General features: G+C 38.5%; 3 protein-coding genes and 2 pseudogenes across 3 annotated transcripts in view; 3 read left to right on the top strand and 2 right to left on the bottom strand.

Annotated features, from left to right (window-relative positions):
- The window catches only part of LOC116892637 (zinc finger and SCAN domain containing protein 4C-like), a 14,321-nt gene extending 8,756 nt beyond the window's left edge, over positions 1 to 5,565 (bottom strand). The window contains exons 1-2 of the mRNA XM_032894457.1: positions 5,524 to 5,565; positions 2,069 to 2,559 (exon numbers count right to left, since the gene is read on the bottom strand). Of these exons, the coding sequence (XP_032750348.1) occupies positions 2,069 to 2,464 (396 nt within the window). The 5' untranslated portion in view covers positions 2,465 to 2,559; positions 5,524 to 5,565. The remainder of the gene's footprint in view (positions 1 to 2,068; positions 2,560 to 5,523) is intronic.
- Positions 5,566 to 16,404: 10,839 nt separating this feature from the next.
- On the bottom strand, positions 16,405 to 17,299 carry LOC116894525 (annotated as a pseudogene).
- Positions 17,300 to 21,235: 3,936 nt separating this feature from the next.
- On the top strand, positions 21,236 to 22,095 carry LOC116893425 (annotated as a pseudogene).
- Positions 22,096 to 34,411: 12,316 nt separating this feature from the next.
- On the top strand, positions 34,412 to 35,332 carry LOC116894524 (vomeronasal type-1 receptor 4-like). The gene has a single exon (XM_032896224.1). It carries the CDS (start codon positions 34,412 to 34,414, stop codon positions 35,330 to 35,332), a length of 921 nt encoding a protein of 306 aa, XP_032752115.1.
- A 17,160-nt stretch (positions 35,333 to 52,492) lies between these two features.
- LOC116893424 (zinc finger and SCAN domain containing protein 4C-like) lies at positions 52,493 to 62,373 on the top strand. The gene is made up of 3 exons (XM_032895202.1): positions 52,493 to 52,888; positions 61,161 to 61,320; positions 61,406 to 62,373. The coding sequence occupies exons 1-3, from the start codon at positions 52,493 to 52,495 to the stop codon at positions 62,371 to 62,373; spliced, it is 1,524 nt and encodes a 507-aa protein (XP_032751093.1).
- Positions 62,374 to 72,089: the final 9,716 nt, after the last annotated feature.

Raw genomic sequence — 72,089 nt, 5'->3', positions numbered from 1 at the left:
TGAAGCAAAGAAGTGCAGGCCGACAGGAGCCGGATGTAGATCTCTCCTGAGAGACACAGCCAGAATACAGGAAATACATAGGCAAATGCCAGCAGCAATCCACTGAACTGAGAATGGGACCCCCCTTGAAGGAATCAGAGAAAGGACTGGAAGAGCTTGAATGGGCTCGAGACCCCATATGAACAACAATGCCAACCAACCAGAGCTTCCAGGGACTAAGCCACTACCCAAAAACTATACATGGAATGACCCTTGGCTCCAACCTCATAGGTAGCAATGAATAGCCTAGTAAGAGTGGAAGGGGAAGCCCTTGGTCCTGCCAAGACTGAACCCCCAGTGAACGTGATTGTTGGGGGGAGGGTAGTAATGGGGGGAGGATGGGGAGGGGAAGTCCATATAGAAGCTCAGGGGGAGGGGTTAGGGGGATGTTGGCCGGAAAACCGGGAAGATGAATAACAATCAAAATGTAAATAAGAAATACTCAAGTTAATAAAGATAAAAAAATAAATAAAACTAAAAATAAACTATTTTTACTCTGAAAAAAAAGAATAAAACAAAATGAAATGAGAACTCATTTATAGAGTAAAAGAACTCCAACCAACAGTGTATGTGTTGGTGGGAGGGGGAGTGTTCCACACCTATCACTTCGCTAGAGAAAAAGAAATGAAATCAAAACTGAAATACATATGCATAGCCTCTTACAATGTGAGTATGGGACTTTATTTAAATGTGTATATTTTTTTAATCCCTTCCATTGAGTATTAGCCCTAGACAAGTATTCTTGACCACAGATGTTCTTAAGAAGAAAGCACTAATTTGGAACTCCCTGCCTCCCCAAATTAAAATTGAAAAATGTTCCATCATATGCAAATCTAGACCCTAGAAGAAGATCCAATGTATTTACATTTACCTTTTTTTAAGGCTTAAAAATTTGCACTGAAGCACCAGTATTCATCAAGGCATTGCTTATAAGTGTGTCCCTCTTGTGTGTGAATGTGAAAGCCGCATTTCAACATCAGAATCCTATTTGAAGCCTCAGTTTTCTGGACAGGGTATCTTACATTTATTAGCCAATATGGAAAGCAAGGTAGTCACTTCAATCCCCAAATTCTGCCCTTTATATACAGGGATTGAGAGAGCAAATCTTTTGGGTTCAGACTTCATTTTAGAGAACCTGACCTAAGATTGTACTCAAGTTAACTAACAGGCATGTACCTAGTACCAGTTTACAGGCTACCCCACAACAGGACCTGTTTCTACCAGGTTCCAGGTTACTCCCCAACAAAACCTGTATCTAGCACTAGTTTCCAGGTTATTCTCCTACTAATCTGCACCTCCAGGTTACAAGCGGCCCCTGATACTTCACTTTCTAATAACCACCAATCAGGCGGAAAACAGAAGTTACGTTTACGGGTTTAGTTCCCAGCATCAGTCAATTACGTTAAAGACCACAGTGACCCTTCAATCATATGTGTACCAGGATAAATAGCTCTTTCTTGCCTCTGTAAATGCTTGCCTAAAACTAGGCTCAGTGCTCTATTTTCCTGCTGGGTTAGGGTTGGTAGGTTGTCCAAGCTTGAGCTTGAATAAAGAGACCCTAATATAATTGCACTGGATTAGGCTCCTTCATGTTCTTTTGGGGTTCACGAATGTTTCATGGCACAACAGCATCAGAGACTAGTGCTAAAATCCAGATGTTTAGAGGTGAGCTGAGGTCCCAGCACAGTTCTCATGATTACAAAATGAGTATCTCCTTGACTGAGCCATCCTCCAGAAAGAAGGCATTTCCTTTAAAACCCTTAGATTCTTGCCCAAATGTCAACCTCCCAGTCTCTCTGACACTAGGTAAATATATCATATTTAATTAGAATCTTCAAACATTTGATTGAATCCTTTCTTATTTATTGGTGCTTATTTATAGTATTGTAAATTCAAGCATGCAATGGTTTTGGAGGGGGAAAAACAATCTCCCTAATAACAAAACTACAGCAATTTCTCAGTACTTTTTCCCCATTTCAAATGATTGTCTTTCCTTCCCACATAGCAATTTCTTACCCCAGGTACTTACCATAGCAGGAGGCTTCAAGCACTCATCAGTCAGACCCTGCATGAATCTCCCCATGTTTCTGCCACAGGATTTCCACTTCTCTGTCAAGGCAAACTTGTCCTTGCAATGTCCAGTGATGAGAAACTGCTCCAACACCAGTTGAGAAATCATCTGCTCCTTGCTCTGCTTTTCTGGCTGTAGCCAGGAGGTAAACATCTCCCAGAGTGTTTGCAGCTCCTGCTTTGCCAAGGAGCCATTGTTATTTGGGGAAATGTTGAACTGAACACTTGATGAATGAGAGATGTTTTCTCCCCACTGCACAGCAGAAGCATGAGTTGGAATAAACTCTGCATTGTCTAATTCAAGGTCATTTGACAATGACTTGGGCATAAAGGTTTCTCTGAACTGTGAAGCCATTGTGATGAGAATCCTCAGGAAATTTCAACTATGGCAATTTGGTATTTGTCTTCTGAGTTGAGGCCCTATTTCAGCAATTGGTGAATGTGTAAAAGCTATAAAGTAAAAAGGAAAGAGACACATAAGTAAAGACTCAACGGAAATTTGTCACAGTTAATTTACTAGTTACCTGCTAATTGCGTCACTACATCAGAGAAAATATCAAAAGACAGCTTTTCTGCTGAATGAATCACAGATGGAATCCTAACAGTCTCAGCTCAGTATCTCTAATACAATGCTTGAAGCTTCTCTTGAGGTGAACACATCCTAAGCAAGCAGAGTATGTCACTGTGGTCAAAAAGGAGAGTACCACACTGGAAGGGAATATCAAGATTGGCATTTATCTACCGTGACTTCTGATCCTGTGCTCTTATATATGGTTCATTCCAAAATTGTTAAATTTTTATCGTTTCTAGAGTTTTGGATCCCAGATGCTTCAATGAGGAAGGTCAAACCCTTGGAAGTGACAAAGGCAAGAGGCTCTCCTGAATGTGTCTGAATCATAACAAAGAAAGACAGGGGCTGAACAGGGCTCATCTTTGTAAGCAGAGCTAGACTTGTATTTTATTTGTCAGAAATATATGATGGTTGGCAGACATGATGTGACTACTGTAGTCTGGGTGGAATTAAAATGTTTTGGTCCAAAACTGATTATTTGTTCTTTCCTTTTCTGATTGTTTGTCTGTTCCTGTGTGTGTGTGTGTGTGTGTGTGTGTGTGTGTGTGTTTCCTTGTTTTTGCAAAAGGGTGTCTTGTAGCCTAATCTGATCATAAACTCACTAAGCAGTTGAAAATGCCTTTAAACTCCAATCTTAGTGCTCCACCTCCCCAGTGCTGGGGTTCTTTCACAAGAATCATTTTCTTTTAGGTTTTGGCTTTGGTTTTTGTGAGAAAGTGTCCCTCTAATGCTGGCTGTCCTAGAATTCCCCATGTAGACCAGGGTGGTCTGGAACTCACGGAGATCTGCCTGTTTCTATCTCCTGTATGCTGGGATTAAAGGGCTATGCCATCGATACTGGCTTTTTCCAAACATTCTAATATTTAGGTTGAATTATGGACCATTAAATTCAAGAGCTGAGAGATTAACCCGCAATACTTCAGACTGTAGCCTTATTTCAAAGAGTGCTGAACCTCTGTACAAAGTCAGAATTCTAAATACCATCAGCCCAAAGAGGAATAGCACCTCTGGGATGAAAAATTCTGAGGTCTAAAGTTCCTTAGACTACAATCTGAACAATCTGAATGTTGAAACCAGAAGTTGCATCTTTCATGAGAAGAAAACAATGTCACGTGTTTAGGTTAGAAAGGCAAATTCTGGGAATCAATTAGCTACAAGGTATACCAATATTTGAATTCAATGCAAAAATTCATCATTGGCTGAACTGCTATTTCCTGTTGGTGAATTTCTGAATTTTAATAAGTTAAGTTAACCTTGATCAGAAGAAGCATCCATATGAAAATAGTTGTTTTCATGAGCATAAAAAAAAACACATGCCTAGGGGGAAAAACCCATCCTCTCAGAGAAGAGGTGCAGGTAGGAGGTCCTGTGTGTGTTGTGCGGAGTGGGGAGCATCAATCAGGATGTAACATGAGTAAATAAATTAATGAGGGGAAAATACCATATGCCACTGAGTGTAACTATTTTCTTCCTGCTAACTAACTTTTTGTTTATTTAGTGCTTAGAATTAATTTTTACCTACCTGAAACAATACAAAACATGACACTGGAAAGATGGGAATTGAAAAAAAAATCAACATTTGTTTATATAGATTTCTAATCCTTGAGGAAAAAGGAATCTTTCAGTCACATCTCTTATATCTCAGGCTTTCCTTGAACTTGATACGCAGTCAATGATGACCTCAAACTTCTGATACTTGGGTATATACCTCCCAAATGCTGAGACTGCAGGTGAGAGGGGCACCAGGGATGATTTGGTATGAATTGAAACCCAGGGATTATGGAAGGCAAGCTGACCTACGGCCTCTGCTCTGTCAGACTTTTTTAAAAGAGCAGAACGATGTAAAAAAACAAAAAACAAAAAACAAAACAAACAAAAAAAAAACAATGTGAATCAATCAGCTCAGGAAGGGCCATGCTCTAAGGTAAAATTGCTTATCCATCCATCAGGGAGGTGTGCACAAGCTGTTAATCCCAGCACAAATTGTCCAGGATTATGAAACTATGTCTGTATTACCGGTTTGCATGGTAAACTTCTATTATTTTTTGTTGCATTTTTCTCAAATTCTTATGCTCATATTTTTGTTTGATCAATTTACCACAAAGGATATCTCACTTTTAAAGTTCTAAAGTGGAAAAAAAACAAAAACATGACCCACAGATTAACGCACCGTTTTTCCAAGCTCCAAGTACTCACTTGGGAATCAAACTTTTTCTGTCTGACTAATGTTTACTGGTAAAACATTTACGGATAAGAACACAACACACTGAGCACGAGAGATCGGCATAGGGGTGGAGGATAGGAGTACTACATTTGAGCCTTTAGAATCAGTTGCTGAAACCAACACAACACTCAGTGCAGGCCCAAAGGGATTCCGATAATTCCTACTTCTCTTACACAATTAGCAATGAACATTAAGCCAGAGAAAAGATTCAGCAAAGGATTATAAACCACCACGTTCATACCCAGCATTGACAATAGGCTGAGTGCAGCCTGCATCTGGCACTTACCACACAATGCCTCATTTCTATGAACTTTAACCAAACACTGTGGTGAAAACTGAAGAAAGCTGTTAGCACATGCCTTGGTATACACAAGCAAAATCCTAGAACCCCAAGACCGAGGAAGTTCATGTAAAAAACCCCACAGGGATGGTGGATGTTCAGCCCAGAGCAACATGATAAATTCATTTTTACTTAACTCTGTACGTCTATTTCTCTTGTTCATTCCTGAACTTAGGATAGGTACAGGGGAAATTCATGGAGTGACATCAAGACTAAGTACCTCACTGGAAGTGCTTTGGACCACCCTCAGCCCTTTGTCCCTTCCGGACTGTTACACACCTGGGCCGAAGCTGAAGAAGCCGCGTAGGCTGTTTTCCATAAACTTCGGGATCTTAGCGAGGGGCGCTGCTGCCGATGCATATGAGGCGTCTTTCAGAAATGTCGGAGTCTTACTGAGGAGAGTTGCTGGTGCGTGTGCAAAAGCCTTCTTAGGCGTTTTCCAGAAACTTCGGGGTCTTGGTGAGCGGGGGCTACAGTGACGTATAAGATTGTAGCTGCCTGCTGCTTTTCCTGATTGATCTGGGTATGGCATTCGTCCTGGCCTCCTTTTGCTCCATACAAGGGGTCCTGATGGACTGCTTTCTAGACAGGCAGGTGAAATGGTCACTCTTGGGCAGCTGGCTAATTGTAGGCCCACTATACCCAGGTTTCTGAGCCTTACAGACCGCTAGCCATCTTTAATCTTTTAATATTTAATTCATTTTAGTGTACGAGTGGGAAACACACATAACTGACCATCTCACAAAACACACACACACACACACACACACACACACAGACACGCGCGCGTGCGCACGCGCGCCCCCGTGCATGCCCCCATGCATCCCCCCCACGTAACAGGTAGCACACGCATAAACGCACATTTACATGTGCTTGCTCACGCATGTGTGGTGTGCGCATGCACTTTCACACTCACACGCACACACAAACCACAAAAACGCATCCACTCAGAGGCACACTGGAGAAACTACTGACTAAAGTCAACACTCCCTGGTTCTCAGATTTAAGTGTTTTTTAATCTCAGGAAAACTATTTTCATATGGATGCTTCTTATGATCAATGTTTCTACGACATTAAAATCCTGAATTTCATCAATGAAAAAGAATATTAATGCAGCCAAATAATGGGAATTTCTTCCACTGAACTCAAGCATTGATATACCTTGTGGCTTATTCCCAGAAATTGGATTTCTTAATCCTATCAGGTGACATTTTTTTTCTGTGAAATCACAGCTTGTGATTTCAACATTCAGATTTTTCAGTATTGTAATCTCAAGGACTTTGGTTGAAAGTTTTGCTTCATTTTGTTTGTTTGTTTGTTTCAGCTCTGATCTTCCAGCCTTCTCATTTGGGCTGATGACACTTAGGGTTCAGACTTTTGTGAAGAGGTTCAGAACTCTTTTGAAATAAGGCCACAGTCTAAGGTCTTTGAGGTTAATTCCTCAACTTCTGAATTTCAGGGCACATAATTTTACCCAACAATTAGAATTCTTGGAGAAACTGGCCCAGGCCTTTAATCCCAGCATAGAGGAGACAGAAGCAGGCAGATGTCTGCGAGTCCCACCATGCTCATCCAGGAGAGCCAGCTCTAGTGAGATACTTGCTCAGAAAAAAAAAAACTAAAAAAAAAAAAAAAAAAAGATTCTTGTGAGAGAATCCCAGCACTAGGGAAGTAAAAGACATAAGATTGGAGTACAAGGTCATTTTCGGTGAATTTTTGAGCAGAAAGACTAAATGATACCCTTTTGAGAAAAGAAGCGCGCGCGCGCGCGCGCGCGCACACACACACACACACACACGAGGAAAAGGAAAGAAAATAAAAAGAACTATTAAATAGTTGGGTTTTGGCCATAGCACTTGAAGTCTATCAGATTACTAATACAAACCCTTCTCTGCTTACAGAGATGAGCCCTGTCAGCTTCTGTGTTTGTTTGTTTGTTTGTTTGTTTGTTTGTTTGTTTGTTTCTGTTGTGATTCAGACACATTCAGGAGGGTCTCTGGCTCTTCCTCTCATTCCACCTCCAAGGGTCTGACCTTGTTTACTGAAGCATCTGGAACCTAAAACTCTCTAAAAACAATGAAAATTTAACAATTTTGGAATGAGTCATATGTGACAGCACAGGATTAGAAGTCACAGGAGATAAATGCTGTTAATTATGTGTCTCCTTTCTTTTTAACAAATAGCTGTCATACACTCACCAATTGTTAAAACAGGCCTCACCTCAGAAGACAAATACCAAATTGCCATAGTTGAATTTTTCTGAGGATTCTTAACACAATGGCTCCACGGTGCACAGAAACCTTTATGCCCAAGGCATCATCAAATCACTTTGATTTAGACAATACAGAGTTAATTCCAACCCAGGCCTCTGCTATGCAGTGGGGAGAAAACATCTCTCACTCACCAAGTGTTCAGTTTAATGTTTCCACAAATAACAATTGCTCCCTGGCAAAGCAGGAGCTGCAAACACTCTGGGAGATGTTTACCTCCTGGCAGCAGTCAGAAAAGCAGAGCAAAGCAGATGATTTCTCAACTGGTCTTGGAGCCGTTTCTCCTCACTGGGCATTACAAGGACAAGTTTGCCTTGACAGAGAAGTGGAAATCCTGTGGCAGAAACATGGGGAGATTCATGCAGGGTCTGACTCATGAGTGTTTGAAGCCTCCTGTCATGTTACCTGGGGTAAGAGATTATTATGAAAAGCAGTCATGTGTAATTGGGAAAAAATTCTAAGAAGTTATTATAGTTTTTGTTGCTAAGGAGAGTTTTCCCTTCCTCCAAAATGGTTATATGGAAAATTTTCACTACTCTAAATTAGCATGAATAAATCAGAAAGGATCCCATCAAATGTTTGATGGTTCTAACTAAATATAGTATATTTATATGGTTTCAGAGAGACTGAGGAGTTGACATATTGGTAAGAACTTAATGTTTTAGAGGAAATGCCTTCTGTCTGGAGGATGGCTCAGTCAGGGATATACTCATATTGCAATCATGAAAAATTTGTTGAGCCCTCAGCTCACATCTAAAGGTCTGGCTTCCAACACTAGTCTCTGATCCCTGTAGCTGAAAGGCAGAATCTGGGGATTGAAGTAACGACCTGGCTTTTCAAATTGGCTAATACATGTCAGTAAGACACCCTGTCCACAAAACCTTAGGTTACACAATGGTAGATAATGTTTCTGATGTTGAAACACATCTGTCACATGCATAAGCACCAGTGACACACTCATAAGAAATGCCTTGTTGAATATTGGTGCTTCAGTGGAAATTTTCAAATTTTGAAAGACTTGATGTAAGTGTAAGTACATTGGATCTTCTTTCAGGATCTTGATCTGCATATTTCTTAGTCAGTGACAGAAATTTCCTAAGTGGAGACATTGTTCAAACACCCCACATTCACATTGTAAGAGGTCATTGTTAGGTAAATAATTTCTTCTTGTCTTATATATTTTAATTTTGATTTCAGTTTGTTTGTGGCTTCTTGATTTTTGTTTTTGTTTTTGTTTTCCTATTTGAGGTATGGTTTCATAGTGTAGCCCTGACTGACTGAGAATTTAGGTGTATATTAATAATCCCTCTTCCTACAACAATGCCAACCAACCAGAGCTTCCAGGGACTAAACCACTACAGAAAGACTATACATGGACTGACCCAGGGCTGCAACTGCATATGTAGCAGAGAGTAGCCTTGTTGGTGGTGCACCAATGGAAGGGGAAGCCCTTGGTCCTACCAAGGTTGGACCCCAGTACAGGGGGAATATGGGGGGACAGTAAGGGGATGGATGGGGAATACCCATATGGGGGACAGGGGAGAAGATGGAGGGCTTAAGGACAAGAAACAGGGAAATGAAATAACATTTGAAATGTAAGAAAAGAAATAGATCTAATAAAAAAATAATCCCTCTTCCTCTCAAGTGAAGGATTGTAGTTGTAGATACACAATGCACTGCCCCCACCACCACCCCATGCTGTTTGTTGGAGTTCTTTTACTCTGTAAGCAAAGTACTCTGTACTTCTTTCAGTTTGTCTTATTCCAGGTTCACACCTGGGCTTTATCTTAAATTCAGAACTTCATGATTGAAATTGAATTCCAAGAAAACTGCTGCCACAGTATCCAGGCATGTTTCTAAACTCAGAGGCAGTGTGCATCTTGTGCCAACAATGGTTAAGTGTTGGGCATGTTTCACACAGGCATGAGTGTTATTGAGGACTCAATAATAAATAAGCTATGGCCCCCTCAAATTAAAACTTTCTTGTCAAAACATCTTTGAACAAAGGTAGTTGTCTAGGGCTAGTATTTAATGGAAAGGACACAAAAAATATAGGTATCAGAAATACAGCTCACTCAGACAGAAAAGTGAAGTGACAGATAGGGAGGGGCCACTGACAGACTAATGGTTAGAGATGGGAGATGGGAAAGCCTCAGATACTTTAGAACAAACATGGAACATCATGAGGTATCTAGACAGAAAGTAATAGTTGCCTGTCTGAGGCCAAGACACCAAGACAGCATCTCTTGCATAATTAATGTAGAGATCATGAGGAGTCCAGACAAAATGTAACAATTACCCATAATTAATCCCACTTAATAAATGAGTGTAAAGATCATTGCACAAAATTTTTTCCGGAAATACCAGTCATAGAGCTAAGTTAAAAAAAAGAAAAAGACAAGCTATTTTGAACAAACAGATCCAGTTTAGGGTATCATCTATTGTAGGGTGTAAAAGGGAGTCCAGAGATGGGAGACCTTAGGGGATTCTGTGTCAAGCATTTTATGGGCTCCTTTGGGTTCTCCCCATCTCCAGTCTTCTTGCTCGGTTCTACTCAGCCTTGTTCTCTTTTTCCCTAGCCACACATTTGGTAATAGTTACAATATCTTACTTATGAGGTTTTGGGGAGGAGGGACAATTCCTGGAATAATGTGTAGCCTTTCTTTTCTTTTCTTTATTTATTTTATTCATTCTGGCACATATTTCATTTTGACCTCAGTTTTCCCTCCCATCTCCCCTGTTAGTCCTTCTCCTACCAGCTCATGTATTTCTCAGATCCAGCCCTCCATTTCCCTGCATAAGAAGTGGCCACCCATGAATATCAACCGAACATGGCATAATAATTTATAGTAAGTCCAATCACATTCCTCCATATTGAGGTTGAACGGATGAGGCAACTGAGTGTAAATGCATCTCAGTATGAGTAAAAGGGTTCAAAGGCAGGCAAAAGGTCAAGAGGCACTACTGTTCTCACTGTTAGGAATCTGATAAGAACACCAAACTACACAACTGTTAAATGGAGAGGACCTAGTACCAACCCATACAGGCTCTGTAATTGCTGCTACAGCCTATGAGCCCAGTTTGTTAATTCTGTGGACCAAGTTGTGTGGCATCCTTGACACTTCTGAAATGAGTAACCTTTCTTAAAGGGCCAGTCCCCATTTGACAGATTGGCCTCCTTTCATCTTATCTTCATTCAATGTTAACAAGTTGACAAAAAACATGTTGGCTAGACATTACAAAAGCATAACCTTGTGTTTTTCTTGGGACGGTGACTCAACACTTGCAAAACAGTGTGAATAGTGACTTTTAGAGAACAGAACTTAGGAGTGTCAGGATAAGTTCACTAGAAATGAGGGATTGGCCCAGGAGCTAACCCAGAATCTAGGGATCCTTTGTAAGTAATCTGAGGGTAGGTTTTCTGTCATTCAGTGATTAATTGACAGTGGTCACCTGGCTTTGTTTACAAGTCCACATTTCCATGAACAGCAGGAAACCCTCTTTTCAGAGAACATGCCCTTAAAAGAAATAAGCATGCATATGAAGCAACAGAAAGTACCAACAACTTCAACACAAGATAATGCAAGGGTACTTTTGGAGATCCCCAAAGATATGTTCAGGTGAGTCAGGAAGCTAAACAGAAGATGATCCTTGTATGGATCCCTTCTTGGAAACAGTTTCACTGACTGTCTTATTTTCACAGGACATGAAAATACAGAAAATGCCTGCCAAACTCTCTGGAATGTTAGTGTTGGAAATGGTAGTGTTAATAGTATTGGAACTCTGAGGGATCCCCCTCCTCAATTTCCAGAGAGTACAGTATCCAGAGCTTGAAGAGGGGAATGTTTTTATGGAATCCCATAGGTTGTCAAAAGAAGAAAACAAGGTACTTCCAGGTCCCAGGAAATGTTCCTGAGGGCATCTTCTTCTGAGGATAGCCCTATGAAGGCACAACCATTGTTTCCCTCCAGGACAGAGCAGTCTGAAGACACCGGGGATGGCCACAAGACTACTGATGTAAATGGTGGTATTATTTGTCTCAGAAATAAAGGAGTTTCCCTTTTCATTATCCAGAAAGATGAATATTCTGAGCCTGATATGGAAGATGTTTCTTATGGAATGCCTCAGAACTTAGGAAGAACATTGTGTGGTACCTCCCGTCCCTGGAAGAGTCCATGTGGGCAGCTTGTTTTGAAAATATAGCTATAGAGGCACCTGGGTTCCTCTGTAGGCCAAAGCAGCCTACCATAGCCTGTCCCTGCTTTCCAGCATCATGAGGCAAATTCCACCTGTGAGGGTTGCCAGGAAAGAGGCTAGAAAGACCCCAAACTACACAAATGTGAGGAAAGTTCCAGAACCTTAAAATATCCCTGCACTTCTTCATCCACCAGAAAACATATAGGAAAGAGAGGCCATTTTTCTATAAGAAGTGCCAGAAAGAATTTTACTAATTCTCAGAACACTAAGTTTATAAAGTCATAATGTTTGGGTCTAATAATCTTTAAGGAAGACCCTAGAATCAAGTAGTATGCAGTTACAAAGAGCATTTATCCTGCAGAAATTACTAGCATGCAGTAGGTCGATCATTCATCAAAATGAGGGGCTCATTTGCCCCCTTTTATGCAGTGCTACAGAAAATTTCCAGAAGAATTTGGTAACATCTTATATGATTGGTAGGGACAAATCAGTGACATGAGTACAATTTTGATTGGCTACTATGTTCGTTTCACTATATTTGGTGAGACCTTGAAGGGTTTCAGTGACCAGCTCTGTTCTGGCTTTGTTATCTCCTCCAGCTCCATGTTCTAGGAGCTGACTCAAGTTCAGACTTATCCTCCCCAAGTCAGTCTTCATTGACCAAAGGCCCACGGTCAGTGGCTCATTACGATTCCCAGGGAATTGATAATTTATATTCTCATGGTTTTTGGTACACAAGACAGAAAAGTTATTTATATGAAGTACATGTGGAATGCCCTTCAGATACAAGACCAACCTTCAGGGTTATGAGAGGATTTCACACAGGAGAGAAACCCACACCTGCTCCCTGTGTAAGAGTAGCTTTCGCCAGTCATCCACATACCACTGTCATCTGAGGAAGTTCCACAAATCAGAATGAACTGTGGACCTTCCTCACCAGAGACAAGCAGGGCTTCATTCAGTCTCAGTGTCTCATCTTCACATAAAGAAGCATGTGGTTTCTCAATATGAGTTAGCCAGTGAGGATGTTTCATTTAACATTCAGATTATTCCTTCCATGTATTGTCCCATGCCTTTGGCATGTGAAGGCAAAAATGAGGTTTTTGTCAGTTTGTCTACTAAAGTTTTCTTCCAGCTTTGGCATCTATGTGGTGGTTAAACTGAGGCAGGCAGCCATTAGGGGTTAGTGCTTAGTGCCACTGACAGGTATGGATCCAGATACTTACAGGAGCTGTTGCCAATGGCAGGCAGTAATTAGAGAAGTTACTCAGCAGACTTTTCTCTGTGGAAACAAAGCTTAATTTGCTGGGGCTGCAGAAAAACTCTGAACTCTTTAAACAACTTGGGGCCAGAGAAGGAGAGAGAGAAAATAACACACACACACACACACACACACACACACACACACACACAGAGAGAGAGACACTGAGTAGATGAAACAAAAGCAGAGTCCAAGGGTCTCATACACACAACCACATATATGCATACATGCATATATAAATAAATACATATACATACATACATACATACATACATACAGATAGATATATACACATTCATACATTGAATGGTTAGAATAAAGCTCCAGAAAGCAGGCTTCAAGCATTTCACAATACACATGCAATCATACACACACACTATTGGTCGATAGAGCAAGCTCCAACACACACCCAGACAAGCTTTACATGAATATATGCACACACATTGTTGACAGATGGAAGGAACAATATTCCAAACCTCTACACTTTGTTTTTCCTTCCATAGCTTACATATCCCAGCAAAACATTTCAGGTGGTATAAAATTACAATGTGAGTACACTTGACTTTTCTTCTAGTAAATAATTGTGAAAAAATATGTTCCCCAATACATTTACAAGAAATAACATCACATGGCCCAGGTAAAGAAAACAAACTACTCCCCCAAATCCACATACATTTGTAGCTAAGCAGCTTGCTATAGATTCACAAAGTATAAGAAAGCAAGGTAGTTTTCTCAGCCATTTTCTCTTACTGGCAGGAAGCAATTTGTGGTTATAAAGAAAGTAGATATTTTATTATTTACATTTAAAAGTAATCTTGTAAGAATATTAAAAGCTTTTATATAGAAATCAGTCATATCTACCTTAGATCCTCAGAATATATATCTACTTATAAGAAATTTTTAATAGGGTTGGGGATTTGGCTCAGTGGAAGAGCGCTTGCCTAGTAAGCGCAAGGCCCTGGGTTCGGTCCCCAGCTCTGAAAAAAAAAAAAAAAATTTTTAATAAATCATATGAGAAACCTGAAAGCAGAAATGGGTATAGGAAATCTGCCTCAGTGAGAATCATGCCAGCCAGTGCCATTGTTCTTGTTCCCTGATTATAAAAGGACTCCAGATTAACTAATAAGATTATGCCTTTCTGAATAAACTTCAGATTGTTCCTTAACATTTTTTTTTACATCAGACCCAGTAGTAAAAACATCTCAACCTAGCTTCACTAGACAACTTTATTTTTCCAAATGTTTTCTAAGGGTCATTGCTGACAATCCATATTTCTAAGTTCTTCCCTAGGTTGGTGAGGGAATCGTTAACCTGCTCCAGCAGCCATGCCTGAAAGAAACCAAGCATTATTATTGTGAGCGCCAGAGATACTGTCCAGTGAGGGACTGGAAGCCTCCTTAAAGTATTCATATAACTCCTAGATAAAAAAGGGTTGTGACGGTAGCAAGCAGAGCAAAATCCTATAACAGCAAGAAATCTCTGGGGTCATGCCATGTTGGGGATCACCCATGTGGCAATGGTACCCAGTAGGCAGCTTGCCATGAGTTCTAAAGCCATTCGTCGTTCCTCCTACATGGCCCTAGGCAGTTTTCCAAGATAAATACTGGCTGTTATCTGATTTCCTAGTAATAAATAAGTGGTGATGGCTCTGCGTTTCTCCTGTGAGTTAGGTTTCTTGCGGGTTTGTGTATCCTGTGTGTGAGTGGGTACCAGTGTGTTGGGCTCTTGCACCTTACCTTTCACTTTATTTGAGACAGAGCCTTTCTTGTTTCGCATTTTGTTCTCCAGGCAAAGTGACTCTGAAGCACATACAAATCCTCTTGTCTTCATCCTCTACACCTCCTAGGAAGCTGATATGACAAATGTCTCTGACAATGGATCTGCCCTTCCAAAATTTTATCTTATGTGTGTGTGCTTAAGTGTATTATGCTTGTGTGCTTAAGTTTATATATTTGCACATTACGTTTCAAAGAGCTCTTGTATATCATTGGCAATTTTCATGACCCTACTCTAAATATCTAATAGTGTAAGAAGTAAATGTATATACATTTCTAGAAACATGCTTTCCCATAGTTTGCCCTTTTGTTCTCATCATGAATCTGAAGTCTAGTTGCAGCCTCTTTTTACCCTGCTCTGATAAAAGATAGCTACCTCTAAGTGTGGTATGATCCCTTGCTGTCTCTTCAAATATGCACAATCTGTTGTAAAGTGCTGAGACAAAAGTTTGAAAAAGTCAAGCTCCCTCTAACTGACATTAAGGATACTGACTGCTCTCGCAGAGGTTCTGAGTTCATGTCCCAGCAACCACATGGTAGCTCGCACCCATCCGTAATGAAGTCAGTGTGGAATGATCACAAGTTATTTTATTATAGCATTTCTAAAACAGACTTTATTATCTAATAATAAACCATTTTTCATTCATCATATTTTACATTTTTTTACCTTGAAGCGGATGTGAAGTGGATGTCATACTTTAATTAAAGAGCCACAAACACGCAGAAATATTTGTCAGCAAATACACTGAACAATTTATATATGTGTGTATATATGTTGCCTCAAGACCCTAATATTTACAAACAGAAATATTACATTCAAAGTCACCCACAGACACTTCACCCCCCCCCACCTCTGAAAAAAATTTAAACCCTGGACTTATTGTTGAAAAAAGTCTGTGATATAATCAGTACCAGAGTACTTGTGTGTGTGTGTGTGTGTGTGTGTGTGTGTGTGTGTGTGTGTGTGTGTGTTGGAGGGGAGGCTATTGTTTATTGTTGTTTTTATTTATTTTATGTATATGAGTACACTGTTGTTCTTTTCAGGCACACCAGAAAAGGGCATCCGATTTCATTACGGGTGGGTGTGAGCTACCATGTGGTTGCTGGGAAATGAACTCAGAACCTCTGCGAGAGCAGTCAGTGCTCTTAACTACTAACCCATCTCTCCAGCCCTTGTGGGGTCTTTTTCTTTTGTTCTTTGATAGTTCTGGATACTGAACTCAGGACCTTGTATATGCTGGCAAACTGTTATACTACCAAGCCCAGGACTTCATTTGGCCTTAAGTACAGAATCTCCCTTCATTCCAGGTGCTCTCCTCAAACCCCCAACTCTGACCTTGGCTTCCTGAGTGCTAGAAATGAAGGTGTGCATATCCAATTCTGGCCACATTTGTCTATCTGCTGGGACAAGCTCTCACTAAGTAGTTTTGAGGTCCCAACCACCTTTATAAACAACTAGGCTAGTCTCAAACTCACACACATCTGCCTATCTCTGCATCTGACAGGGTGTGCCACTTCACCTCGCCTAATTATTCTTGAAAAGTTCTTAGGTTAATTCTGATGTCCTGTAGGCTAAGGTAGTAATTAGAGTTTGAGTGGGCTGCTGGTAGTTTTTTGTTTGTTTGTTTGTTTTGTTTTGTTTTTGTTTGTCTGTTTGTTTTTTGTTTTTGAGTGTGTTGGAAGCTTTCTTTACTGATTTGTTGGGAGTAGGGAAGGACTTGGCCTCTGGTTTTCTGAGTTCTTGTACATATTTTTTTTTTCTCCCCTGACACCCTAGGATCTGGGGGTCTCTATAGTGGTAGGGCTTTCCTTTTCTTTCCCTGAAGTGTATGTGGATCGGATCTCCTTTTTTTTTTGAGATTTTGTTTTCCTCTTGTGATATTTTCTTGCATGCATTTTTACATTTTATCTGGAGTTTCTCCTATCACTACCAGATGTGGAATTATTTCTTCACACTTGTCTGTTACTTTTGGTAGCATGATTTCATTGCTGGCCTTTTTCGTCTGTGGTCCATGCCCTTCCTTCGCTGGGTCACTACTGGTTTTACACATTAAACCACCTTGAGGTAAAAGCATTCTTGAACTTTTTCCTTAACATGTTTTCTTCCTCAACTTTTCCTTTTCATTCTTTCTTTTTTCCTTTAGTTCTTTTTTTCTTCACGATATAGAAGAGTATGACGTTTTCATTCCAATATGCAACATACTAGGAAAAGATGGAAACAAGAGTTTCACACTCTGCCATTTCTCTGGCAAATTTTTTTAAAGCATTTCTGAGACAGCCAGAATATTTTCACTGATGCGCTGAGTCTCCATTCCAGTGTGACCGATAGGTACAGTATTGCAAGAACCGTGTTTAGAGATGTTTAAGAAATCTTTGCATATTGTAAGCACCATAGTTTAAGGAAGTAACAAAATGTATTCCTGATAACTAGAAGTCTTAAGACAATGTCAATTAAAGCTTTCTAAGTACGTTTCCACTCTCTCTCATATGTTGAAAAGCTATGAATTACTTCATCCTTAAGGTAAAAAAAAATGTACTTGCAACTAAGAGTAGACATCGGGAAATTGGTAGGGAAAAATTAAGTTGTATTTTGCCTGAAAAGTCTTCAAATTATAAACAAAAGCATTATTTGTTTGTATCTGGTTTATAGGTATCAAATATATAATATAGTTTATCTTTCTGGGTTTGGTGTCTGGGATATGGGTGTGGGGTGGATTGGGGGAGCGTGTGGGGGCAGTCACTGGTTGCCGTTCCTTCACTCTCTGCTCCACTCTTTGTCCCTATATTTCCTTTAGACAGGAGCAATTCTGGGCTAAAATTTTGGAGATAGGTGGGTGACCCTATCCCTCAACCATGGAAGGCCATGCCTAACCTCTCGGTATGCTCTTGAGAGGAGAAGGTTTTTTATTGTAGGTATCAGGGAGATAAGACACATGGACATCTTGAAGTGTACAGGGCAGGGAAAGAGAGTAAATAGTACACTAGACATGGTTAGCAGACTGAACCTGGCCATGAGAAGAGAGAGGGAGTGTAAGCAAGAGAAGAGAGAAGGCCAAGGGAACCAAGAGAACAAAGTGCCAAAAGGAGAAACAAAAGAAGCACCAAGAGCCCAAGAATACATGATCAAAATGTCTGAGCTTATAGGAAAGAGAAAAGGGAAGGAAAGAGAAGCTCAGGGATAGAAGGGTTTAGGAGACAAGGAAGTACTGAGAGGTGCCAGGATTTTGTAAGAGGTCCTTGCAATGCTGTGACAGTCTGGAAGCCAGCATCCCCTTTAATACATTAATAAGCATCTAAATTAGTCTCTTGTCCTTAGTGTCTTCAGAAACAAAACAAAATTAAGATTTTTTTAAAGATTTATTTATTTATTATATATAAGTACACTGTAGCTGTCTTCAGATACACAAGAAGAGGGCATCAGATCTCTTTACAGATGATTGTGAGCAACCATGTGGTTGCTGGGAATTGAACTCATGACCTCTTGAAGAGCAGTCGGGTGCTCTTAACCGCTGAGCCATCTCTCCAGCCCAAAATTAAGATTTTTAAACTGTGCAAGATGCTGGGTGTTAGGAAACATCTCTCCAGGGGCAAGGCCATACAACTTACAGCAATGAAGCCCTCTTCCTCCTGCACATCTCTGCCATAAACTTTGTGCTCCAAGGACTGACAGAAAAGGTTACCACCCTGCTTTCTAATTGCTCCTTGGAGCTGCTCATATAATTTGCACTCCATTTCTTTGTTTCTTTGTTTCTTTGTTTGTTTCTTTCTTCCTTTCTTTCTTTCTCTCTTTCTTTCTTTTCTTTTCTTTCCTTTTAACTAGGACCTCTGGATAAAGGTGTTTAAAAAGTTACCTAACACCTTTGTGGAGAAGCTGTCGTGAACTGAGAGTTGAGTTGATAATTCCCAATCTGCTGGGAAGGAACACCAGGATATCATGAACCTTTAAGTCAGGACTAGTGTCTCAGTACACTTTTAGCAGAGACCCTGTTTCATGGTGACACACACCATGGTGGTGTCATTGAGCACTAAGGTTAGTGACCATAGCATAGAAATAGTAAGAACTAAAGACTTTAAGAAGCAACACTCTGCTTCTTCAACAAGATATGTTTGTTGTTAATAAGTGAAGCCAAACCAATTCAAAACAACAAACCTTACCATATATTCTATGCCTAACTAATATACTTTTATATATTTCTTACAGACAAAATATAAACTCATCATTTTGACCCTGAATTCAATATCAATAACTTTATTTTGCTTTTAGGTGACTGCCAGCTTTATAGTTCTATACTCGCCAACATAACCAGAACTTCTCATATATTAACTACAATCCCCTTACATTTAAGAGTAGAGAGCTATGTCAAACAACAAACATTTATCACATTAATCATTGCGATTGTATAGTCCAGTCATGTGACTAGTGAATGATCCTCTTGTTCTGTAGCTGATCTTCAGAATGTTCCATCACAATCATAAAACTCTGTCCTTGAAACTAACATCTATCACTTCCACAGTGCATTCCTGCCAATCATTCTAACATTTTTTTAAAATTTTCATTACATAATTCATTTATTGTTGGGGAGGTGCATGTGTACATAAGACAGCATACATGTGAGGATGTTAGAAAATATGTCTTGGGACTGTGCCTCTCCTTCCACTATTGGGACCCTGAATTGAACTTTGGTCACTGGGCTTCTTGGAAACCACCTATACCTGCTGAGCAGTCTACCTGCTACCTGCTAGTTTCTTTATTTTAGCTTCTGTGTGTTTGTAGTTGCTCACTGTAATGACAACAGCTAGTTGGATTCATACAGCTATATAAGTGGTCATAGCATTTAACACAGAGTCTCTTACTGTCGTCTATGTTTTAGAATGTGTCACCTTTCATCTTTGAGTATAAATGTTACACCATTGTTTGTACATACAATTTTGTCCTCATGCATGTTTTTGTTGATGAACATATGGAACGATTGCATGTTTCAGGTGTTGGAATGATTCTGCTATGGAAGTGACTTTGAAAGTTCATCTTCTAGACCCTGATTTTATTCTTTTTTATTCATAATTTATTGACACATTATCCTATTCCTCTCCCCTTGATTTCTTAATATCTCTTTTACGCCTTACCTTTGATCTCTTTTCTGATTTTGTAGCCCATATCTACCTTCTCTTAACACTTAACATATGGACATTGTGATACATGTTCTTGTTTCAGAAAGAATATGTGTTTTTCCCCTGTGTCTGTGTTAACTTGCTCAGTTCTTTGTAAGTTCATCAAATTCTTGAAAATTTTGTGATTTTAATTTCCTTTTCAGATGAAGGAAATCCCACTGTGTCTACATAGCACACTTTCATTATCTACTGATGAACCTCTAGAATGAACATAGATTCTTTGTAAATTCGTCCTGAGAACTGCTGAGACTCTGCAGGACAATGGCAGGGAAAAGAAGATTCCTCATTTATCCTTATTCCACCCTGGTCACTTCCTGGTTGGGTTTGTATCCTTTTATATCCCCAGATGCTAGTCCTAATTTTGCCATTATTAATAACAAGAATTGCTGCCTCAATTTGTTAGAGATGCAATTACACTGCATTGGAACTTGGTGATTATTTTCAATTTTGTTTAAAAAATAATAGTAATTTATATAGTTTCTTTGACATCTTACTTTCCATAAACTCTGAATTAGGATTCTCAGATCTCCAAATGCCCAGTCCGTAAATTCCTGCTTTTATTTTTGTAAGTTTTGACTGTTTGTAAGGTACATAATGATCTTTCTTTGCTACTCTGATTGGCATACCATCACTATATTCCCATAATTATTGGTAAAATTGAGCTTCATTTCATATGCATTTTGATCATTCTGAATAATTTATTAAAAATATGACAATCATGAACCTATTTTTCATTTGATTTATATTTTAGGTTTTTTTCAAATTAATTAGCTTCAGATATCTTCTGTTGTTTCTCATGATGAATTTTTATTCTCTCTCATTTGAACTTCAGAAATAATAATGGCATGTTTTTAACATACTTTTGTTGAAAACTGATCCCAATCATTAAATTCAAAAGAAATGAGTACATTAATTCTTTGTTTCCCTTTTATGCTTTTTTGAGAACATTGTTCTCTGCATGTAACAATAACTGTCCTGCAGTTGTATTATAGTCCAGATTAGTTTCAACTTCATAGAGTTGTCTTCCTGTCTCTGAAGTACTAAGATGAAAGGGATACACTGCCACATCCAGGAAAAAACATTAAATTTCAGTAAACATATGTAATATTTTTCATTGACATAACAGAGAATATGTAGTTATATAAAGAAAAACTTAAATATTTTTCTGTGAAAGAGATATATAAATTCAAGAAAGTGATGACTATCTTTTTAAACTAACTATATGAATTAATGGGCACTCAATTTATTTCCAGGGTACTAAACACAATAAATTTATTTACCTTTTTAACAGGAATGAAATGACTCCTATAAACTTGACAATGGTAATATTCCTCCTCTCTCAGATTACAGTTGGAGTTCTTGGCATTTGCTCAATAATATTTTATTATGTCTTTCTGACAGTCACTGGAAAGCATTTATTTAATCCCTAAAAACCTGATTATAGAACACTTGACTTTTGCCAACTGCTTGTCTATTATCTCAAAATGCATTCCAGAGACACCGTTAGAGTTCAGATTTAAATATTTCCTGAATGATATTGGATGTAAATTAATAATTTTTATTTACCAAATTATAAGGGGATGTCCCTGTATGTCATGCCTACTCTGTTGCTTCCAAGCAATCACAGTCAGTCCCAGCAACTCCAGGAGGAGGATGCTTAAGCACAGAGCTACCACGTGTATCAGTCCCTCCTGCTTAGTCAGATGGCTTATCTACCGTCTAAACATCTTGACTCCAGCAAAAGTGTTAGGATCCAGTTACAACAAAAATATTACTACCATGATGAGTTTTGAGTACTGTTCCTTGTTTACTTCCAGATGTGTGGCAACTGCATTGTTTATGTTTTTACTTTGCTTCTCTGGTGGCTTGTGTAGATCTCATGGCCTGCTCAAGTTTCTCCATGGTTTGTATCCTCTCTAAACACATGAGACAAGTCAAGCATATCCATGCTGCTCAGCACTTTCTAAAGTACACCCCTGAAGACAGAGCCACCCAAACTATCCTCATCCTGGTGTGCACATTTGTCCTCTCTTACTCAATCTCTTCTATATGTGTAATCTTTACGAGCTACTCCAAAAGCTCAGTATTATGGGATGTAAGTGTATTTATATTTTTAGAAATATGCTATGCAATTGTTATGCTATGGAGTCTTTGCCCTGATTTCCGTCTTTTGAACTGATTTTGTCTGGGACATGGATATCTGTGGGCCGAATTCATAAAAAGGACCTTGGACTCAAAATTGGACCAGCAAATTCCTGCAGTACAGCTCATTCCGCTTGCCAGTAGTCTGGAAGTAACAGAAGTAGACAAGTCGTGTTCATCTGTACAGTGAGCACAGTGGGGTCACCTGTCGGCTACTCTCTGTGTGTGCTTAGAGAGCTAAGAAGTGCGATTTCTTTCCTGACCCTACAGCCTTTAACAAACAATTCTTCTTCCTTACAAATTATGATAGGATGTTTTTGATAGATTTTTACCAAGTGGAAAGCCAACCACAAAGCTGATAATCTTTCTTAGAAACAGCCCAGTTAGAGTTAAAGAAGAAACCAATTTTACCGCGGTAATATTTTTCAAAGGAAATAGGAAAGAAAATACTTGCTGCACCCTCAAGATCAATGTACTGAGTTAAAGCTGACCAAAACAGGATCCCAGTGTAGAGCTTCTGAGTTTGCACCTCAAATATTCCACATTCCTATAAGTTGTCTCATGAAAACTGTGTTGAGATTCAGATACAAGCAGTTCATGGTTTACCTTACTGTAGAGATGAAATGTGAACAGCTCTTTAGACGTGAGTGTCAGCTAAATCTGCACTGGCCACGTGAGTGCTTAGTTCTGTCTCCACATGTCCCAGGAAAAAGAAATCACCAAGTTCTGAGAAAACAATATTTAAAATTTCACAATTTCAGTATTGCATTATCGATGTATAATGGATTTGATGCTTGTTAAATTTTTCCCAATTTTAAAAAAAAAAATCAGTCATCTTTCAACAAACTCCCTTGTCATGTGTTTTGATCACTAGGTATTTTATTATAGTTTTTAAAATATAAAGTAATTAAAACTGTCATCATCCCCTGTGACATATTCAGTTCATGTTACTCCTATATCGTTCCGTGTGCTGTGACATCCACTTTCTACAAAATTTGTGCATTAAAATATTTTGAGTATAAATTGTGTTCTTTGCATATCTTTACACTTTCAGTGAAATATACCTCTAGGAGTCTCCCTTTCTCATGAGGAATTACATTAATAAGGTACTTAATTTATAATAAGTTTTTCTACAAGAAAAGCACTCTTTTCATGTAAAGAAAAATATGCCTGCTGTGGACTCCTTCAATCCCCTAGAATATGCACATGCCACTAAACCATGTGCATACCACTGACCTTCTAAATGGTCCAACACCTCCATGGGGATACATAACATATATAACATGGAATCTGAAGGGGGCTTCAAAATCTGACTTTTGATGACATTTTTATGAGGCATTGACTTATTATTTTCTAAATAATTTTGATACCACCAAACCATATGTGCAACCCTCCAGTCTGTTTAAAGGGTCTGTATCTATCTATTTTTTTACATTTGTTTCATTCAGTTATCACATCTTTAGTTTTATTTCCATTTACCTTTTCACAAGACAGAAAATAATTTCCTTATCTTTGGTTGAATGAAACTGAGCATGTTTTTAGTCTCCACTCATTCGATTATTTTGTCTAATGCATTATCTGTAAACTTTATTTGCATATTATACAAATTATAACATGATATCCAGCTTCAAATCATATGAGGATTTTACTCTCATATTTTATTTTCTTTAAGACAATAGTTTGTCTTCTTCTTCCTCTTTTCAACAATTTAAATGTAAACATATTCTAAAGAAGGAAGGTTGCTAACATTAGATATTCCTGACTAAGATTTTACATAAGTTTATTGTATTTTCTTCTTTCAGAAACTGCACCACTATGATGAAAATATTAACGGTGATAAAAGATGATGTAATGTTGTTAAATAGAAATAAATGATCTAATTTTAATAATTAAATTGGGGTTATGTGATATAATGTGTATTTTATGTGGTATGTATGCAGTAAGCTCTCTATGACATATGCTGCAACAGTATGGATCATAGAGCAACTCATTTTTTAGGCAAGCATTCAGCATCTATAATGTCCACAAAGGGGCAAAATTACTGATTCGAGGTAGCAATGAAGATAAATTTATGGCCCAGGATTGTTAAGATCATCAGAAAGATGTGTTTCCTGATAGTTGTAACACACGGATGAGAAACACTGCTCTACAGGAATCTAATGCTGCAAATTAGGTCAGGAAACCATGATAGGGAAATTCACAGGCCCCTTGGGTACAAGAAATACCATTATTTTGCTAAATGGACACATTATTAAATTACTCTCTAAATTCATATATCTACAGCCATATATTAGTGCAACACTCAGAACTCATCCAAGAAGTTTCTCTGCTGTGCAAGTGGTTATCACATTGACCAAATTGCAGATAATGAGTGACTCTGTAATGCCAAGTCACAAATGGGATAACTAAACTGTAGTGCGCCCAACGTCTCGCCAGCAAGAACGACGCGCAGCAACAGGATTCTTCTGCGAACAAGCCTTTACTGTACAGCTCTCTTGAACAGGGACAGGGGGACCTCAAGCAGCAAGAGCGCTCGCCTTATATAGATAGCAGGCTGAGGCTATGCTAATTGTCCTTCAGGGATTGGCGGAGCATGAATTACCTCATTAGCATGGTGCTACTCCCTCATTAGCATATTACGGCCAACTGATGCCAGGTGCATGCAAAGAAAGTACCGTTGTTTACCACAGGATGGCGCCCTCAAAAACCATTCCTTCACCAGAGTTTCAACTAAAATGAAAAAGAATGGAAACAGTGTAAGAGCCAATTGTCATGTAGAGTAACAGGAAAACAGTGTCTATTGACTACTACTGGCAATGCCACTACACTCAAGAATTCTCAACAGCTATGGTTGCTTACATAAGACAGGCACAATACCTGGCCAGGCAACTTTCTAGCATGTGAGAGGGGTTCATGAGGCACTTGCACTAACTGAAGAGATACGGACAGTTCCTGTCTTTGTGGCAAGGAAAACGAGATTTCCATAAAGATGTGGCCACTAGTAAGCCAACAGAGTTCCCATAGGTGGTCTCACAAATCTATGAGTGTGTGGTCAAAAGAAATTGATTTGGGGGGTTATAAATAATAGGTGATATGAAGGTGGTAGACTTAGGAATGTGGGAGTGAATTTACAGGACTTAGCAGGTCACTACGATCCTAAGTACATTTAAACACACCTGCCATTTTCAAAGCATAATCAATATAATATAGTTTAAATATATTACTCCAATATTCATGATCTGCTCTTAACTGTATGAAGGTAAACATATATAGTCCCTGTTACCTATTTACAATGAAGTTGTGAGCAAAATAACACCAAACTAGAGGCTACACATTAAGTATTCATGTAAGTTCCTTTTTTTCATGGTGTGGAGAGCAGTAGAGTTTATAAAGAATGAATGACAACTTCAGAGTAAAAATTAATCCATTTTTTTTCTATAAACAGACTAGAAGAAAGGGGAAAAGGTAATTTATTGCATTTGCTTTCTTCACAACTCTCAATTTTGCTATTCTTCAAAGCTTAAAGAAATCTTTAAAAATGTCTGAGCACTGGAAAAGTCTCTCAGATGTCCTCCATTCTTTAAGGGCATGAGGCAACTTCCTGTTCTTAGTTAGCCTTGGCTCTTTGTGCCTTCTGCGTGCCTCCTTGTAACACTGAGGACTCACAGTGATGATTTCTTACTAAGCACTCCCATTGCATTTGCTCCTGTGATTTGCAGGAGTTTGCACTGATATGTAATTGGTGGAAAGTCAATTAAAAGTTCTCAGTCCCTGTGTACACAGTGTTGCAGATCTTGAGTTGAAAAGCATTCCTGTGAGCAAATAACACGGGACAGGAGCAGGCAGGCTCAGAGCCAAACAGGCCCTGGGAGTCAGTGTGCAGCCCAGCAGATGGATGTTACAGGAGAGTGGTCTTGGAATTGACATTTATTTCACAGGAATTGTGATCCTGTTCTCACATATGGCTCCTTCCATGGTTGTAAATTTTTCCTGATTTCTCCAGAGTATTGGATCCCAAATGCTTCAATGAACAACTTCTAACGATTGGTAGTGGAATTTGATAGAGGACAGGAAGCACCAAGGAGGAGTCTGAGGCAGGGTATACAAAAGACAGAGGGTGGACCAGGGTCATCTCTGAGAGGGGAGGGAGAGATATACTTCCTTTGTGGGAGACATGATGATTTGTAGACACGATGTCAGGTCTGAAGTCTGGAGAGAAATTAAAATGGAGTGACCGAAAGAAGTTTTTGTTCCCTATTCTACTTTTCTTATCTATTTGTGTTTTGTTTTGGTGTTTGCTTATTTTTGCAAACTCACCAAGAAGTTGCAATTGACTTTGCAATCCAATCCTATGCTTTGTTATTCCACAGTGAGTAAATCCAGGGCTGTTTCAGTTCTTCATGCATCCCTTTTGATTGTCTATTTGATTTGCTTTTGGTTTTTTAAGAAAGTTTCCCCTTATGTAGCCCAGGCTGCCTGGAAATACTGTAGTCCATACTGGCCTCAAACTCACAGAAATGCACCAAATTCCTTCACCTGCATGGTGGGATTAAATGCCAGTGGGTTTTCTCCAATAATTCTAATTGTGACAATCAATTGTTGAGATTTCCATGCATGAAATTTACATGCAGAAAAAAACAGTGACACACCATGAAATAGGTATTATGTATTTTCATGAAAACAAATGTTTTCATAAGAATGTTTCTTCTGACCAATGTTGCTTTAGTTTTTAAGATACAGAATATCATCAATAGGAATGAATATCAATACAGAAAAACTATACTTTTTTACCCCCTTTTTTAATCCTTGGCATACTTTGTGGATAATCCATTCTAAGAACATAGCATTTTTTATTCTCCCAGAAGTGGAATTTGAAGCTTCAACACTCCAAATTTTCAGTGTTATAATCTTAGAGAAATTTACACTTCAGACTTCTAATCTCTGAGCTTCCAACCTTCTTTTAGGGTTGTGTCCTTTATGCTGAGATCTCTCAGCTTTCTGAAATCGTACTATTTCCATTGGGATATAGACGTCAGCATGTGAACTTCTGAAGACAAAATTCAACCTAACAATTAGAATGTTTGTAAAAAAAAAAAATAGTCATAATGACAAACACCTATAATCCCAGCACTCAGGTGAGGATAGTATACATCTGTGAGTTCAAGTATAGCCTGGACTATATAGAAAGTTCCAGGGGTTGGGGATTTAGCTCAGTGGTAGAGCGCTTGCCTAGCAAGCACAAGGCCCTGGGTTTCGTCTAAGATAATATTAAAGCAAAGTGATTTGAAACTAATTTTGAAACCTTCAGTTAGACGGTGATGTGTATATACAGTTGTTAAGAAAATGACAGTTTGTCTGTTGGAAAGAGGCTAAAGAATAGTAAATACATACATTGTATACTCAGAGACTGTTTACAATCTGAGCCATTCCCTATGGGACAAAATTGTGTTCCCAAAGTGTATACCAGTAGAGTATCTTTCCTGTCATATCAAGATATTGGAAACAACAGACTGAAGAAATAGATGGAGTAGGGCACATTGATTATTTTTTTGTATTTTTAAATATGACAGTAAAACATGGTCATGTGTAATAGGACCACCTCCTAAAATGTGCAGGCTACTTCCTACTAGGTTAGACTGCTTTCCTGATAGATGCAAATATGATTTATCATGTATCTACAGCTTCCACTTGATAGTGCCCATTTTTAAAACTATAATACCTTTTTTCTGATGTTTTTCTTTTACCACATACATGTTGTGGTTTGCCTTGGAGTTCTCTCTGTTAATTTGTAAAATAAAGGCAAGAGCTCGAGATTTGGAGAGGGGGAGGAGTCGGGAGCGAGAGGGGAGGAGTCAGGAGGAGGAGGAGAGAGGAAAAAATCGAGGAGAGAGGAGTCGGGGAGAAGCAGAAGCTGGAGACCTGGCAAACAAAAGGTGCAAGTGATGAGGGATTTGGGAGCGAGGAATAGGACAGTGTAGGGTGGATCTGCCCAATCTAGACGCTAGATTGTTTTCATATTAATCGAGTTGCGTTTTCTTTGTTCAGGCCGATTCGGGTTGGAGAGGTTACTGCAACACGTATATACATTAAAAGACCCTAGTATTCAAATCCTAGTATAAAACTAGATATTTACATAGGTCTTCAGATAGTTTATCTAATTAAATTATCATAAATTTATGTAACGGAAAAAACATACCTTATATAAAATGATTTATGTCAATAAGAGAGAAATAGATATATAGCCTTATTTATTAATTCTTTAGAATTAAAATGTTCTTAAAGGAATATTTCTCTGGGGGGAGCGAAAGAGAATTTTAAACACACTTACCTTTCATTTTCGTGAATAGATAGCACAGGAAGTCTAAATTTCTGTGATTTAAGCACCTCAAACTTGTCAGGACCCTGAGTGAGCTTGCTGATGGAACTCCAAAAGAGAAAGCTGTCCAGTACATAGTTATCATTTTTTCTAATTTTATACTGATATGAATGAATGTTTTACCCATATGTACATATGTATACCAACTATATGTCTAATATTCATGAAGCTAAGAAGAGGGTAAGGAAACTCTGGGATAGCTGCTAACCAACAAGTGATTTCTGTGATCTCAACTGCTTCCTCTCCAAAATCAGAAATCATTCTTGTTTTTGATTCAATTTTTCAACTACAAGTTAAACATTTCTAGGAAAGTATATTTTATTCACAGTCAAAAATCATTCATGAGAGCTAGCACTAACAGTATCTAGCCATTGACTGTTGATATAAATTTTTTAATGCAATCAATGGATCCCTCTACTGCATGAAGCCAACAAAGAGTGACACACACAACATGGATTAATTATTTCAAAACCTTGACCTGGAGGATGCAAAACATATAGATCCATGGTATCTCTATTCTCCCACATCAGTACCTGGAATTTTCTAAATAAAATGTGGACATGCTGTACCAACTTATGTTTGAAGAGGAGGGTTTTTGTTGTAGATATGACATACAGAACAGCCAGAGGTATCCAGAAGAGTCCAGAGCACAGACAGAAAGTAGGACAATAGATATGGCCAGTACATTTAACTAAGTCAGGAGAGGACAATAAGGAAAAGCTAGAGAAGAACTGAGGACAGAGGAGTGTCTTTTCAAGGGAATCAAGAGGAAAAATGTGCCCTGAGAAGAGCCAAGGGAAGCAGGACCATGAGAAGAAACAAGAGTCTAAAGCCTCATGGACAAAATGTCTGGGTTTATAGAAAAGAGAAGCTGGGAGAAGGGAAAGGAAGATCAGGTCTAGAAAGATTTAACTTAGATGTCAAGGGTATTACTTAGAGGAGCCAGTACTTTGTAAGCAGAACTTGCAATGTTGTGGGAGTCTTGCAGCTTGGATCTGATATGACAAGTTAATAGGCACCTCAGTTATCCCTTTTCCCTGCTTGTCTTTGGAAGCAAACAATTTTGAGATGCTGAAACTCTCTAGGATGTTGGGTGATAGGAAAAGGCTCTCTAGAGGCAATGCCATGTAACTTGCCTATAATTTAATAGCAGTGAATCCCTATTCCTTCTGAATGCCTCTCTGCCATACACTTTGTGCTTCAAAGATCGGCAGAAAAGTTCTCTTCTGATCCCTAATTGATTCCTTGGAGTTATTTGTGTAACCTGTACTAACTGTTTTGTTGTGTTTTCTTCTCGGACATGAACTCAGGACGAAGGTATTTGAAAGTTACTTCAAATTCTTGTGGAGATGAAGTTATCATGTTTCTAGGACTAAGATTAAAGTGGCTAATCTTGTGGGAAAGAATACCATGAGATCATGAACCTCCAAGTGTAGGAGAATGTCTCACCAGTTTCAACAGAAACTCACTTCTCAGGGTAACAGCTACCAAAATGGTGTCATCGAACACTGAGGTAAGTGACCACAACATAGGAGTAGTAAGAACTAAAGACATTAGAAAGCAGGTTTTAGAGAAGCCACACTTGTATCATAGAAGCATCTTATTTTCTTCCTATTTGCCTCTCTTACTTGTGGTTGTACTTAAAATTTATATTAAGAATTTCGTTCCAAAGCTCTATTGAAAGGAAGTATAGAAGAAATGAAGGTAGGAAGGAGGAAGAAAGGAAGGAAGGAAGGAAGGATACTCAGAGCAAAGTAGACTGTCTGCAAGCCTCCCTAAACTGTATGAATCCTGTTTCTCCCATTAGCTGCTGCCTAGCTCTTTTATCATTGATACCACCTCATTCTCTTCCCCCTTCTCTTAGCCTCCATTTTTTCATCTCTCTCTCTCTCTCTCTCTCTCTCTCTCTCTCTCTCTCTCTCTCTCTCTCTCTCTGTCTCCATCTTTCTCACACTATCTCTATCTCATTTTGTATGTCTCTCCCTAGTTTTTAGAGTTTCAAGGGAAGATTTATTTGGATTCTTCATTTTTTTTTTACGTATGAAATTGAGAATCACACTCTGGGCCCTGCAATTGCTGGACATACCATGATCTACATCTCAATCCTACCATAAATAACTTGAATAATTTTATTCTGTTTTTCTACTCACCAATTCGGAAACTTCTGCAAAATGCTAATTCCTATATTTATGTCTAAAGAGTTGAATTAAAATATTGAATGGGAGAAAACACTGATACTAGTGAGTTAAATTTTTAAATCAATGATAGAATTATAAGGTGATTTTTCTATTAGGAAAATAAATTTTATGGAATCATCAAGATTAGTAGTTATGTCAAATGAATTGCATAAGAGTAAGAAATGCATGTGAGGATTATGATTTATTACATAGTACTTCAGGTGGTCTGAAATATGATATATTTTTGTGAATACTTCTACATTGCAATATATATACCATAAAATTGTTTGTTGTATGTTTCCAGCTCATGGTCACATGTTATCTGCAAGAACATACACAAATAGTTCTCTTGTCAGATGAGGCCTGTTCATGCACTCCTGTCCACTTCTGGAAAAGAGACATAGGTATGTTTGGCTTTTTTTAGTCTTATTGTCATGGTCTCTGTCTTAATTTTTCAGGAGATATCATATATCTGTCTGTTATCATGAATTGCTACTAATAAATGGAACCAAGACCAAAACAACAAAAACAAAGCTTTACCATGTTATATACATATCTAATATGCCAATACCTCTTCCTTATAGACCAAAATATGATCTTATTCTTGTGATCATCAAAGCAATGTAAGTATCCTAGGAGCCCATGAAAGTTTTTGACTTTATGTAACTGCATTCATTATAGCTGTGTACCATGCAACATAACCTGAACTTCACATATATTAAGCACAATCCCTTTATATGTAAGATAGAACTAATGTCAAACTACAACCTTTAATCATGTTACCTGTTGTTAGTGTGTTGTTCAGTCATGTCAAAAATGATCTTAAATGTTCTGCAGCTGAGCTCCAGAGTATTTCCATCGCAAACCCAAAACTCTGTGTTCTCAATACCATAATCATCTTCTTGTGGCCCTGTAAATCTTTGTTCTAATGTCTTTTAAATTTGCATTACACAGGGTTGGGGATTTAGCTCAGTGGTAGAGCGCTTGGCTAGCAAGCCCAAGGCCCTGGGTTCGGTCCCCAGCTCCAAAAACAAAGAAAAACATTTTTGCATTACACAATTCATTTATTGTTTGGGAAGGGGGGCATGTGCAGCTAAGAGAGCATACATGTATGAAGATTTGAAGATTTATTTTGGGAACTGGGCCTCTCCTTCCATGATGAGCCCTGGTCATCAGATGAGGTAGAAAGCACCTTTACATATTTTACATACATTAGTCTTGGTGGCCCTCATCATTTAAGGGTCTGTATATTTGCAGTTGATCCTATAGTCACAACAGTTAGATAGAATCATTCAGCAATATAACTCATGATAGCATTTAACACAGGGTCTCTTCTTGTTACCTATGTTTTATAGTGCATCAAATTTATGTACACCATATTGTCTTCAACGATTTTTTTTGTTGGTGATGGTGGTTGTGGTCCATTCTCTTGATGTTAATAATTCTTAGAGGTGTACAGGATTTGTAATTAAAAGTATTTGCAATTTACACATCCTTGATAGGTAAATACGTTGAATACTTTTGAAAACTATTTTCTGCCCATTTGTATTTTATCCTTAAATAAATCCTTTCCCATTTCATCAATCTGTTTTTTTTTTACTAGAAAGAAGAAGCAGTTTAATCTTTATTTTACTTTATACAATTTAAATTTTAAGTTATTTATTGAAGTACAGAAGTCAATGATTTTCTCTTATTAAGTAGGTTATATCTCTCCTTGGCAGGTGGTTTCTTTAACTTGCAGATAGCTTTTAATATCCTGCAGTTCTACTTGTTAATTCATGCTGCATTTCCTGTGCTATTAGTATTGTTGCCTGTACCTACATCTTGTATTTCTACCATTTTCCTCTGAGAGTCTTATCATTTTATTAATTCATCTTTAAAGTAATTTAACATAAATTTTTGTGCATATAAGACATAATTGCCTTCTGCAGGTATACACAAAGTCATTCAGGATCAGAAGGTCTGATCACTGAATCACAACAAATATTCAAGAAAGAAGTGATTGTGACTTCCTGAGATCTTCCTGAGAACTGCTGAGACTTAGCAGGGCTTCAGCGTGGAACTTCTGACCCCTCTTTTATTTTTCTTACTTACCAAGGACCATTCCCTGTATGACTTTATATCCTCTCATGTCCCCAGATCCTTGTATAGCATTTGTTATTATGATTAACAAGAGTGACTTAACATGTAGGAGATACAGTAACAGCACAATTGAAACTTGGTAATTACTTTTCAATTTTATTGAATAAAAACAATGCTAATTTGTAAAGCTTCTACAACTTTTTACTTTCCTATAGAGTTTATACTACCTGCTTTTGTGTCTGTTAACTTGTTTTGAATAACATCTGTTTATGATTATCTCTCTTTGCATCCTGTTAATTATTGATGATTTTGAACTTTTTATACACATTTTGAACATTTCTGATTCTTTGTAGGAAATTTATCCAAGTCATGAATCCAGTTCAACTTATTTTATATTTTCGGTCTTTCCAAACCTAATTGTAGTTTTAAATATTCTTGTTAGTAGACAGATGAGTGAGTTATTAAGAGTGCATACTGCTGTTATTATGTACTGGTGTGGGAAAACTGCTAACAGTACCTGAGATTCCTGAAATACTTCCCTTGTTAATGGGGCATTTCAGGTACTCTTAGTCCCCAGCCTTTGCCAAATCCTGGATGATCCTATCCACAGTCTCCCCAAACTTCATAAGCTTTCAATCATCCTAGGTAAAGTTGATCTGCATCCTGGTCCTAGTGTGCTCCTTTACCATATATACTCACAGGGCTTCTAAAACCCCTGTTCATCTTCCCTGCTCCCACTGTCCTCGTGGACTAAACTGTTCAACAATCCTTTAGAGTGAGAAGACCCAAATATCAGTGGTCAGTCCTAGTTCCTCCTGCTGGTTCACAACCATCTATGAATCAAGCTGTAAGAGATACTAAGCCTCTGCTTTCCAATGTCACTCAAACTGACATACAACCTCCCAAATATACACTTAATTAAAATCATTGAATGCAAAGTGAAAATGCATATTTCCTGAATAAAAAAGGGAATGCTCCTTTATTCAATGTACCTACAAAATTGTTTCCAAGCAATAATAATCAGGCCCAGCAACTCCAGGTGGATGAAGCTTAAATACAGAGCAACCAAGTACATTGGTCCCTCCTGCTTGGTCAGTTGGCTTAATTAAAAATAAGATAAAATTTTAAAAATAAGATAAATCTTAAAATACAATATTCTTTTTCTCCACTCGCTGTAAATATGATTTTTAAATATTTTGTTTTTCTTGATAAATTTGGAAATCTATTTCATGTGAATTTTACATTTAATTTTTTTCTTTCAAAATAGACCCTAAAACATTGACCTTAGAAAAAAAAAGATAGAAAAGAAAAAACATATTAATCTTATTATTTGGATTTTATACTGCTTTGTTTTTATATTGGTTTTGTCTGTGTATAGCCTTACAGTCTTGAAACTACTCCCTTAGACTATATTAGCTGCAAATTCATAGAACTGTCTGTCTATGTCTCTTGAGTCCTAAAATTAAAGATGCACACAACCACATCCAGAGAAAACATTAAACTTGGGTAAACATATCCATTCTTTTATTCCACTGAAATAATAGAGAATATCTACTTTATAAAGACAAAACTTATAAGCATTGTTTTCAGTGAGAGAATCATATAAATACAAAAAAAGTGATAAATGTTTCTTAAAGTTAGCTTTGGGAAGTAATTCACACACATAAATTTGCAGAGTCTTTGGAACATAATGAATCTATTTACTTTTTAAAATAAGAATGAAAATGTCTTCTGAAAACTTTGCAATGGGAATTTTCCTCTTCTCTCAGATTACAGTGGGAATGCTTGGCAATTCCTCAGTACTATTTCATTACATCATTTTAATACACACTGGGAAGCATTTAATGCCCAAAGACCTGATTATAGAGCATTTGACTTTTGCCAACTGCTTGTCTATCATCTCAAAAGGCATTCCACAGACAATGTCAGATTTGGGATTTAAGGATTTTCTAGATGACATCGGATGTAAATTGATAATGTATATTTCTCAAATAACAAGGGGAGTGTCCCTTTATGCCATGTGCCTACTGAATTGTTTCCAAGCAATAATAATCAGCATCAGCAACTCCAGGTGGATGAAGCTTAAATACAGAGCAACCAAGTACATTGGTCCCTCCTGCTCGGTCAGTTGGCTTGTGCACCTGGTTCTAAACATCTTTATTCCAGCAAGAGTGTTAGGCCCCAGTTACAAGAAAAATGCTACTAACTGGGTGAGTTATGAATACTGCTCATTGTTTCCTTCTAGCAGTATGACAACTGTACTATATATGTCCTTACTGTCCTTCTCTGATGTCCTGTGTCTGAGTCTCATGGCCTGTGCAAGTGTCTCCATGATACATATCCTCTACAAACATAAGAGACAAGTCAAGCATGTACACAGTACTCAGCACTTTCTAAAAGTCTCACCTGAAGACAGAGCCACCCAAACTATCCTCATCTTGTTGTGCATGTTTGTCATCTCTTACTCATTCTCTTCTGTTCTGACTGTCTTACGGACTTGCTCCAAATACCCAGTGCTCTGGGGAGTAAATGTATTTACATTTATTGAAATATCCTTTCCCATATTTTGTCCCTTTGTTCTTATCATGAATATGAAGTCTAGTTTTATTCTGTTTTTACCCTGCTTTGGTAAGAGATAGGTTCCTCCAAGTATGATAAGAGCCCTGGTCATCTCTTTACTATCGTATATTGTCATGTTCTTTTATCTGTTGTACAGTGGTAAAACTTATTTGAAAACATCAAGCTTTCTATAACTGCTTCATCATGTGTGGTCAACAGTTTTTATGCTGGAACCATTTTATATATGTCTTACTTATGCTTCCTGTACCTCAGACAAAATACCTGTCAAAGGCAACTCAGAGGAAAGGTTTTCTTAACCACACATTCTGAAGGTTCTGTCCATCATTGTAACGTAGTAACAGTGAGAAGATGGATTTGTGGAGAGAGGAGCATAAGTTACATGATAACATTAAATTCACAAGAAAGCAAGACAGACATATATTTCTTTGCTCCATTCTTTTTCTTTGGCCCTTTTAAATAAGACTCTACATCTGCCTATGAGATGGTATGACCCAGAGTCAAAGTGGGATTTCTGTCCTCAAGTGACAATCTCTGAAATATATTCACAGTCATATCAGCAATGAAGTGTAAGGATCACAAGTCAATACTGTCAATTTGACACATGCGCATTCTATTTTTATCTACAAAAATCAATCTTTTAATAAAAGTCTATATTTAAGGTCAAATGACACAAGTTATTCATCTTTAAAATGCATAAGTAATCATGAAGAGATAAATTGTACACCAAAATTTATATTAAAAATTCCAACACAGAGTTAACAAGGATTTATATGTATTTTTATATATATATTTGTATATATATTCATATATATAACTATACGTATATATAACTATATATGCAAAACCTCAAAAAATTATGTTCATGTTATATTTTGATTGTTTCACAAAACTTCTTGAGATTAGATAAACTAGGAAAATAGATAAGGATGGGCAGAGATACTAACTAACATTAAGAATGACTGAAAATCAATATGGAAAGTCTCTGCTTGCATATCTGTGTGAGCGTTTACTTGGGCTTATCCTATAAAGAGTATTATGCTCATCTTAGGAGCCATTTGTTGCCAATTAAAAAGCCATATGTGAAATGTCTACCTTTGAGTTTTTGGTCTGAGTATCTGGAGAAACAATCCCCCTCCCAAAACAATTCAGACTATTGCCATTGTTCTTGGTTACCAACCAGAACTTCATGGCAAGACATTTTGGCTGGATATACCACACGATGGAGCTGGAACATGAGAAATTAAGTCCATATTGACCAAGATGTATCCCTGCTGGGTATATTCTATAGCACTTCAGACACATTCAGGATGTCCAAGGAAAAAGGTTGTTAATACCATTACCTACCTATGAACACTGATGTTCAACAGTGACCTTCCTAGTAAGTTATTCCTATTGCTACATTAGTAGCACAGCTATTATTGGGAGTGGGGTAGGTAACCAGCTACTTTCTGTTATGATTTCATGCTACAATAACAATTCTCAAACTGTGGGTTGTGACCATTGGATAACACATATATCCAATTGTCTTGGTAAATGAGACACTGCTGAGTAGCAATATTAAAATTGTAACAACAAAAGTAAATTATGATTATGTGTTCCAAAACCAGAGGAAATATGTATTTTCCAATGGTGGTTACCCACAGATTGAGAACCACTTGTACTATAGAAAGCCTGGGGCTACAAATTATGGCAGAAATCTAGACAGAGAATTACAGAACACATGGATATAAAGAATACCACTAGTTTGATAAGTGAATAAAGTGTCAAACTTGCCTCTAAATTCATATATCTGTAGCCCAAAGAAGGTCCACCACTCAGAACTCATCAGAGAAATTTCTGTGTACTGTGAAGGTGGTTATCACACTGACCAAAGTGCAAAGAATGAGTGAATGTCCAGTTAAAATGGGATATCTATATCCTTTCCCTTTGTAGCAACTTTCAGGTAATATCTTGGAAAATAGGATTAAAAAAATCAAATAGACAGATGTGAGAGAGGATTAGAGAACAACAGTACTTACTGAGTATGACAGGACCACTGCACTCATAAACTCATAATTGTTGTGGTTGTCCGCATAAGACATACAACTAGGCCAGCTTACATCTTTGCATGAAGGTAGTCCTCATGAGAATCCAGCCCTAACTGAAGATCTATTGACAGTTCATGGCTTTGGGGCAGGGAAAGACAACTTTCCATAAGAGCATGGTGACTAGTAGGTCAATCAAGCCTCAGTGTAAACCATACACACCTATGAGTAAGTATATGAACAGTAAAAATGAGTTTATGGGTTATAAAAATATAGAGTATATGAAATTGGGAGTGTTTGGCAATGATTTAGGATGACAAGGAGTGAACACAATAAGAGTGCATTGTATACATATATGGCATTCTCAAAGAATTAATGAAAATACTGTATTTTAAAAATGATCCAATAGTTATTCCACTCAACACTCCAGCTAATTTACTAGAGGCTTGGATTATTCCACAGATTTCAGCCCTCTCAACATCTTACATGGGCTTTATATTCCAGTCTGTAATTTCAACACAAGATTTTCAAACAGAAAGGTCCAAGTGAGAATGCTTCAGTCCCACTTAGAAGGGGCAAGAAAATAATCATGGTATGCAGAGGAAAGGAGGGAATGTGTGGGAGAGGAAAGGGGGATAAGGAGGGGTGAGGCAAACAGGAACAGGATTAGGTATGGGGAGGAAAACAGGAAAGAAGCCCAGAGGGTCAGGGGAATGAATGAAAATATGAAGCTTCTGGGGGAGCAGGGGTGGAGGTACAGTCTAGAAAGTCCCAGAGACCTGGGATATAAGAGGCTCTCAGGACTCAATGGGGGTTCTTAGATTTCTGTATAAGCTCCACCCCCACAGTTGCCTGGCAACAGTTAGGTATGCTCTGCCCCACAGGTACCTGGCAACAGCCAGGTATGCCTCACAATATGTTGCCCCCTCCTCACTCTCTTGTTCTTGTTCTCTCTTGCTCTTCCCCTCTTCCCCTTTTGTCCTTTTTCACCCCATTCCCCTCCCCTCTTTTCTCCACATGCTCATGGCTGGCCTCTACTCCTCTACTTCACTTCTACTTCTCTTCCTCCTCCTCCTCCTCTTCCTCCTCCTCCTCCTTTTCCTCCTCCTCCTCTTCTTCTTCCTCTCTCTCTCTCTCTCTCTCTCTCTCTCTCTCTCTCTCTCTCTCTCTCTCTCTCTCTCTCTTTCCCCCCCACCCCTTGTCTCATTCTTTCTTTAAACCTTTCCAAGTGGAACCCTGTCTGCCTGGTGTGGTTTGTCCAGACATGAGCCGAGATTTCTACCCCAACAGTGGGAAGAGGGAACTTGAAGAGACCATCTCCAGTAGATAGAGAGGTCCTCACTTGGAGTAACCTGGTGATTAACCCACAGTCAAAATATCTGACTCAGAATTGTCCCTATCTAAATGAACTCCAGGGACAAAAATAGAGATGAGATTGAAGGAAAGGCTGTCCAGTGACCAGCCCAACTTGGGATCTATTTCATGTTGGTTGGGCGTACCAAGGTTTGACACTATTCCTGATGCTATGATGTGCTTACCAATAAAAGCCTACCATGTCTTCTCTGAGAGGCCCTAACAGCAGCTGGTTGAGACAGATGTAGTTACTTACAACCAATCATTGACCTGAAATCATGGACCCCTATGTAGGAATTAGGGAAAGGATTAAAGGAGCTGAAAGAAATGACAACTGGATGGGAAGACTAGCAATCTCAACTAACCTAGATATCTGGCAGCTCTTAGAGACTGAGCCATCAACAGGAAGCATACAAAAGCTGGTTTGAGGCCCTGGCACATATATAGCAGAGGACTCTCTGGACTGGCCTCAGTGGGAGTGGATGTCCTATTCCTGTAAAGACCAGAGTCCTCACAGAAGTGGGGTGGGGGAAAGCACCCTCTCAGAAGCAAGGGGGGGATGGACATACAACTGTGGGAGGGGCAACATCTGCAATGTAAATAAATAAAAACAATAAATTGAAAACAAAAGAAAGAAGAAGAAAAAAAATGAGTTGATCCTGGGAAAGGGGAGGTGGCAATACAGAATAGTGGTTAAAGGGGTAAACTATAGTCCTGATGCTGCAATGTAGGAAAAAAAGGAGAGAGAGAGAGAGAGAGAGAGAGAGAGAGAGAGAGAGAGAGAGAGAGAGAGAGAGAGAATATGTCTTAATCAGGGTTTCTATTGCTGAACAAATCTCATGACCAAGAAACAAGTTGGGGAAGAAAGGGTTTATTCAGCTTACACATCCACATTGCTGTTCATCACCAAAGTAAGTCAGGACTGGAACTCAAACAGGTCAGGAAGCAGGAGCTGATGTAGAGGCCATGAAGGGATGTTACTTACTGACTTGCTTCCCCTTGGCTTGCTCAGCTTGCTTCTTATAGAACCCAGGACTACCAGCCCAGGGTTTGCACCACCCACAATGGGCCCTCCCACCTTTGACCACTACTTGAGAAAATGCCTTACAGCGGGATCTCATGGAGGAATTTCTTCAATGGAGGCCCCTTTCTCTATTATAACTCCAGCTGGTGTCAAGTTGACAGACAAAACCAGCCAGTATCCCTCTCTTCCTTCTTTTATTTCAGTAGTGGAACCTATAATGATTTTCCATCATAAAGCAATATGAGAGAGATGGGAAGGCCCATGCTCAGAGGCACACACAGCCTGGTGCTAAGTGAGGATCACTGTGGAAGGATTGTTGTAGGGGGTGGTCTGGGTCCTGGCATTTATCTCCCATAAATTCTGATCATGTGTTCTCATATATGACTCATTACAAAGCCATTAAAATTTCCTGATTTTCAGAGATATTTGGATCCCAAATACTGTAGTGAATAAGATCAGACTCTTCCAGAGAATAAGAGGCAAACAGGGTATGTCTGAAGCTGAAGTGAGCTCATCTCTGTCAGCAGAGAGGGCATGTATTTTGCTTTGGGAAAACATGATTTCTGATAAAAGTGAAGTGAAAATTGTGCTCTGGGAGGAACTTAAATTATGTTATAAAAATGTTGATGCTGTTGCTGCTGCTGCTGCTATTTTTGTTGTTGTTGTTGTTGTTGTTGTTGTTGTTGTTGTTGTTGTGCCAGGAAACATTCATGAATCCAGAAAGACCACCAAGGAGCCATTATCAATTTAGCCACATCAGAGTCTCTTCATTACAAAGAGTTTGGTCTTACTCCCTGTTAGCCCACAGGATGGTTTGGTGAGGCAGGCACAAATCTTATCAGGATATGGTTTTATTGGAAATGGCATGTAAGGGAAGGGGTGAGGAATGAGGTGCCCAGCCTTACAAATATCAAATAGAATGTCTACTGTAAGCAGAAAAGTGGGTGCTCTGAAGCATAAACCATATACAATTACAAATGATCTGAAAGTACCTTTGTATCAATCAGTATACTCTTTGACTAACTGTTCTTAGCAACTACCTAGAGAGTAACTCTGGCCAAGTACAAATCTTGAGGTTCTTTCTGGTAGGTGGGTAGAGCTTGTTGTTCTGCTGTAGGTCAAAGTCTTAGTTTTTGTTTTGTTTTGTTTTGTTTTAAGATGGAGACTGGTCTCACAACAGAGTATGTTTGGCCTCTCAGTTGTTATTGTTGTTCTCTCTTATTTTAATATTTTAAAAATTCTATTTCTACACTTTTTGTTTCTGCTTGATTTTGCCATACATTACCTTGTAGCCTACTTCTCTCACAAACTCACTAAGAAGTTGAGGATGATATTATACTCCTACCCCATGGTTTCTACCTCCCTAGTGCTGGGGTTCAAGGACAGCTTTACTATTTCAAATATTCATTTTATTTTGTTTTATTTTGTTTTGTTGTGCTTGGAGAAACCTTATGTCTGTGTAGCCCTGGCTATCCTAGAACTCCATTTGTGGTCCAGGCTGTCCTCAAATTCACCTGCCTCCATTCCTGGAGTGCTGGGATTAAAGGCTTGTACAGGGATTAAAAGCCACTGACACCTTTAAAACCAAACCAACCAACCAACCAACCAACCAACCAACCAATCAAACAAAACAAAAAACAAGAAACCAAACAAACAGGTTGCTTGAAGAAGTAAGATCTAGAAACTCTGCACGGAGAAAGTAAAAGCCAAAAGATTAAGGTCATTCTCAACTACTCTGCTCACAAACTCACTGAGAAGTAGTGGATGATCTGAACTGATCATGCACTTACATCCTATGGCTTCCCCTACCCAGTGCTGGGGTTCCAGGGCAGCCTCCCTACTTCAAACACTCGTTTTGTTTTGTTTTGTTATCTTCTGTTTTTGTTTGTTTTCTTTTATTTTGAGAGATCGTATGTCTACCTAGCCATGGTTGTCCTCAACCTTCATTTGTGGTCCAGGGTGGACTCAAATTCACAGACATCTGGATACCTCTCTTTCCTGATAGCTGGGATTAAAGGTGTGTGCAGGGATTAAAGGCCCCTGACTTTCTTCAACCAAAGCTACCAACCAACCAAACAAACAAACAAATTGGTTGCTTGAAGTAGTAAGGCAGGTCAGGTGTTAAAAGCAATAAAATTGGGGTAAAAGGTCATTCTCAAGTACTTAGCTAGCTTGGGTGCAGAATAGGATAAAAGACACATATTTGAGCACACAAGCAGAAACCAACACATAGAAAAGGAGAGAAAACAGGCCATAAAGGAAGGGACTTTTTGCCCACACATTGTAATTCCTCCCTAGACTAGTTTTCACATCATGTCCATCAAACATCATGTTTTTCTAAAATGAAGGATAGCATTATCTCTGCTGATAGAACTAAGTTCCTTTTAGCCTCTGTCTTCTCTAGAGGCTAAAACACATGCTGGATCACTCCTGCCCTCTGTCAAATTCCACTGTGAAGGGTTTGACAATGTTCACTGAAGCACTGAAAGAATAAAGATTTTCAACTAGCCCCCACTGACCCTGCTGTGAGGACAAGTGCACCTCACAACAAAGAATAACATAACATGTTTTGGGGACATAGCCTGGCTATAGCCACCACAAACCATCTGGCCTCGATAAGGCCTGACTTGACAGTCCTGAGAAAAAAACAAGAACTAGGGTCAGCTTTCCCCAGAAGCAGGGTAGCCTAGAGTTGAACTGAGCCCAAGTTACAAACCAATGAAATTGCTTTGCGTGACTGTTGCCAACTGCCTATGTAATTTTCCCTATAAATACCTTCCCCTAATTGGGCTCGGGGTCGACTCCTCTGTCTCCTGTGTGAGATACTTGTCGTCCCCAGAGCTCTGGTTCCTCAAATACACCGCTTGTTTATTACATCAAGACCGGTTTCTCATGAGTTCTTGGGGGGTTGCGTTGTCTTGAGATTTGAGTGGGGGTCTTCCCCACCCTGGTGGTCTTTCAGCACTTAGGATCCAAAACTCTGGAAATCAGGAAATTGTAAAAACTTTGTAATGAGCCAAATGTTAGAACAGAGGATCAGAAGTCATGAGAGACAAATTCTAGCCTTGGTATTCCCTTTCAGTGTGGTACTAGCAGCTTTCACCACAGTGACTTACAATGCTTGCTTAGGATATGTTCTCCTTACAGGGGATTATTAGGATTGTACTAGAGAAACAGAGCTTGGGCTAAATTGGGTTTTCATCTGTGATGCAAACAGCAGGAGAGGTATCTTTCCTCAATTTTGTTTGCTTGCTTTCTTTCACTCCTCTAGTTAAACACCATCTTTTCACAAAGGCCAGGCAGACCTTGATATTCTTAGCCTACCAAGCTATGTTAGGATTAGAGCCCCACCTTCTAAGAGTAGAAGGTAGAAAGTTGTGAGATGCCCTACCCAGGAACAAGTTTAATTTCTAACTGACTCACTGAAGCCCTGCACTATAAAAAGAAGCCAACTCAGACAGAACTTCAGATGAAGCAGAGCAGAGGCCCAGACACACACCACATCCCAGTGCTTCCTGTAATCACCCCTGAAATTCTCCATAGAAAGAGGTAAGTTTGGAGAACAGACACACTTTCCTTTTTGTGCCCTTGAATAAGGTCATGTATATTTGTGTGTTATTATTTGTGGATCTGAGAGATGCTACATTCACGAATTTGAGGGAATCTCAGTGGTGGAAGTGTGGTGGGGTATTAACTAGAGAAGACTGCTTAGAAATAGGTTTAAGCCAATAGAAAGTTGTTATTCGAAACTCAGAGACTACATTGAGTGTTGGTAATCCAATCACAGCCCTCAGTATTTCTCAGGGTGAGCTTTAAAGCACAAAATCATGTCTTGGGTTGATATATGTCAGTTAACAAGAACAGGTAACCAACCAGTAGCAGAATTATAAAAGTCAAAATTAGCTTATTTAGATTAGCACATTTAATGACTTTTCCAGAACTATGGATTTTGATGGATTAGAACTTTGATTTAGGGGTTGGGGATTTAGCTCAGCGGTAGAGCGCTTGCCTAGCGAGCGCAAGGCCCTGGGTTCGGTCCCCAGCTCTGGAAAAAAAAAGAACTTTGATTTAGTCTTGGCAGGCTGATTTTAAAGTTTGATTGGTCCTTGCACCATGGAGTTAGTTGTGCTGAGATCTTGTAGCCTACTAAAGTCTAGGTATTTTGTATTGTATTCATCCTGCAGTTGTTTGTAAGGATCATTAGTTTACTGAATTAATTTGTAATGTAGTTTAAGGTGCATGAGACCCACAGTTAATTCAATCAGAATGAGAATTAACGGCCCTGTCAGTGCTGAGAGCAGAATAGTAAGTTAGGGGCCCCAAAGAACAAAGAATAGTATCAATGATCTAATTTATGTCATATTCTCTGTTTTAGTTTTTTTTTTCCTGACAGTGGAAACATCTTTTCTAATTACTGACCAATTAACATAAAACAACAGTTTTGTACCTAAAGCCAGACTTATTTTACTTCATCTCATAAGATGACTACACCTTTCCAATTTTGTACATGCCCTACAAATGGCTCCCCTAGTTGCTAAGAAACAAGGTAGTTTCCATTGCAAAAATAGGGATTTTCACCATGAGGCTTCCTGAATATTTCCTTTAAAAAGATTCTGGCCTTTAGGGAACAGAAAAAACAAAACAAAACAAACCATTTCTGCAAGGGAATCTAACTGTTGTTTTAATTCAGAAATGGAATGTTTTAATCTTTGCAGGTCCTGATCAACCTTTCTGTCCAGTTTTAAAGGATCAGAAGAGGCATATTTAGTAAAACCACTGATATACACCCAAAACGCAGTCTCAAGGGCACAGTAATAGCCTGCATCAGAATAAGGGTAAGTTATTAAGGTTGAGAGGTTATGGGTTTTGAATATTACACAAGTTTAAGCCCCTTGCCAGTCCTGTAATGCTAATTTGGGCTGTCACAGTGAGTTTTGTCAGTCAGTGGGCTGACAGGCTTGTTAGCTTCTTTCTTTATGTAGTATGGAGCCAGGGGTTTAAGCATAACCAGCAATCCTGGATGCTTTTGGGATGAAGTTTAGATGTAATGATTAACTTTATCTCCAAGGTCCCTTCTTGTGACATGTGTTATAATTTTCCAGCTTTTTTGGTTTTGTTTATTTGTTGTTTTGTTTTGTTTTTGTTTGTTTTGTTTTGTTTTTTCTGTTCCCTAAAGGCCAGAATCTTTTTAAAGGAAATATTCAGGAAGCCTCATGGTGAAAATCCCTATTTTTGCAATGGAAACTACCTTGTTTCTAGCAACTAGGGGAGCCATTTGTAGGGCATGTACAAAATTGTAAAGTTTGCATTTCTATCTGCAAAGATAAATTCCCTTGTTTTTCCAGCACATACAACCACGCAATTAAAGTAGGCTTCCGTAAGTAAAGGTAGCAATGAAATGTGCCTTCCTGGTTTCTAGTCACGTTAGGCAATATCTTCACTCTGTCTGTCTTCTTTAGTTTCCACTACACGCCTGAGCACATCTCGGGTTGTACCATGACTTTGTATTCATACCCATGGTGCCTGAGCAGGTAGAAGGGCATGGAGTGGAAGGACATGGGGCCTAATTAAACCTGAATTTCAATGAATCCATAGTCCATAGTGAGGTAAATCATTCCTATATGAGGTGCAGAGGACTAAACCAAAGCAAAGGAGCAAATCAACATAATGTTTTTTGATCTCTAATGAAAATTTTGTTAGTGTCTCTCTCTTCCTTTGTTACTACTTTTGTTTTTGTTTTGTTTTCTTCCATTTATGCTTTACTTATCCATTTTATATCCTACACAGTGTATCTCTTCCATTTACCCCCTCTCATATTCCTTACCCCCACTTCTCCTCTGAGCTTGTACACCCCCAGGTATCTGCCCATGTTGGCATTTCAAGGCTTCTCTCTTCTCCCACTGAGGCCAGACAAGGCAGCCCAGTTAGAAGAACATATCCCACATAAAGTCAATAGCTTATAGGATAGCCCACTCCATGTGTTTGGGACCCACATAAAGGCCAAGCTACACATCTTTGACATGTACTCAGGGAAGCTTAAGTCTGACCCTTATATGTTCTTTGGTGATTTAGACTCTGAAAGTCCCAAGGGTCCAGGTTAGTTAACTCTTTTGATCTTTCTGTGGAGTTCCTATCCCTTCTCTCCCCATGGTTCTTCTTTGTAGTCTTCCAAAAGAGACACCAAGCTCCATCCACTCTTTGGCTGGTGGTATCAGCATCTGAGTCAGCTGCTGGGTGAAGACTCTCAGAGTACATGTTCCAGACGACTAGCATAATAGAGTATCATTAATATTGTTAGGGATTTCCTAACACATGCATATTGGGCTGGTTATTGGTTGGCCATCCCCTCAGTCTCTGTTTCATCCTTGTGCTTATATTTCTTATAGACAGGATAAATTTTTGGTTGAAAGTTTTGTGGGTGGGTTGGAGTCCCTTGCTCTACTGGGGTTCCTGTCTGGCTACAGGAAGTGGCTTCTTCAGGCTTTATATCCACAGTGTACTGAATCACCATTAAGGTTACCCCAATGATTCTTGTGTGTCTCCCTTATCCCAGGTACCTGTCTCATCCTGGAGACACCCCCATGTTCTCACCACTGTCACTTGCAGATTTCCATTCATTTTCATGGCCATCTTGTCATCTCTCTTGTCCTTCCATTATATAGATGTACCACATTTTCTTCAGTTGAGGGACATCTAAGTTGTTTCTAGTTTTGGACTGTTTCAAAGTAGCTATGAACATAATTGAGCAAGTATCTTTGTGGTGTGTTGGAGCATCTTTTGGGTATATGCCCAGGACTGGTATAGCTGAAGATTAAAGCAAAGTAAGGAAGAAGACCTGTGCACCATTTTCTGATATCTAATGAAAATTATGTTAGTTTTCTCCGTTGTTATTGACTTTGTTTTGTTTTTATTATTTTGTTTAATCATTTTTCCTGGCAAGAATTCTTTTTTTTTTTTTTCTTTTTTTCGGAGCTGGGGACCGAACCCAGGGCCTTGTGCTTGCTAGGCAAGTGCTCTACCACTGAGCTAAATCCCCAATCCCAAGAATTCTTATATACCAAGTAAAGTATTAATCTATGTCCAAAGCATCAGCTATAAGTTGAGACGTTTTGGCTATGGGAACAGGCTATTGTTCGATCCCATTGCTAGGGGTAGGCTAGGTAACTTGAGGCAGACAGCGAAAAATGAGGTGTGGAGTCTGCAATTGTGGCCAAAGTTGTTTAACTTTGGCAACTCTGATCAGCAATTGTGTGGCTTATTTTTGTCAATTTCTAGCCTCTTGAAATCTTTGTTATTCTGCAGAGAAAAGCTGATGGTTTCTGGCAATTTGACTCCTGCTAATAGCAGCAGGGAATGAAAACAAAAACTTAGTTACTTGCCCCCCCCCCCGCCCCACTATTGCTAGTCAGGCTGGAGTCTCAAGAGATTATCGGTTCCTCATGAGCCAGAGAGAAAAGAAAAAGAAGAAGGGGGGAGAGTCAAACACACACACACACACACACACACACACACACACACACACACACATACATAGATATGCTCTCTCTCTCTCTCTCTCTCTCTCTCTCGTCTGCCTGACCATCTGTGTTCATGAATACTTACATAGACTCACATGTGTCCACATACATATTTATATACATACATATAGACAGACAGAGATATAACTATATACATTTCGTAGATGGGGTGGACCCCCCAAAAGCCACACTTAGTTTCTTGCCTCCAGCAATTTATACCTACTTAGAAGTACTTTAAAGCACTACCTCATAGATAAAATGTTAAACAAAAAGAGAGTTATAGAAGGATGCCCGATAGTAAGTTCAAAGCAATATTTTATTCTATATGTTCAAAACAATAGTTTCATATGGCCTTGCTTTAGTGCATAACTGTAGGCCATCCTTGGGCCTAACCTAGAATGAATGTGTTTCCTTGATCAAAAATTTGTTCCAAGTCTATTTCTCTTCTTAGTGTAATTTTGAAAGATCAATTTACTCCTTATCATGTAGCATCTACTTACTATTCTATGAGGAGACTACACTTTCTATTCTTGATTTTAATGTTATTATATATTTCTGGCAAAACAACTAAAACCATCTCCTTAAACTTTGTTCTTAAAATTATTTTAATCAAATTAGGAATGCTGCAAAGTCATTAATTCATCTAAATAGGATTAATTCCTGAAAGTAAATCTTCATGGTGATCTGTAGGAAATTTGCTCAATAGGGAGGGATGGTGCCCCCAAATCACTAGGCAATGTAATAATGGAAGGAAAAGACTGTACTCAGGGAGAAGCAATCCTGGGAGAAAGTCTCTAGGACTCTGGCTTTTCAGACTGCAACTGTCATCCCCATGCAAATCAGTGGGCTACCTCTGGGAAACTCACTTGCTTGCCACAGACTTTTCTAGATAGCTTCTGTCATTGTGGATTGAGTTTATGGAATAGCTTCTTAGCTACTTTTTGAGAAATTTCAGATCATGTGGGAAACTCTTTTATCTACCCAGAAAATATATCTGTATCTTCTCACATCCTTAGATCTCAGGAAGTCAGTTTTCCCAAAGATCAGCAGGGTTGGTCTGTTGTTTGGAATCCTTCCTTGGTAAGGGCTGTTTTGAATTTACTTAAGCACAATCATGACATCTATCTGGCTGAGACATCACACACTAGTTATCCAGCCTAGGTATAACATATCTTTGTCTAAGAAATGCAGAGAGTTTTATAGACCCCCACATGAATAGTCTGGTGAAGGTCATATTCCTATGAGATCTCAGACAGAAATGGCTTATAGTATGTCATAGAATATCAATAGACATCACTGGTCTTAGGGCTTTTGTAGGAGAACTAAGTTAGCAGCCTGGCAGTGGTAGACATCATTTTGTAGGGAAAGTCAAATAACCTTTAGGAGGACCACAAAGTGTTAATGACCCTTTTATAAGCAGTGAAAAGCACTCTTTTCTTATAGGTTGCACTGTGAACATGTCTGGAAGTAAAGCATATCAAATACGATGTTTATTTAAACAGTGACTAACTTTTCTTTTCCCCATCTGACAGTCAGTGTGAGACCAATCAGTTCTGCTCTCTGGGCTGAGGTACCTACCTACCTGTCTTCCTCCCAGTTTGTTTTACTTTGTTTGTTTGTTTTTTTTTTTTTACTACTCACTGTATGTGGTTTCATCTTTAATCCTGTGAAAGTCACAAACAAGCAACTGCATTATCAGTATGCAGGGAAACTGAATTAATAATGGTGTGTTTCTCAAAGCTTACCTGAGGGTAGGCCCTGAATTGAGCCTGATACTGAATCACATAGACATCAGATAGCATTCTGGTGGCATTCAGAGAAGAAATTCAACCATGCCATAAGGTCTGGTAAGTATAGAAATTTAAACCAGAGATAACTTGCTTTGTTTGTTTGTTTGTTTTATTAAAATAGCAGTGCCACCACAGCTCTTATATAGGTGGGTCATTCTGTGCTAATAGGATTAAATTATTTGGACAGCTATATACAGGGAGTTTCCATGTACAAAGATTGGGTTTGTAGTTTAATGGACAAACAGAAGAAAAGATTTTAAGATATATGGAAGTTCCAGTGATAGAGTCAAAGTCAGAGCTGTTTTTGAAGCCTAAGGTAGAATTAATTTAGTGTCTGTCCAGATTAGAGAGTCAGTGACCATTTTTGTGCTGGTGTATAGAGGCCTTGCTATTTCCACGAACTCTAGTATCCAGAGACATCAATACCCTACTGCACCTAGGTAGTCTTGAACCTGTCTCTGCCAATAGGAGGCTGAAGAGCACATCTTTCAGATACAAGGTGTATACCTGTTTCTCTGGAAGAATCACATTCATGAAATCAGAGGGCCCAGGTTCTTCACATGCTGAAGAGGTATATTCCAGGGGGACTAGCAAGGAAACAGTATGTGTATGTGTCCAATCCAGGCAATATGATGGACTGCACTTTCCTGATTTGTTCATTGGGTATTTTTTAATGAGGATTACGGTAGCTGAACTAGTTAGTTGAACAATTACAGGAACTTGGTATTAGACCAGTCTTAGGGATTAGGGTTCTGATCATACCATCTGCAATCTATGTTATTAATAAGAGAGATAATCCAAGTATGTCTTTTGTTTGAAGGCAGAAATTCCAGCTAGTAGGTATTCTTTGGACACAAGGTAAGACACCAAGATTTTGCTGGGTATCTATAAGTCTAATTGCATCTCATCATCAGAGGTGGAGAAAGTAGTTTTCAGGTTTTGCAAAAGCTTCGTATTAGCCAAAATGTGAATATTCTTATCTGAGCCTAGTCCCTTGAGCCCAATGACAAGTACTTGCCAAATTTCTATAAGGAGGTCCAAGAACTCTCCACATAGAAATTTGTTTGTTTCTCTGGATGACCTTGCAGACCCCAAAAGATTCAGATCTCCAAAAGGAGGAGCACAGGTCTTAAGCTGAGGAGATGGAGGATCTCAAATCAGAGAAAGCCACTGGCTAATCATGCCAACAAAACTGACAAAAGCACATAAAAGATAGGCAGAAAAACAGTGTAAAAATGACCAGAGGTGGCCACTTATATTGGTGTGAATATGCTTGGCCAAGAAGGAGTGGTACTGTTAGGATGTGTGGCCTTGTAGGAGGAACTGTGTAACTGTGGGGACCCTCCTTTGAGACCCTCCTAATAGCTGCCTGGAAGGCAGTTCCTCCTGGTTATGTTGAATCGAGCCTTAAAACTCTCAGCTTCTTCACCAGCAACATGTCTTCCTGCATCCTGCCGTGCTTCTTGCTGTGATGCTAACTAAACTGAAACTGTAAGCCAGCCCTAATTGTTTGCCTTATAAGAGTTGGCCCGGTCATAGTGTCTTCTCATAACAATGGGAGAACTAAGTAAGACACCACCAAACATTTATGCATCTGGAAATACAAAGAGATCCAGTGACATATCCATGAAATCCAGATACTGCATCAGCAGCCATGTGTGATCTTTCCTGTATGTCCAAACAGTAGTTGCCTTAACCATTCTTAGCTGAGGAGGTGACAGACCAGGAGAATTTCTAAAGTGTTTTCCTTTTAGGTGGAAGTTTCAAGCGCCTCTAGGACATTAGGGGAACACTGCACAAAGGCAGCCCTGGGGAGCTTAACATCTCAGTATGTGCATCATTCAGAGTTCACTGACCACTGAACTCTACCCCACCCAAAGCAATTCTGAGAGCCTGGATGCCTAAAGGCCTGGTTTTGGAGATGTTTGTGGAACTCCAGAAATATGGGCAATTCATAACAAAGGATTAGTCAGACATGCGATTAAACCAATTGAAAACTTTTTATTAGCCTGCCTTGGAATACAATGGTGATGTGTTTATAAAAAGATAAAGAGGGGGAATTATGTTCTATGGAGGTGTGGTGAGGTCTGAGGAAAGGGGGTGCCTCAACAGGCTCATGCTGAGATATCCCTTCCTCATGAGGGACCAGCCAGAGGAAGGGATAGTAGAATAGAGTTTATTCATGGCATGGGGAGGAGAATTAAGATGATATAAGAGCAGAGCAGAGAGAGAGAAAGAAAGAAGAGAGAAATGGGAGAGAGACAGAGACAGAGAGAGAGAGAGACAGAGACAGAGACAGAGACAGAGACAGAGACAGAGACAGAGACAGAGACAGAGGAGACAGAGACAGAGACAGATGGAGAGAGAGGAGGAATGTGTGTGTGTGGGGGAGTCTGGCCATGAGCACATGAAGAGAAAGAGGGGAAGGCAATGGGGACAAAGGGAGGGGGAAGGCAAGAGTAAAAGAACAAGAGAGCAAGAGAGTGAGGAGATACAAGCAGCCCCTATTATAATGTCAGGCATACCTGACTATTGCTAGATAACCATGGGACTGGAGCTTAGACAGAATGCTAACACTAGGTGTTCAGAATCCCATTGTACACTTGAACCCTTCTCTGGGTAAGCTTTTAAGCAAAAAATCTTATTTGGGCTTGACATATGTCAAGTAACAGGAACAGTTGGCAAGAAGCAGAATTACCAAAGCAAAAACCAAGGTTACTACACTAAGAGACTTTCCCTTACCTATGTATGGGCTTCGGTGGATTAGGCCTTCACTTTAGTTTTGAAAACTGTAAAGTCTACAACCTGAGTTTTACACCCTGATTAGTACTTCTATCATTGAGCAGGTGTGCAAAACACATGGGGCCTGCTATGTCTAGGATACTGTTATAGAGTGGGTGGCTATGGATAATCATTTTGATATATGACATGGCATTTTATATTTTAAATGCTACTCAAGCGTGAGAATTATATATGTGTGTGTGTGTGTGTGTGTGTGTGTGTGTGTGTTTATGGATATGTTTTTGCTGCTGAATGAACTTAATGTTATGATCATTTGCTTGTAATGTTTTTCTGTTAAGGAAGTATTATTTTGTGGCACTTTATAATGGGAAACAAGGGTGAACCTTAAATTTTTGGGGTCAGAAACAATATATTCACCTTTTCCAAAGTTGAAACAGATAGGCCTGTGCTACCTCACACTTTGCTATGTTCTTATGTTCTTCCCATTTTGACAAAGAACTTTTCTCCCTAGTGTGTCAAGCATTGTTATATTTTGCATCTTCTTTATGTTTTGTTCTTTGGAAGCATTTTTGGAACACTAGTATGAAATATTTTCTGTCAGGTACTATGAAACTGTGACAGAATTTTAATTGATTTTTTCTTTTATTATATGTCTCTTCTCTTTTAAATTTATAGCTTTTGCACATCACCAACTATTGAAAGTGATCCTAAAGTCACAAGACAGATATTGAAGTGCCATAGTGGGATTATTCTTGGGATTCTTTCTACAATGGCTTCACAGGTCAGAGAAACATTTAATCTTGACTCACTGACAAATGCCCTTCAATTAGACAATTTAGAGTTTATTCCTAACCAGCATTCTGCTGTGAAATTTGGAGAAGACATCGATACCTCACCATGTGCTCAGCTTAACTTTCCACCAAATGGCAATGGCTCATTGGCAAAGGAGGAGCTGCAGATGCTCTGGGAGATGTTTACTGCATGGTTGCAACCTGAAAAGCAGAGCAAGGAGCAGATGATTTCTCAATTGGTCTTGGAGCAGTTTCTCATCACTGGGCACTGCAAGGACAAGTTTGCCTTGAAAGAGAACTGGGAATCAAGTGGAAGGAATATGGGGAGATTCATGGAGGGGCTAACTGATGAGTGCTTGAAGCCTCCTACCATGGTGAGTACCCAGGGTGAGATGGCTATGCTGGGAGGAAAGGCAGTCATTTGGATTTGGGAAAAAGTAAAAAAGTTTGGCAGTTTTGTTACTAGTGAGATTTTATTCATTCCACCAAAAGTCTTACAAGGAAGCATTAGCACTGTCCTAAATTAGTATAAATAATGTAGAAAGGTCATCAATGTTTTGATGAGCATATTTAAATTTAGTTTATTAAGATGATGGCAGAGAGACTGAGGAGTTGACAATTGGACTTTAAGGGTTTAGAAGAAATGCCTTGAGTCTGGAATATGGCTGAGTCATGGAAGTACTTACACTGTAATCATGAGGATTGAGTTGGGACCTTAGCAAACACTTAAATATATGTATGACAGCATTAGCCTATGATACCAGGACCTATGAGGTTGAATCTGGGGATTAAAGTGCCTAAATGGCTTTCCAAATAGTCTACTACATGACACTAGGATATTCTTCCTTGAAAACTGATGTGACAAAATGATAAAGTATGTTTTCTGATTTTGAAATATGGCTCTCACATTTGTATTTGGCAATCATATACTCACAAGAAATGCCTTGATCAATACTAATGCCTCAATTTGTATCTTTTAAACTGGAAAGATTTAATGCAGATGTAATTACATTGTAACTCCTTTTGAAGTCTAGATTTGCATAATTCTCAGGCATTGAAAGACGGTTTCTGAATGTCACTGTACAAATAACTTATTATTATTTTAGGTTTTTTAATTTACATTTTGGTTGATTTGTTTGTATGGTTGATTATTTGGGGTTTCTTTTTGTTTGTTTTCATTTGTGACATCATTTCATTATGTAGCAGTGGCTAGATGGGAACTCAAGGAATTTATAACTGTTTTCCAGGCACTGAATTAAATGTGTTGACTACCATGCCATTCTGTGTATTTACATTTTTAAGTCTATAAACAAGGTGTCATTTCACAGTTTGTTTTACTTCACATTTTCACTCCTTTGAGCTTTAAGTTGAAAATTTCATGATTGAAACTGAAATCCAAGTAAACTGCCTCCATAAAAGCCAGTCATGTTCTGAAGAACAGAGGCAGTTTGCATCTTGTGGAGACATAAGTTTTTGTTGGACTGGTTTCAGTTGGGTGTGAGTTGTGATGTCAAGCTTGTTCTTAGTAGCTTAATAGTATTGCATCATTTAAGTGAATGAAATTTTCTCTATCCATTCTTCTGTTGTTGTACATCTGGATTGTTTCCAGCTTCTGGCAATCACAGATAAGGCTGCTATGAACATATTGGAACAAGTACCCCTGTAGTATGGTGGGGTATCTTGTGGTTATTTGCTCAAGAATAGTGTAGCTGTGTTTTCAGGTCTATTTCAAAGTTTCTGAGCAAACTCCAGATTGATTTACAGAATAGTTATAAAAGTTTGCAATCCCACCAGCAATGGAGGAGTATTCCCCATTCTCCACATTGTCAGTGTGTACTGTCACTTGAGTTTTTGATCTTAGCCATTCTGATTGGTATAAGGTAGAATCTGAGGGTCATTTTGATTTGCCTTTCCCTAAAGGATAGACTTTGAACATTTCTTTATGTGCTTATGACCATAGAAGATTCCCCTGCTGTTAATTCTGTTTACCTCTGTACCCCAATTTTTAACTGGGTTATTTGGATTTTTTGAATATTAGCTTCTTGAGTTCTTTATATATTTTGGATATTAGCACTCTATTGGATGTAGGGTTAGTAAAGATTTTTTTCAATCTGTAGGCTTGCAATTTATCCTATTGACAATGCCCTTTGCCTTACAAAAGCTTTTCAGTTTCATGAGGTCCCATTTATCAATTCTTGATCTCAGAGCCTGACATTGGAGATCTGTTTAGGAAATCATCCCCTCTCCCCGTGCCAATAAGTTCAAGCCTCTTCCCACTTTCCACTTTCTCTTCTAATAGAATTTGTATAGATTTTGTATATCTAGTTTTATTTTGAGGTCCTTGACTTAGTTGAACTTGAGTATTTTTCAAGTGCAAACATGGATCTATTTTAATTCTTCTACATACCAACTGCAATTTAGACCAGCACCATTTAATGAAGAAGCTTTCTTTTTCCATTGTATATTTTGTGCGTTTTTGTCAAAGATCAGCTGTCCATAAGTGTGTTGGCTTATTTCTGGGTCTTCAATTCTATTCTATTGATCTACCTGTCTGTCTCTGTACCAATACCATGCAGTTTTTATCACTATTGTTCTGTAGTCCAGCTTGAAGCCAGAGATGTTGACTTCCAGAGTTCTTTTATTGTTAAGAACTGCTTTACCTATCCTGTGTTTTTTGTTTTTCCATAAGAAGTTGAGAATTGCTCTTTGCATGTCTGTGAAGAATTGTTTTAGAATTTTGATGCGGATTGTCTTCAATCTGTAGATTGCTTTTGGTAATACTGTCATTTTTACTATGTTAGTCCTACCATTCCATGAACATGCGAGATCTCTCCAATTTCTGAGATCTTCTTTGATTTCTTTCTTGAGAGACTTAAAATTCTTGTCATACAGATCTTTCACTTGCTTGGTTAGAGTGACACTATATTTTATATTATTTTTGACTTTTGTGATGGGTGCTTTTTCCCTATTTTCTTTCTCAACCCATTTATCATTTGTGTAAAGAAAGGGTACTGATTTGTTTGAGTAAATTTTATATCCAGTCCCATTGCTGAAGTTGTTTATCAGCTGTAGAAGTTCTCTGGTTGACTCTTTCCTTGCCAATTCGTATTTCCTTGGTCTTCTTTTGTTGTCTGTTTAATTACCCTCACTCGAACTTTGAGTACTATATTGAATAAATATGGGGAGACTGGGCAGCCTTGTCCTTTCCCTGATTTTAGGAGGATTGATGCAAGTGTCTCTCCTTTTAATTTGATATTGGCTCTTGCTTTGTTGTACATTGCTTTTATTATGTCTCAGTATGGGGCTTGAATTCCTCATCTCTCCAAGACTTTTACCATGAAGAGCTGTTGTATTTTGACAAACGCTTTTACAGCATCTACGGAGATGATCATATGATTTTTTCTTTGAATTTGTTTATATATTGGATTACATCAATGGATTTTCATATATTGAACCAACCTTGCATCCATGGGATAAAGCCCACTTGATCGTGGTGAATAATGCTTTCTATATTTTCTTGAATTCAGTTTACTAGAAATTTATTGAGTATATTTGCATCGATATTCAAAAGCAAAATTGGACTGCAGTTCTCTTTGTTGGGTCTTTGTGTGGTTTAGGGATCAGAGTAATTGTGTCTTCATAGAATAATAAATTAGGTAATGTTCCTTCTGTTTCTATTTTATGGAATGGTTTGAGGAGTGTTGTTAGTTGATATTAGCTCTTTCATAAAGGTCTAGTAGACTTTTGCGCTAAAGCCATCTGGCCCTGGACTTTTTTTGGTTGGAAGATTTTTAATGACTCCTCCTAATGTCTTAGGACATATAAGACTGTTTATATAGTTTACTCGTTACATGTAGTTTTAAAAAGCATGCTACTGCCTTCCTAGTACCTCTGACCTATCCCGGTTTAGCTCTTAGATTAGCTGCTTCAGGCTTTGTCGCCTCCGTCTCCGTCCCACAGAAAAGGAGTGACACTATGTTCTTCTCAAAGCAGTTTATTCAGGAATCTTTTTCTGCATGCAAGCAACAATCTCTTTTCTTATTTCTCTCCTCCTCCCAGCCCCGGAGCACACTCCCTTATATCCTCCCTCAACTCTGCCTCCTCAGTCCAGACTGCATAGTCTCAGTTCATAGGTCCACGTCACATGGCCTGATCTTGCGTCATGGTGCGCCTGCGCAGCTCTCACAATGGATGTGGCTAGTTTCAGGTGTGTGAGGAAGTCAGGTGCTAGTCATGAGACTTAGCTGCAGTCCCGGGCGCCATCTTGGGACTGCCGCCACACCCGCTCCCCACATCCTTTGTGACTGTATAGCTCAGAATGGCTCCCTACAAAGCCTCAATTCCAATTTGCCCATTTCTGCTGGCTAATTTTGCCAAGCCACCATCAATGGATCCATCTTTCCTTTTTCTCCTGTCCATTTTTGTCTGGCCTGAACAACTCCATCCTTTCTTTCTGCTCCTGGAACCCAGAAGTCCCACCTATTTCCTTTCACCCAGAAATTGACTTCTGCCTTCTCTATTGACACAATCAAGTGCCAATTAGGGAATCATCACTTCCCTCTATATTTATCTGCTCTTGATTTAACTTTGGTACTTGGTATTGGTCTAGAAAATCATCCATTTTATCTAGACATTCCAGTTTGGTTGAGTATAGGCTTTTGTAGTAGGATTTGATGATTATTTGAGTTTCCTAAGTTTCTCTTGTTATGTCTTCTTTTTCATTTCTGATTTTGTTAATTTGGATATTATCTCCATGCCTTTTAGGTAGTGTGGCTAAGAGTTTATCTATCTTGTGGATTTTCTCAAAGAACCAGCTTTTGGTTTTGTGGGTTCTTTGTATAGTTCCCTTTGTTTCTATTTGGATGATTTTAACCCTGAGTTTGACTGTTTTGTGCCATCTACTCCTCTTGGGTGTGTTTGCTTCATTTTGTTCTAGGTCTTTCAGGTGTGCTGTTTAAGTTGCTAGTATAGGATTTCTCCAATTTCTTTACCAGGGCACTTAGTGCTGTGAATTTTCCTCTTAACACTGCTTTCATTGGGTTCCATTAGTTTTGGTAATGCCATGTCAGCATTTTCATTGAGTTCCTGAAAATCTTTAATTTCTTTCTTTCTTTCCTAGACAAGATGTCATTAAGTAGAGAGTTGTGTGCATGGTTATGTGGGGTTTTTTGGTTGTTGTTGTTTTTGTTGTTATTCAAGTTTAGCCTTAATCTATTATGATCTAGTAGGATGCATGTGATTATTTCAATCTTCTTGTATCTCTTGAGGCTTGTTTTGTGACTGACTATATGTTCAGTTTTAGATAAGGTACCATGAGGTGCTGAGAAGAAGGTATAATTCTTTTGTTTTAGGGTGTAATCTTCTGCGTATATCTTTTAAATCTATTTGGTCCATAACCTATATTGGTTTCATTTTGTCGTTGTGTAGTTTCTGTTTCAATCACCTGTCTATTGGTGAGAGTGGGGTGTTGAAGTCTCCCACTATATTATGTGTGTTTCACCATGTGTTTTGAGCTTTAGGAAAGTTGTTTTTGTTTTCTTTTGGTTTTTTAATATTTGTATGGTTGCCCTTACATTTGGGGCTTAGATGTTCAGAATTGAGACTTTCTCTTGGTGGATTTTTCCTTTGATGAATATGAAGTGTCCTTCCTTATCTTGCTTGATAACTTTTGGTTGAAAGTCTATTTTATTGGATATTAGAATGGCAACTCCACTTGTTTCTTGTAACCATTTGCTTAGAAGACTTTCCAGTCTTTTTTTTTTGTTTTTGTTTTTTTGTTTTTTTTTTCTTTTTTCTTTTTTTCGGAGCTGGGGACTGAAGCCAGGGCCTTGCGCTTGCTAGGCAAGCGTTCTACCACTGAGCTAAATCCCCAACCCCGACTTTCCAGTCTTTTACTCTGATAGTGTCTATCTGTGTCACTGAGGTGTGTTTCTTGTATGCAGCAAAATGTGGGATCCTGCTTCAGTATTCAGTCAGTTAGCTTATGTCTTTTTATTGGGAAATTAAGTTCTTTGATTTGACAGATATTAAACAGAGATGATTGTTAGTTTCTGTTATGTTTGTTGTTGTAAGTGCATTCTGTATATGTGATGCTCTCCTTTTGGTTTTGTGTGATGATTAACTCCTTGTTTTATCTTTGGTGTGGGTACCCTTTTTGTGTTGGAGTTCTCTTCCTAGAATCCTCTGTAGGTTTAGATTGGTAGATAGACATTGTTTAAATTAGTTTTTCTCCTAGAATATTTCTGTTTCTCTATATATAACAATTGAGTTTTGCCAGTTATAATAGCCTTGGCTGGCATTTGTGTTCTTGTAGGGTATGCATGACCTCTGTCCATTCTCTTTTGACTTTTTTTTAAAAGATTTATTCATTTATTATGTATAAGTACACTGTAGCTGTCTTCAAATACACCAGAAGAGAGCATCGGATCTCTTTACAGATGGTTGCAAGCCACCATGTGGTTGCTGGGAATTGAATTCAGGTCCTCTGGAAGAGCAGTCGGGGCTCTTAACCGCTGACCCATCTCTCCAGCCCCCTCTTTTGGTATTTAATGTCTCAGTTAAAATCTGTTACAATTCTGACAGATCTGCCTTTATATAACTTGACTTTTTTCCTTACTACTGTTAATGTTCTTTCTTTGTTCTCTGCATGTAATGTTTTAAGTATTATGTGAAGAGAGAATTTTCTTTTCTGGTCCAATTTGTTTGGTGTTCTATAGGCTTCTTGTACATTTATGTCTACTTATTTTTTTTTAGGTTGGGCAAGTTTTCTTCTATAATTTTTGAAAACATTTCTGATTCTTTGATCTGGGAATCTTTGCTCTCTCCTATTGCTATTATTTGTAGGTTTTATGTGTTTATTGTGTCCTGGATTTCCTGGATGTTTTGGGATAGGAGTTTATGTTTTGTATTTTCTTTGATGGTTGTGTCAATATCTTCTAAGGTATCTTCTATGTCTGAGATTCTGTTTTTTATCTCTTGTATCTTGTTGTTGATGCTTGTATCTGTATCAACTTAACTCTTCCCTAGATATTGGATTGCCAGGGTTGCCTCCATTTTTAATTTCGTTATTGTTTCAGCTTCCTTTTGTAGGTGTAGAGCTACTTTGTTCAATTCCTTCATCTGTTTGACTGTGTTTTCCTATATTTCTTTAAGGGATTCATCTGTTTCTTTCTAAAGGGCTTCTATCGGTTTATGTGTATTTTCCTGTATTTCTTTCAGTGGGTATCCTCTTTAAAGGACTCTAGTAACTTCATGAGATAGGATTTTATGTTAGCATCATGGTTTTCAAGTGAATTGGTGTATATAGGGCTTGCTGTGGTAGGAGAACTGGATTCTGTTGGTGCCAAAGTGCATTGGCTTTTGTTGGTTATGGACTTGTGCTTGCCTCTTGCTGTCTAATTATAACTTATGTTTACTGGCCTGGGTTTTTCTGTCTGGAGCCTGCCTCTGGTGTCCCTGGGTTGCTGCAGGTCTTCTGGAAAACCTGTGGCCATGGCTATAGCAGATCTCCTGGGAGGTCTTCAGCCTGAGGGGTCTTCACAGCAGCAGGCAAACTGTTGATCTGTCCTGGTTGAAGCCAGAGGCCTAAAGGCTGTATCAGACAATTTGTGGGCTCCTTTATGCCCTCCTACTATACAGATTCCTTTTCTTTTTGTTTTTTCCTGCCAAACCATGGTCATTTCCCCCTAAGATGTTGTTGTAAAAATATAAAAATAAATGATGTATTTTTATCTTTTTGTCTTTTATCCCCACTGGGTCTACACCTCGGTGCTCAGATATCTGCTAGATATCTTGGCGGAAACACATCCCAGCCGCACTTTCCTACACTCAAACCCCCACATAAAGGAACACACAACACAATAATCTTTGACCCAATTGGTAAGATATAATTGCCCACTTAAACATACAAAGCCCGGTACCATCCATCCCTTAAGAACATTGATAACAAGCTGTAAATACACAGAGCAGAATCTTAACATCACCTGCCATGGCTTCTCCCCTCTCTCCTGTCTTCCCTTCTCTTCTCTTCTCCTCCTCCTCCTTCAAACTTCTCTCCCGCCCATCCTTCCTTCTCCTCCAATGACAGGTCTCCTTCTATCCTGTGCCTGCCCTTCACCTGTACTTTACAAATTCAATGGAGAGGTGGTTCTGGTGAAGTCACCTGAGTTCTGAGTCCTTGACTAGGCAGCTGTCCTTGTGGCAGTGGAATTAGCATCAAAATACAGTAACTTCAGGGCAAACCACAACACTAAGAGAGTCAGTTTGTAATAGTTACAATATCTTGGGTGGGAGAAGAGACAATGATTGCAAGAAGCAGCAACTTTTTTTGAAGGGGATCTTCCTATTTGTAAATTAGTCAAAATTCATCTGATCTTTTAATGATTTGAAGAGTTGAAGAAAATATTGTGGGCCAAAGTTTATAGGAAACCTTTTGTTTTCTTCTATACAGTGACACAATATTTGCAGACACAGGGTAGATAGTGACTTTAGAGAAGAGAATTTGTGAATGCCAGGATACTACTCCTAGATATGAGGGCTAGACACATGAGCTAACCTATAGGCCAGTGATCCTGTGTAAGCAGACTGAGGGAAGGTTTTCTGTCATCCACAGATTCATTGACAATGGTCACTTGGCTTTGTTTACAGGTCTGTGTCTCGATGCAGGGGCAGACAGCCCTTTTTTCTGAAAACATGCCCTTAAAAGAAGTCATCAAACATTTGAAACAACAGCAAGCAACAGCAATGCCAAAACAAAAGAATTTACAGTCACACTTGCAGAGACCCCAAGACATGTTCATGGAAACAGGTGAGTTTAAAAGCTGAACAGAAGAGGGGTGTTGTGCGGGAATCCCTTCTGGGACACAGTTTCATAGACTATCTTATTTTCACAGGAAATGAGAACAGTGGAGATACCTGCAACAATCCATGGAATGCTAGTGAAAGAAATAGTGGTGTTAATAGTTCTGGAGAGGAGAGGAGTCCTCTTCTCATTATCCAAATAGATCAGTATGCTGAGCCTAAAGCTAAAGCTGTTTCTTATGCAGTCACCCAGAGTGCCAGAAAGACAACTGAAGTCACTTCCAAGTACCCAATAGAGTCCCTGAGGACATGCTTCTCTCAAACTGTCCCTACGGAGGTAAAACCAGGATTATTCTCCAGGCCACACAAGACTAAAAATAGTGATGATGGCTGTTACAGTTCCTCAAATGCTCGTGAAGGAAATCATGGTGTTAGCAGTCCTGCAAATGAGCAGGTCTCTTTTCCAATTCAGGCAGATGAGTTGAAAGACAGCAGCGCTTCTTATGGAGTCACCGAGTATTTAATAAGAGCCACTCAAGGCACCTCCAGGCCCCTAGAATATTCCTTAAGGGCACCTTCTGAAGAAGGTGCCCCAGTGGAGGTACTAGGGTTCCTTACCAGGCCAGACCTTCCTCCCTCTGTGACTTTACAACTTTTACAAAGCAATAAGGTAAACTCTACCTGTGAAGTTCATCAAGAGAGAATCCAGAAAGACCTCAATACATACACAAGTGGTGAATGTCCCCAAACCTTTAAATATCCCTATAATCATTCAGCACGCCGGAAAAAAACCAGGAAGACGAGGTCATTTTTCTGTTCTGAATGTCATAAAGGCTTCTATAATCAATCAGACCTCCGAGTTCATGAGATCATCCATAAGGAAGAGAAGCCTTTTGAATGTCATATATGCAAAAGACCCTTCAGCCACAAGACAAACTTGAAGGCTCATGAGAGGATTCACACTGGAGAAAAGCCCTACACCTGCTTTCTGTGTAACAAAAGCTTCTGCCAGTCATCCACATACCACCGTCACATGAGAAATTGCCACAAATTTCACTGATCTGTAGAATTCTATAAGATGATAGCAGGGTTTCATACTCAGTGCTTCATCTGCACATGAAGTAACATGTAGCTTCTGAACAGCATTTATTCAGTGAAGAGTAATATATAATTCCAGGACCCATCTAGGAAAAGCATATTAATAGGTGGAATGTTTCCTAAAATGTAATCTTATCAGCCTTACCTAAAGAAGCGAAACTGTCGGGGTTGGGGGATTTAGCTCAGTGGTAGAAAGCGCTTGCCTAGGAAGCATAAGGCCTAAGGTTGGGTCCCAGCTCCGAAAAAAAGAACCAAAAAAAAAAAAAAAAAAAAAGAAAAAAAAAAAAAAAAAAGCGAAACTGTCATAGATCTACATTCCATTGAAAATCCATCTCAGAAAAACACCTGCTAGTATGGAGCTTCTCCTCAATGGCTCCTGGAAATATAAATACTGAATTATTAATCTGTTTGTTGTCCCATTCTACTGTCAAGTGAGGGTGAAGATGAGTCATTTGACAGTTTAGTGTAACAAATGTCTAATGCCTAAAAGAGAGCTTGTACTTTGTACCAGATGTATATTAAGTAAGCAATGACACTGTAAAATAAATGCCACATTTGTATGTTTTGTGTGGTTATACTCTGTGTGTGTGTGTGTGTGTGTGTGTGTGTGTGTGTGTGTGTGTAAGGTGTGTGGTTTTGTGAGTGTTTGTATTTTCTCTTAGTTCCACAGCAGAAGTGGATAGTTAGAGTTCTTAGCTGTCAATTCTTGAGTTTTACCTTGTTTCAGACAAGGTTTATTGGCAACTTTGTATACCAGTCTATGTGACCCTAGATTCTCCAAGTATTCTCTGCTCTCAAGCTCCATAGGAATTTCTGACAGTGGCCTACCATTTGCTCTGTCTTTTTGTACCCAAGTCTAATATTTCGAGGTAAGTTCACTGCCCTCTTACCCATTTCCCTTCCCATGAATATTCACTGGTTACAGATCAAGAATAAAATTACCACCACCACCTAAATAGATGGAGTTGCAAAGCAACTTGAGGCCTTGCTGCTTTCAGAAGATGGCCAGTTCAGGCTCTTTGTGCCCTAGTACTAGGAGAATTTGCTAGGGTTACTGTCATAGATTCCATTAAGTTTCCCTTGTATTAGTCTCCATAAATTTCAGATGTTTCTCCCATTATTTTCGCCATCTTCCCTTTTGTTACCAATTCCACTCATCCAGAGTCCACTTGCTAAATCTAGTCAACTTCCTTTTCCCAGAAAGACCCTTATGTTCTCCCTTCACTTCTTATTTCTTAGCCTTTTTGTCTGATTGTTTGATTGTCCTTTATAAATAATATGTACTTATAACTGGGTACTTACCATTTTTGTCTTTCTGGGTTGGGTTACCTAACTCAAGGTGATTTTTTTCCAGTTCCAACGATTTGCCTGCAAATTTCAGAAAGTCATTGTTTTAAACTGTTTTTTTGTTTGATAGAAAATAGTAAAAAAAAAAAATACTACTACAAATTTAGAGGAAACATTTTTAAAACATGCATTTGAAAAAAAAGCTATCTCAAAATCAGACACTTATACACACATAAACATACACATAATCACACACAGAAACAGAAACACACACAAACACACACACACATACACAAAGAGAGAGAGAGAGAGAGAGAGAGAGAGAGAGAGAGAGAGAGAGAGAATTATAAGGGATTAAGCAGAGAGAGACAGACTTCATATTCTAGAAATCAGGAAAAGCATAGGTACCTAGGAAATATGGAGAATCATTTGGTAGATTTTTAAAAATTGTTTCTGTGACAAGATATCTGATGAAGACAACTCAAAGTAGAAAAAAAAGTCTTGTAACACTGTCTGAAGGCACAGTCTATCATGGAAAGTAGTGAATTTGGTAGAAAGAGGAGCATAAGGTATTATTTTATGTTGAGTTCACAATAAAGAAGTAGAAAGACAAATGCCTGTGCTCAGTTCTTTCTTCTTTGATTCTTTTTCTTAAGACTCTACATCAGCCTGTGGAACGGTGTCATTCAGATTCAAAGTTGGTCTTCCTTCTGTTGAACCTCTCTGAAGCACATTCACAGTCATATCAGCAATGAAATTTAAAATGTAAAATATATTGTCAATTTGATAGACATACATCTTATTTTAAGTATAACTCAATCTCTTTACAAAATTTAATATTTTGAATGGTCAAAATGTCAGAAGATATCCAACATTAAAATGTATACTTAACCATGAGAAGATAAATACATATATACCTCAATTATCACAAACATCCCAACACAGAATCAACAAAATTATATATATATATATACATGTATATATATGTATATATGTATGAATTTACATGTACATTTATGCTCATGATATATTTAAATATTTCATAAAACTATTTGCTATTAACCCAAGAAGGAAAATGCATGAGGGTGGCACAAAGGATGTAGGGGAAGGGATATTTAACACCAAACATACTTGGGAAATTGATGTAGTATATAAATGTATATATGTGGGTTTTTTCTTTTGTTTTTTGTTTTTTGTTTTTTGTGTGTGTGTGTGTGTGTGTGTGTGTGTGTGTGTGTGTGTGTTTGTATTCATTTGGAGTTACTACCCTATATAGAGGATGATGGTCATCTCAGAAGACACAGGATGCCAACTAAAAATCCAATGCCTTTCCTGTATTTAGTGGTTAGATTATCCATGAAATTCCTCATATTATACAGATTATTGCAATTGCTCTTGATTACCAATGAGGACTCGACAACACCTTTTGACCAAACACACTATATTCTTTGTGAATAGAACAAGAGAAATCAAAGTTTATTTTTACTAAGAAGATTCATCCCTGATGGATGGCTTTCATGTCATCTGGGATGCATACAGTGTGATAGAGGAAGGAAGTCACTAATAATCCTACCCAGCTGTGAACACAGTGAATGACAGTCATACCTGGTGTAATAAGATACTGACATGGGTAAATTGGTGGCACAATTATATTGGGGTAATCCAACTTTCTCGTTGGATTTTGGGATTCTTTCACAGGAATCCTGCTATTGAAAATCTGCCCAGGAATCTATGGAACATGCTGTTCCTGATATTGTTGTGCTAAATGAATAGAGTGTCAAACAACCCTTTAAATCATATATCTTTACCAATAGAATATCATGACATTAGAAATTAACCAGAGAAATTTCGTTATGCTGTGAAATTGATTATCACACTAACCAAAGTGCAGAGAACAAATGAGTGTATAAGGATCTGTCACAAATGGGATATTTGTATTATCCTTCTTGTCCCAAGAGTAAGATAACATGGAAAGCATGGAATCTCTTGGATTCTAAGAGCCAGCTCTCCAAAAGGATCAGAGAGAAATAGTACCTTTGTTTATGTGTGGACACTGTACTCATAAAATCACAACAACGATTGTCTACATAAATTGTGGTACATAATCAAATACTAAACATTCTTACATAAGGGACAAAGGTTTATGAGACCCGGCCCTAACAATGATATGTTACATTCCATAAAATCTATGGAGGAAGAGTTATTATTCTTATTTATACTGGACCTGGGCCCCAGTATGTCAGACAACTAATCTCTAGTGCACGGCCTATGTGTATATAGAAAGAAGGCATTGTGTGTGAGCTATGAAAAGTAGAGGACATGAAGCTGAAAGTGTTGGAAATGTGGGGGTGGATGTAGACAAAAGAGGATAGGTGAGAGGGTAAGCAATATCAAAGTGTATGTATAGGTATATGACATTCTCAAAGAATTAATAAAAATACTGTATTTCAAAACTCCACCAATAACCATAATTCTCTCTTCAGTCTTTACATGCCACATGCACATTTGTACTACAATTAATGGGGAAAATATTCAGAACAAAATAATCCTAAATATGAGGTCACATATTATCTTTCCATATAAATTACTTTATGCATGGAACGGAGTAACCTGTAGTTTATAAATAATGGAGATCCCTGCCCCCTCCACCCTGCAAAAGACCTGTGCACTTTTTGTTCCAACCTGTGCCAGGAATAAGTAACCAGGCACTGGACCCATTTCAAAACAGCCCATACCCTATTTGCAGCTCGATTCCTCAGGTATTCTGATATACACCAGTTCATAGGTCAGACCCTAAATCCCACCCCCAAATCTGGAATATCACAATCCCTGAAACCCAGGAAAGCAGATTCGCTGCCCTCTCTTCTGGTTTCCACCTGTGCCATAAACCAGAGCCCCAACGCCAGACCACATCCCACAGATTCCCACACCCCAGTTGCAGCTCAACTCCTCAGATATTCTGACACATCCTGGATCACAGGATAGCAGGATCACAGGTTCACAGGGAGGACAAGCTCCAGTCAGAGACAGAAAGGCCAAATAACACCAAAGATGGCAAGAGGCAAGCACAAGTACATCAGCAACAGAAACCATTTTAATTTGACAACACTAGAATCCAACTCTCCTCATACACCAAATCCTGGATACACCAACACACCTATGAAGCAAGATTCAGATCTAAACTATCATTTTATGAAGATGATAAAGGACTTTAAGAAGGACATAAATAAGTCCCTTAAAGAAATTCAGGAGAACACAAGTAAACAAATAAAAGTCCTTAAAGAGGAAATGAATAAATTCCTTAAAGAAATACAGGAAACCACAATCAAACAGGTGAAGAAATTGAACAAAACCATCCAGGATCTAAGTCAAATCATTAAAGAAAATTCAAAGGGAGACAGCCATGGAGAGGGAAAACCTATGAAAGAAGAATCACAGATGTAAGCATCACCAACAGAATACAAGAGATAGTAGAGAGAATCTCAGTGGCAGAAGGTAGAATAGAGACATCAACACAAAGTGAAAAAAAAATACAGAAAGTAGCTCTAACTCAAAACATTTAGAAATCCAGGACACATGAAAAGTGGATCTGAGAATAATAAGGGATAGAAGAAAGTGAGAAAGATTTCCAGCTAAAAAGAGCCAACAACCATATTCAAAACTTAAAAATTATAGAAAAGAAAAAGTTTCCTAACCCTAAAAAAAATGCACATACACATAAAAGAAGACTACAGAACACCAAACAGATGGGACCAGAAAAGAAATTCCTCTCATCCCATAATAATTAAAACACCAAATGCACAGAACGAAGAAAGCATATTGAAAGCAGTAAGCAAAAAAGGTCAAATGACATATAAAGGCAGACCTATCAGAATTACAATAGACTTCTCAAAAGAGACTCTAAAATCAAGAAGAACCAGGACAGATGTCATATAGACCTAAGAGAACAAAAATGACAGCCCAGGCTACTATAATCGGCAAAACTCTCAATTAACATAGACGGAGAAACCAATGTATTCCAAGACAAAACCAAATTTGAACAATATCTTTCCAAAAACCTAGCCCTACAAAAAACAGAAGGAAAAAACAACAAAAGAAAGGAAACTACACCCAAGAAAAAGCAAGATATTAATCTTTTCACAAAAAAAAACAAGAGAATCACATAAACATAATGTCAACTCTAACAACAAAAATAACAGAAAGCAACAATCATTTGTCCCTAATATCTCTTACCACTAATGGACTCAATTCCCCAATAAAACGACATAGGCTAACAGACTGGATACATAACCAGGATCCAGCATCTTGCTGCATATAGGAAACACACCTCAGAGTCAAAGAGAGACATCACCTCAAAGTAAAAGGATGGGAAAATGCCCAAGCCAATGGTCTCAAGAAACAAGTTGAAAGGATACTACATTATCATCAAATGAAAAATTCATCAAGATGAACTCTCACTTCTAAACATTTAGGACCTAAATGTAAGGGCACACATGTTTGTAAAAGAAATGTTATTAAAGCTCAAGGCACACATTGAACCTCAAACAATAATAGTAGAATATTTCGACAGCTCAGTTTTACCAATGGACAGATCTTGGAGATACAAATTAAACAGAGACACAGTGAAAACAAAAGAACTTATGCACAAACAGATTTAACTGATATCTACATAACATTTCAGCCTAAAACAAAAGAATATATCTTCTTGTCAGCACCTCATGTTACCTTCTTAAAAATCAACCATATACTCAGGCAAAAACAAACCTCACCAGATACAAGAACATTGAATTAATCCAATATATACCATCAGACCACCATTAACTAAGGCTGATCTTTAATGGCAACAAAAACAACAGAAAGCCCATATATACATTGAAGCTGAACAACTATTGAGTCAATGATGAATTGGTCAGGGAAGAAATAAAGAAAGAAATTAAAGACATTTTAGAATTCAGTGAAAATGAAGGCAAAACAAATCCAAAATTATATGATACACTAAAAACAGTATATGAGGAAAACGCATAACTCTGAGTGCCTCTGTAAAGAAATTGGAGAGAACATAAACAAGCAGCTTAACAGCTCCTCTGAAAGCTCTAGAACTAAAAGAAGCAATACACCCAAATAAGTAGATAGCAGGAAATATTCAAACTCAGGATTGAAATCAACCAAATAGAAACTATATAAAGCATCAACAAAACTAGGAGCTGGTTATTTGAGAAAATCAACAAGGTAGATAAACCCTTAGTCAGACTAACCAGAGGCAATAGAAACAGTATCCAAATTAACAAAATCAGGAATGAAAAGAGATGCAGAAAACAGAAATTCAAAAAATTCATCAGATGCTACTACAAAAGTCTATACTCAACAAAACCAGAAAACATGGATGAAATGGATGATTTCCTGGACAGATAGTAGGTACCAATGTTCAATCAGGATCAGATAAACCATCTAAACAAGCCCATAACCCTCAAGGAAATAGAAGCAGTCATTAAATGTTTCCCAAGCAAAATGAACACAGGGCCAGATGGTTTTAGTGCAAAATTCTATCAGACCATCAAAGAAGAACTATTATCAATATCAATACTCCTCTAACTATTCCATAAAATAGAAACAGAAGGTACACTACCCAGTGCTTTCTATGAAGACACAGTTACACTAATACCTAAAACACAAAAAAATCCATCAAAGAAAGAGAAATTCAGACCAATTTACCTTATGAATATCGACACAAAAATACTCAAATTCTTGCAAACCGAATCCAAGAACACATCAAAACAATCATCGAACGTGATCAAGAAGGGTTCATCCCAGAAATGCAGGGATGGTTCAATATTCAAATATCCATCAATGTAATTCACTATATAAACAAAATCAAAGGAAAAAAAACCAAGATTGTCTCATTAGATGCTAAAAAAGCATTTGACAAAATTCAACACATGTTCACATTAAAAGTATTGGAGAGATCAGAAATTCAAGTTATATACATAAATATAAGAAAAGCAATATACAGCAAAACAATGACCAACATCAAACTAAATGGAGAGGGATTCAAAGCAATCTCATTAAAAATCAGAAACAAGATAGGAAGAGTGAGCTGCCAGTACCTGAGGTTCTGGTCTGCACCCAGGACTGGACTGAACTAAACTTGTCAAACAGGTCCCTGCACTGAAATCATGTGAGGGAGAGAGCTGGAACCTCTGAAGTGTTGACACTCCTGAGAAATCAGAGAAGACTATCCTCTGCTCACATTCCTTACCCAAGAGGGAATCGCCTAGTGCCAACTGTGCCCCTGGGTGCAGGGAACTAGGAGCAGTCAGGGCCAAGATTCTTCTGATTCGTGCCTGCGCCTAGAGCTAAAAGACAGTCACCAGGAGTGCCAACACACCTGAGATCAGAGCACCTGTTCCCAGAAAAGGCTGAAAGAAAACAGGAAAACAGTTTACAGGAGTGCTAACACAGAGGCCTGGCGGGGGGGGGGGGGGGGTCAAGTCACTCTCGGAAAGAGCAAGACAAGCAAACACCAGAGACAACATGATGGTGAGAGGCAATCCAGGAACCTAAGCAACAGAAACCAAGACTAATTGGCATCATCAGAGCCCCGTTCTCCCACCAAAGAAAATACTGGATATCAAACACACTGGAAAAAGTAGATTTACAATTAAAATCACATTTATGATAATGATGGAGGACTTTAAGAAGGACATAAATAACTCCCTTAAAGAAACACAGGACAACACAAGTAAACAAGTAGAAGCCCTTAAGAGGACAGACAAAAATCCCTGAAAGTATTACAGGAAAACACAACCAAACAGATGAAGGAATTGAACAAAAGCATTCAGGATTTAAAAATGGAAATAGAAAGAATAAAGAAAGCACAAAGGGAGACAACCCTGGAGATAGATAACCTCAGAAAGAGACTAGGAGTCATAAATACAAGCATCACCAACAGAATACAAGAAATAGAAGAGAGAATCTCAGGAGCAGAAGATATCATAGAAAACACCAACACAATCATCAAAGATAATGTAAAACGGAAAGAGCTCCTATCCCAAAACATCCAGGAAATCTAGGATACAATGAGAAGATCAAGCCTAAAGAAAATAGGTATGGAAGACAGTGAAGACTCCCAAATTAAAGGGCCAGTAAGTATATTCAACACAATTATAGAAGAAAACTTCCCTAACCTAAAGAAAGAGATGTCCATAAACATACAAAAAGCCTACAGAACTCCAAATAGATTGGATCAGAAGAGAAATTCCTCCTGTCACATAATATTTAAAACACCAAATGGACAAAACACAGAAAAAATATGAAAAGCAGTGAGGGGAAAAAGGTCAAGTGATATATAAAGACAGACCTATAAGAATTACAGCAGACTTCTCACCAGAAAATATGAGAGCCAGAAGATCCTGGACAGATGTCATACAGACCCTAAGAGAACAAAAATGCCAGCCCAGGCTACAATATCCAGCAAAACTCTCAATTAACGTAGATGGAGAAGCCAAGATATTCCATGACAAAACCAAATTTGCATAATATCTTTCTACAAATCCAGCCCTACAAAGGATTAAAGATGGAAAACTCCAACACAAGGGGAGAAACTATGCCGCAGAGAAAATAAGAATATAATCTCTTTACAATGAAACCAAAAGAGGGACACACTAACATAATTCTACCTCTAACAACTAAAATAATAGGAGGCAACAATCACTACTCCTTAATATCTCTCAACATCAATGGATTCAATTCCCTAATAAAAAGACATAGACTCACAGAATGGATACCTAAAGAGGACCCAGCATTTTGCTGCATACAGGAAACCCACCTCAGAGACAAAACAGAAACTACCTCAGACTAAAAAATCTTTCCAAGCAAATAGCCCAAAGAAACAAGCTGAAGTTGCCATTCTAATATCGAATAAAAACGACTTCCAACCAAAAGTCATCAAAAAAGATAAGGAAGGACACTTAATATTCATTAACGGAAAAATCCACCGAGATGAACACTCAATCCTAAATATCTCTGCTTCAAATGCAAGGGCACCTACATTTAAAAAAGGAAACCTTATTAAAATTCAAATCACACATTGCACCTCACATAATAATAGTAGGAGATTTCAACACCACACTCTCATCAATGGAAAGATCATGGAAACAGAAATTAAACAGAAACATAGAGAAACTAAAACAGAAGTTAGGAACCAAATGGATTTAACAGATATTTATAGAACATCCCATCCTAACACAAAAGGATACACTTTCTTCTCAGCACATCGTGGAACCTTCTCCAAAGTTGACCATATAATCGGTCACAAAACAGGCCTCAACAGATACAGGAAGACAGAAATAATCCCATGCATCCTGTCAGATCACCACAGACTAAGGCTGGTCT

The sequence above is a fragment of the Rattus rattus genome, chromosome 2, assembly GCF_011064425.1.
Source record: "Rattus rattus isolate New Zealand chromosome 2, Rrattus_CSIRO_v1, whole genome shotgun sequence".
Taxonomy (NCBI): Eukaryota; Metazoa; Chordata; class Mammalia; order Rodentia; family Muridae; genus Rattus; species Rattus rattus.
Note: the sequence above shows the minus strand (reverse complement) of the source record. Positions and strands in the feature narration are given on the sequence as shown.

Excerpts from the sequence above, each read along its gene's own strand:
- LOC116893424 (XM_032895202.1), top strand. The coding sequence starts at position 52,493 with ATGGCTTCACAGGTCAGAGAAACATTTAATCTTGACTCACTGACAAAT. Across the intron at positions 52,889-61,160 it reads GCTTGAAGCCTCCTACCATG|GTCTGTGTCTCGATGCAGGG; the intron begins GTGAGTACCCAG and ends CTTTGTTTACAG. Across the intron at positions 61,321-61,405 it reads AGACATGTTCATGGAAACAG|GAAATGAGAACAGTGGAGAT; the intron begins GTGAGTTTAAAA and ends TTATTTTCACAG.
- LOC116894524 (XM_032896224.1), top strand. The coding sequence starts at position 34,412 with ATGAAAATGTCTTCTGAAAACTTTGCAATGGGAATTTTCCTCTTCTCT.